We start from the raw sequence: 72089 nt of genomic DNA, 5'->3' as shown, positions 1-72089 counted from the left end.
GAGTATAGATAGTGGAAAGACATCTTCGATCTTCAAGCGAAGACTCCAAATCCACAGGGACAACTGACTGGTTGATCACAAGCCTAATTCCTCCAAACTAGCAATCTGGTACCCATCCGAGATTTTCCAAAGATTTAAAAAGTAAAGCAAGCATAAGTACATGTCGTACTCAACAAATATAACATGGGGTTCATGAGGCTCAAAAGGCTAACACTGATTTAACTGCGATTAGCTTTTAATGAGTCATCTTTTAGCAATTGGGTGGCAACAAGTTTATCATGAGCCCATAAACACATGATCAGGTAAAGATGAATAATGAATAGCATAAATAGTAATCATTAGTGAGCATCTTTATCATTAGTATCATCAGAGTTCATCATCTATTCCGTAAGGGTTCCAAGGCCGCTCATGACTGTGAGCACGGCTGATATACTAGTTTTACACTCTGCAGAGGTTGTACACTTTCACTATGAGTCGTGATTTACCCTTTTGCCCAAGGTGATCAGCCTCTTGACCCACTACCAAGGAAGGTTGGTAGGGTTCACTATGAAGCTTTTCAAAGGTTCATCTAACAAGTTAGGGCCATTAGATTCACTCGGCAAACAGATGTAGAGCCCCCCTTCCCGATGGCACAATGACACGTAGCCTATACACAAGGGGACAAAGGCTGCACTATACCTGATTTGTCAAGCCATTCTTACGCCAATAAAGATAACCACTAACAAGCTAGAAAAGGTCCTCATACTGAGCTAAGGCCAGAGCCATATAGCCCTCACAGTTGTACTGTAAGTCCCGGATGATCACTTACAGATAAGTCCTTAGGGAGAGGAATCTAGAGCACCATAAAAACAGCCCAATGCTCTAGCCCCCTGATTCCATGTTGCTAAAAAGCATCTTTTAGTGTTTATTGCATATACCATTAGTCAAGTTACAAGATCATGGTTGTAGTTGAGCACTAGCATCATACTACCCAATGCAACAACCCATAGGTAACAAGGCACAAGGCACAAAGTACTAGGAAATCTTTAGTGGTAGTCAAGGTAGACACATGCAGTATGAATTAAATGATTAAAGGTGTATAGGACAACAAGGAAGATCACATGCTATACTTACCTTAAAATTAGATCCTTCTTCCAATCCAAATCTTCAAAGACCTGCTTCTTCATTCAACACGTAAAGCTCACCGACTAGACAAGATCATAAAGCACCACACAAGCATCCATGCAATCATACACGAAGCAAACAATAGATCTAAATTAGAATAGTACACCAATCATAGAAAAATAAGTAAAAGAGTTTGAAACACGATTCTACGCATCGCTACGAGCACACAGTCGCAAGAAGCACTCTAATCGAAGCTACGGTGAAAAAGATACATCTACCGATAAATTTGCTTTATTCGTGGAAAAGAAAACTATAGGCTTCATTTATTTTAAATATATAAATTAATGTATATGAGATATTTTATAAACAATATAAATTGAATTAAGTCAAATTTAAATTTGAATTATAAAACTAAAGTAAATCAATTCATATTTTATTTATAAAATCCAGTTGCATAATTATTAATCAAATTAGAAATTAAACCATGAAATTCTAGTATTAGTGACATGATAAACATTGTCACTAACACGTAGATCTCAGTGTAATGAATCTAGCACAACTTGAACGGGTCAATTCGGAGCTAAAACATAGAAGATATGAAATAAACAAGATTTCCTTTATTAAAATAATAAATTAAATCTAACATCAAATTTCAAAAGTTTAAAACCTACTTAACAGTAGTATGAACATGTAGATTATAAAATTACGAATCTAACGCAAGTTGAACGGGTCAAATCGGAGTTAAAACGGAGAAGTTATGGCTAAAACAAAATCAGTGGCAAATCTGTAAATAAGTGAAAATGTATTTTGAATCTAAACCGAAGAAAACTACGCTTTCCAAAGAAGAAAATGTAATCTGCGATTGCGCTTTGAACGGCGGGTTCTATTTTGAAGAAACCGAGGGGCTCTTTAGCAAAAATGTCTATGAACCGATATCTTCTAATTAGGGCCATTGATCTACAGATGGACGGCCGAGAGTGAAAGGGGAAGATGAGGTCGCCGGCGTGTAGTTTCTAGGCGGCGACGCCATGGCCGGTAGCAAGCGAGCTCATCGGAGCTCATGGAGAGGGGCCTATGGTCCATGGCGGAGCAACGTGAAGGCACGGGGAGATAGAGTGGAGGACGACGAACTCACCTAGGCCAAGGATGGCGGGGCGGGGCGGATGGCGACGACGCTTTGCTCGGCTGGCGACGGCGGACGGCGACGCATGCTAGGTCCATGGCTGTTCGGTGTCTCAACGAGTACGGATGGATCTGGAGCTATGCGGGGGGGGCGATGCAGCATAGGGATTCGACTTATAAGGGGGCGGTCGGCTTAGGGCGCAAGCAAGGCGGTGCCATGGCGGCGTCAAACTCCTCAGCGGCGGCAGAGTCCTAGGCGTAGATGAGCTAGAGAAGGGGGACGGAGCTGACAGGTGGGCTTGAGGTGGCAGCGGGGCAAGCGGAGAATGGAGGGGCATGCGCGCGTCCTGCTTGCTGAGCGGGCGAAGCGGAGTTGGGCCAGCCTGCTAAGGCTTCTGCCGGGGCGGCCCATAAGCAGGAAAGGATGGAGAGTGGGAAGAAGTGGGCCTGCTGGGTGACATTGGGCCACAGTGGTGGGTGAGGTTGAGCGGCCGCTGAGAGGAGGTGGGCCAAAACCAGAGAGGGGGAGTTGGAGAGGAAGTAATTCCTTTTCCAAATCTTTTTCCTATTTTGTTTTCAAAGCCAAATTCAAGTGTAAACCAAATCAAATTCAATTAGAGTTTAAAATACACTTTTCAATTCAAATAAAAATGAGCAATTTTAGTAAGTTTTCAAAAATAAAATTTTATGACTTTTTAATTGCATTTATTTCCTAATTTTCTTTTCTTTCTTTTCTTTTACTTCAAAGCCATTTTTAATTTCATTTGCAAAAGCAATTTTAACCATTTTAAATTTTCAATCAAAACCACTCAACCAAATAAATCAAATGCAAGGGCATGTATGCTCAAACATGTCGCTACCTTATGATGAATTTTAATTTAATGAAAAAAATTATTTTCCTATGTTTTCATGAGCACAAAAATTCAAAATTACCTCGGTTTACACCTATTTCAAAAGGAGCAAATTTTCGGGTGTTGTAGCCACTGACGGTGCCAGCCTCAGCTCCAGCTCCTCTTGGCCACGTCTAGGTGGGCACTGCCCTAGGGGTGGCGGTGCCACCGGACAAGTGGTGGCAGTGCCTGCCCAAGCACCTCCCTCTCAGCCTGGCTCAGTCGGTCACTGCCACAGGGGTGGTGATGCACTGGACGAGGGGTGATGGTGCCCCTAGGGCAGCACCCCAAGCCAAGTTTTGCCTCCTTTTCTTCACCTTTTTCACCACCTATGGAAATGTGCTAACACTCCAAGTGTTTCACCATCATGTGCAAGTGTGTTAGTATTTTTACAATCATTTTTCAAAGGTTAATCACTTCTCACCGATTGTGCACTAGGCCTAAAATGCATATGCAAGTTTTCCAACATCTAGTGGCACTAGATGATCGAGTTATCTGATAAGAGCTCCCCTCTTAATAGTACGGCCATCTATCCTAAATGTGATCACACTCCCTATAGTGTCTCGATCACCGAAAACAAAATGGCCCTATAGATATCACCTTTGCCTTGAGCCTATTTTGTTTTTTTTCTTTCTTCTTTTCCAAATCTCGGAGCTTGATCATCATCACATGTCCACACCACCACCATGGACTTCATTTCATGTGGCCATCTCCTTCCATGAGTGCCACCTAGCTCCTTCACTTAGGTTGGACCAACCTATCTCAAATCCACACTTAGAGCATAGGGTTAGTCCAAATATGTTTCATCAATTAGCCAAAACCAAACTAGGGCTTTCAATCTCCCCCTTTTTGGTAATTGATGACAACCTCTACAAAGATATGAAATAAATTCAAATTTGAGTCCATGTTGCTTGCCCAAGCATTTTTACCATGCGTAAATAATTTGGACAAATTTCATGAACCTCATTGGTAGCATTTGCTCCCCCTACATATGTGCTAAGAGTTTGGATTAAAAGCATGCACATATGCATAGATTTGAGTTCTAGGAGAGTAATGTCTACCAAATGATGATAAGGTTTAAGAGATGGACCTTTGAAGCGTGATACAAATCTAAGTGGACCAACTATACCATCCTTAGCACCATTATTAGTTAGATGCCACTTGCAAAGACAAGATCTAGATACCTCGTGAGATCAACATTATATGCAAGGCTCTAGTACCACTTTGTGAAAACAAAGCAAGGCATATCTAACTACCACCTATGCATGCTAGTTTTTTATTTCATCAATCAATCCGACAACTAGCATACACCACTGTTGGTGTTTCTTAGCGTCACCACTAGGATTGGTGTTTCCTAGCCAAGGCACTAGAAATGCCGTGACAATATTTCTGAACATATGCAGAAATATTCCACAAGCGCATGGATATATCGTTGTAGCATTTCATCCGAAAGTATTCGGGTATTGTTCATTTATATTTTTCCAAAGGAAGGCATGGTATAAAAGTCTATAGTATGGACATGAACAAGATAACATGACTATATAGTAGACCAAAGTTCATAGCAGGGGTTATCCATGATAGATATATGGATAGTGTGACACACACACAAGCCAATCTTAGAATAAGCAATAAAGAACAAAGAATAAAAAATAAAACCTAAACAGGAGCAGGCATCCTAAAGTACACAAGGGCAGAGTTGATGAGGATAGAGATGGATTCCTATGGTTTTAGGACCTAAGGATAGATAAACTTTACTTCTACTTGCTTACTTCGGGCATCGGATAACACTTGGTCTGCCAAGCATTGCCGGCCTATGGCTCTACGCCGTATCCAAATGTGGGGGATTACGAAGGACAGACAGGGCTGTCCCACCTACCGCCTACCCCTCAACCGGAGGATACGAGGCAAACAAAGGTAGCCTCTAGCCTAGACACCATGTCTACGCTATTGACTACTACTCTAGCGTTCTGGTAGGGTTATCCGTCTTTATTAGGGCCCTCTACTAGAGTATCCGCTACAAGAACGGAGGATGAACCCGCAAGTAAATAAGAGTAAAGATTAACTAACTGAAGGACTTTACACCAAAAGAACCACGAACACTTACTTAGTGAATGAATCCACTAAATAAGTGTTCGTTGAGGTGCAAGCAAAGGAAGGTTATCGGCTAGTCCGGTTCTTCCCCAACTCTCCCTCACATTTCTTTCTACTCAACTCTACTAGCTAACTAGGGCATGAGCCCTAGGAGTGATGCTCTTATCCCTGAGGATAGAGTAGCTCTTCTCCTTGTGTGTTATATGAATGATAGTGCATAGAAGATTATATGTTAAACTAGTAACATAAGGACCTAGCTCTAAATCATGATCATAGCAACATTGATAGAATAAGAACGAGAACAAGATGAAGAACATGACATGAATCAAAATGAAGAACATTATATTGATCATACCAAATATCTTCGAGATGCTCTTGATCTCCCATTACAAGATTTGCCAAGCTCCTAACTAAAAATAGTAAAAAGAATACTAGTGGAGAGGGAGAATGACTCTTGTGTGGTGTGTGTTTATGTGGGAGCTCCTCCCCTCTATTTATAGCAAAGCTATGGTCAATTTCTCTACATGTGCCCATGCAACCATCATAGGGGAGACCACCAAGAAGTGCCATGTGGAAGGGGAGACAAGGCGGTGCAGCTGGGGGTGTGCCCACACCCCTGGTGTGGCCACACCTAGGCAGCGCCTCCGCGCAACTACCTTTGCATGGTCGGTTGCTACGTGGGCCTAGATCTCTCCTGCGTCGGTGTTCAGCCCAGATTTGTCAGTTGAATGGGCTTTCTTCTATTTCCTTTGGGCAAATCTGCATTACGCTTTCTCTGATGGTGCATTTTGACTATAATTCCACCATATTCTTGTACATGTCCTACAAAACATTGATCTTCCAATATAAGTGGAACTATGTCAATAGTAAAGGTATATGTGTGTAAAAACATGTAGTTTCCTCCTTTTTGGATCATAGTTGGCGGTTAGATTTTGTCGATAAGAACCGCCAACAAAATCCCCCAAGCTTACCCTTTGCTTGTCCTCGACCCAAAGATAAGATGTTGGTTGTTGATCAGGAGTTGCTACTATGCTGATTATAATTCAAAGGTACCATGTCTATAACAAAGTATTCTTCCTTGATTTGAATAAGTTGGCATTCTATCCACCCTTTATTATCTCATTACCTATGGGGCTTTTTAGCTTTCTCCAAGTCTCAGGCAGTTGCAAGATAGAACGGTTCATAGAAATGCTTATCATTCATTCTTTGATCGACTTTCTTTCTAGAGGTTTTGAAAGTTTTGCAAAAAATAAAGTTAAGTTCCTCAAATGATTCACTCAATCGCTCAATGTGTATTTGATCCTTACTAAAGACTTTTGATATTTGCCTTTCTTTTTCAACCTACCATCTAAAAGGCTTATGTGGAGTTTTGGGTAGGTAAAAAAATAAGGCATACTTGCATCACATAATATTGCTAAGTCAAAAACCAGACCTCAAGGAGATGCAAGTCATACACTTTGATCAAGACGTGCAAGTGTGTGGAATTTTTAACTATTCCTAAATTTTTGTACTCCTTTTTACATGGCTCTCTCTCTCTTGATGGTTGCCTTTTTATTTAAAAATATGGGCTATCTTTCTTTTTTTTTCTTTTTCTTTCTTTTTGTTTTTTTCTTCATGCTCTTTGGCATGCATTTTTTTCTCTCATGTTTTTTTAGCGTGGATATTGTCTTTCTTTTTTTTCTTTTTTTAGCATAGCCCATACTTACTTTTGGCACATGAAAACCTTTTTAGAGAGAGACTCATGAAAAATATGAATGGAGTATTTATTTGGTGGATAGAAAAAACATGTTTTGCATAACTCTCAGTGTAAGAGTCAGCATTTTATTTATGGGTGTACGTGAATCTTGATCATGGGTGCGTGACGAGAATCTCAACAAGGGTCACAAACAATTTGACAAAGCTCAACATGATAACAAGCAGCATATGACTAAGGTTTTGTATTTGTGGAACATGTCATATGGCTTTGGTAGGAAATATAAATCACCGAGGAACTTTTAATTTTATCATTTTAAAAATAAAACTCCAAATATCAAGTCTTTCTTAGAACAAAGTCATAGCAAATTTTTGTTGCACCAGATCTTATCCCACAACAACTTAGATGAGATTAAGCATTTGCAACCCACAAGTTTCAAGTTTTTAGGATGAGACATTTTTAGCCAATAAACTCAAATCTTGGGGAAAGCTAAGTTATAAACCAGGCACAGTCAAAATATAAGATAGAGCAACTATTCATCATTTCAACAAGGATGAACTAAATATTTTTACTACACATATGTGGAGTGGAATAAATATTATTGTTATTATTATTATTATTATTATTATTATTATTATTATTATTATTATTATTATTATTTATTATTATTATATATATATATATATATTCAAGGTTCACCAAATAAATTTTCATCTATGTTGTCATCTTGAAGACTTACCCTCAAGAAGTTGATAAACTCCTACAAGGGTTAGTCCATATGATAAACCAATATCTATACTTAACAAATTTTGGTTCAATAATCAAACTAGACACCATGTCTAATTTTATCAAGGTAGGATAATTAACCTAAGCACCATGCTTCAATTAAAAAGGCCTATAGAAGCATGATCATTACATCCAAACTTCAAACTAAGCACCATGCTCAATTTAAAAGATGTATAACCAAAACTCCCAAACCAAAACATGTCAGCGTAGACATAGGAAGCATGAAAGGATAAACAAGAATCATCCAACATAGATGAAAGCATTAAATGGTAAACAAGAGAACCATAAGTTTTTATTTCTTTCTTTCTTTCTTTTCTCTTTTTCTATGCAAGGTAATAGAAAGTGGTGAGAGTGCAAGATACATGTTACCTTGTGGGGTCCTCCCCCTCAAAGCCTATGATTTGGGGTTGCATCCCCGTGCTTTTTGGCTTTTCCTGCATAGTTAGGATATGGTAGATCACGAGTGGACTTACCATCCCTCGTGATTACCGCATTGACATTTTCAAGTGAAATTTTGGGTTGCCCCGAGATATTTTCAAAATCATAAGCAAGAGTTGTAGTGGCAAATTGAGCTAATTGGGTTTCAAACATTTTATTAAGGCTTGATTGATTTGCGAAGGAAAAGGTTAAGCCTTCTAAATTTGAATTAATGTTTTCCAAAATTTTATTGTTAGAGGCAAGATTCATAATTAGATTTTCGTTTATTTTAGCTTGCCCTAACATAAGTTCTTTCAAGGAAGGTTGATTTCCGAATTTGAATGAGCATAGTTACCTTCCTGATTCTGTGGGTGCGACTAATTCCACCATGGATCTCCTTGTGGACAGAACCCATTGTAGTTGTTGTACCACGCATCTACCTAGCTTTTGATGCAGTCGTTCCCTGAGTGTCTGAAGTTTCCGCACACCTCGCATGGTATTTGTGAGTAGAGCGGTTGTACGGTACCATAGGTTTCTCCTTTTGTGGTAGCGTGCTCGTCCAAGCGTTTTATTAGGAGATCCAATTTTGCGGCCAACATATCCATTTCCTCCATGGTATGCTTGCCGTCTTGTTGGGTTTAGAGTCTGTCTTCACTCCAACCCTGGTTGGAGACCATCTTCTCGATAAGAGCGATAGCTCCATTGACTATGAGTGAGAAGAAGGCTCTTCTAGCAGCAACATCTATGTGGGCTTTGGATGTGGAAGTTAGCCCATTGTAGAAGTTTTGGAGGATCAACTAGTCTTCCATCCCATGGCGTGGGCAGGCAAGGATGTATTCTTGCAGCCTCTGCCACGCTTGTGGGATGGATTCTAATGCTGTCTGCTACAAGTTGGAAATTCTTCCATGAAGGGCATTGGTTTTGTCCATCGAGAAGAACTTCGTGAGGAATGCCGTGGAACACTTGTTCCATGTGTTGATAGCTTTCTAGTCCTTATAGAACAACTATTTCACCCTCCCCCAGAGGGAGAACGGGAACAAGCAGAGTCTAATTACCTTCGATGTGACACCCTCCATGATGACGGTGCTGCACAGCTCCAGGAAGTGTTGGAGATGTGCATTGGCGTCCTCCCTAGGTAATCCACAGAATGGATTTGCCTGCACCATCATGATTAGGCCGGTCTTTAACTCAAAGTTCATGTCACCCATGTTGACAGCGGGCCCAACAGCCATGCTGGCAACAGTGGGGACGGAGTACTTGTGCAACATCTTGTTGGCCATGGTGTTTGGTACAAATGGTGCTAGGGTGATGGGTTTGGTTACCGATGGAGTAGCAGAAGGAGGATTGACACAAGGTCGGGCCTTCTTTGGGAATGACTCTAGATTCTTGGTGAAGGTCATCGACAAGTCAAAACCATCGTACACTATCCTGTTTTCATCCACAATAGGAGAAAACAATCAAAGTTATCCTGTTATGAGCAATGGCTACTACAAATGCACATTATCATGATCATGTCCTAATAGATTCTTTTAACCAGTGCCATCCCTAGCAATAGCACCAGAAATGCTTGTTGGTGTTTCTTAGCATCACCACTAGGATTGGTGTTTCCTAGCCATGGCACTAGAAACGCCATGATGATATTTCTAACCACATGCAGAAAAATATTACGGATATATCGTTGTAGCATTTCACCTGGAATTATTTGGGTATCGTTCATTTATATTTTCCTTAAGAAAGGCATGGTATAAAAGTCTCTAGTAGGGACATGGACAAGATAACATGACTATATAGTAGACCAAAGTTCATAGTAGGGGTTAACCATGATAGATATATGGATAGTGTGACACACACACAAGCCAATCTCAGAATAAGGAATAAAGAACAAAGAATAAAGAATAAAACCTAAACAGGAGCAGGCATCCTAAAGTACACAAGGGCAGAGTTGATGAGGATAGAGATGGATTCCTATTGTTTTAGGACCTAAGGATACATAAACTTTACTTCTACTTGCTTACTTCGGGCACCGAATAACATTGGTCTGCCAAGCGTTGCCGACCTACGGCTCTACACCATATCTGAATGTAGGGGATTATGAAGGACGAACACACCTGCCGTCTACCCCTCAACCGGAGGATACAAGGCAAACAAAGGTAGCCTCTAGCCTAGACACCATGTCTATGCTATTGACTACTACTCTAGCATTCCAGTAGGGTTATCTGTCTTTATCGGGGCCCTCTACTAGAGTATCTGCTATAAGAACGGACGACGAACCTACAAGCAAATAAGAGTAAAAATTAATGAAACAAAGGACTTTACACGAAAAGAACCACAAACACTTACTTAGCGAATGAATCCACAAAATAAGTGTTTGCTGAGGTGCAAGCGAAGGAAGGTTACCGGCTAGTCTGATTCTTCCCCAACTCTCCCTCACATTTCTTTCTACTCAACTCTAACTAGCTAACTAGGGCATGAGCCCTAGGAGTGATGCTCTTATCCCAGAGGATAGTGTAGCTCTTCTCCTTGTGCGTTGTATGAATGATAGAGCATAGAAGATCATATGTTAAACTAGTAACATAAGGACCTAGCTCTAAATCATGATCATAGCAACATTGATAGAATAAGAACTAGAACAAGATGAAGAACATGACATGAATCAAAATGAAGAACATTATATTGATCATACCAAATATCTCCAAGATGTTCTTGATCTCCAATTACAAGCTTTGCCAAGCTCATAACTAAAAATAGTAAAAAGAATACAAGTGGAGAGGGAGAATGGCTCTTGTGTGGTGTGTGTTTATGTGGGAGCTCCTCCCCGCTATTTATATTAAAGCTATGGTCAGTTTCTCTGCATGTGCCCATGCAACTATCATAGGGGAGACCACTAGGAAGCGCCATGTGGAAGGAGAGACAAGGCGGTGCAGCTAGGGGTGCACCTGCACCCCTGGTAAGGCCACACCCAGGCAGCGCCTCCCCGCGACCGCCTTCGCGTGGTTAGTTGCTATGTCGGCCTGGACCTCCCATGCATCGGTATTCAGCCCAGATTCGTTAGTTGATTGGGCTTTCTTCTATTTCCTTTGAGTGGATCTGCATTACACTTTCTCTGATGATGCATTTTGACTATAATTCCATTGTATTCTTGTACATGTCCTGCAAAACATTGATCTTCCAATACAAGTGGAACTATGTCAATAGGAAAGGTATATGTGTGTAAAAACATGTACTTTCCTCCTATTTGGATCATAGTTGGCGGTTAGATTTTGTCGATAAGAACAATCAACAACCACACAAGCATGTATTTTAATTTAAAACTTGTGTCATGCAAGCAAACATATTAATGTACATTCAAATGCATCAATCAAGTTTATAAACTTGCTCCCCTACTTGTGTGCTCAAATTTTAATTTTATCCCCTTACTTTCATAGTTCTCCCCTTTTGCCATCTTTTCCTTATCTTTGTTTCCCTCCCCCTATCTTTGTGAATTACTTCTCCCCCTTTGTCATCAATGACCACAAAGGTTTAATTTTAGATAGGTTAAGATGATCAATGTCAATCAATGGGTTGAGGATCTTTTCCCCAAATTTGGTCTAATCTAGAACACTTGCTAAAGATGTTTAACTCGGTTTGATCCCAGAACAAGCTTCTTCACACCTCATTTTAAGGGTTTTCTTGACCATGTTGAGTTAAACACTTATACCTCATTTTCTAAATCAAACACTAGGTTCACAAGCCCACAAACATATCATATGCTACCACTAGATCAAGTCAAGTATAGAAGCAACAATGGTACCATACAAGCATCAAATTCATTTGATTTTCATGAATGAGCCTATTAAATGTGAGGAATGACTAGATGCACTAAACATGTCCTTAGTAAAAAATGTATGTGTCGGTGCAAAAAGTGACCAACACGTAAATATTTGTAGTTTTACCATACATTGTGATCGGAGGTGGCCTAGCACTCAATGACACAAGGTTTATACTGGTTCAGGCAACGTGCCCTACGTCCAGTTTGAGTCGATCAGTGACTTTATTCCTAAGCCTAGGTGCTCCAAGTTTGCAGTGGGGTTACAAACGAGAAGGGGAAAGATGGGGTGTACAAGAGCTCCGGTCGGAAGGGCCGAGAGCGACAGGAACTCTGCTTGTGAGCTAAGTGTTCAAGCGTGTGCTTGAGGTCCGAACCTAGTGGTTCTGTGGTTGTGAGCTAGTGAACTTGATCGATCTGGATTAACTAGGATGACTTGTCTGAGCTTTGATCAACTGAGTCTCTTGGGAGAAAGTGCATCCCCTTTTATATATGAAGGGGATGGCCTTACAAGTGAGAAGGAAGGAGTATGTTTGCTTCTAAGCCTTGTTGCCTACGTCGGCGAGTAAAGGATGATGGTAGGTGCCCACAACACTATTTTGATGTCGAGTGAACATGGGAGGTTTCGTTGCCTTGTTCAGGTATGGCAGATGTCGGTACTTGCATATACTGTTGATGCCCAGAGTCCTGTGAGGAGTTTCACCATGTTCACTCGGTATGGTAAATTCCGGCGCCCGCAACACTGTCTATGCCTAGAGGCATGTGGGGGGGCCTTACTATATGGGAGTTAATGGCGCCCACAATACTGTAGGTAAAATGTCGGCGCCTACAACACTATTCATGTCTAGGCGGTTGTAGAGTACTGTTCCAATAGGTGTACAGGGTACGGTCCCTAGTATCGTGGTTTGACTTGTGCGCCTTGCCTTGCTTTTCTCTGTTCGTTCCCTAATCCTTTCTGGGCGGGCATCCCCAGTCAGTTGGTCCTAGTTGGCTCTAGTTGCGCTAGTCGGAGAAGAGTAGTGAGCAGGGTCTTTGCATACCCCGGTCAGAGATATGGGGTCGGAGTCAGAAGTAGTGCTTTGGCTAGGCCTTCCGGTCGGAGAGGACGTCCTAAGGTGGGCTAGAGACTGAAGTGAGCACTTTGATCAGAGAGGTGGGCCAGAGTCAGAAAGCGGGCACCATTCCTCCTTGGCCAGGCCTTTTGGTCGGTGATTGGATCGCCCATCTGGCCCGTCGTTCCGATACTTGGGCCGGCCCATGAGTTGCGCATTGTCAGCTTGGGCCGAGCCTTTATTGGGAAACCAGTCTGTGAGGGACCCTGGGTTTATGAACCTGATAGGAGCCCCCAGGTGATTTGGGCAGAATCATCTAGGGGATTTTTGCCTTGACGGCGGGTGCACGCGAGCACACCCGCGAGTGTAGCCCCCGAGCCCTCGGGCAGTTCGGGTAGAACCATTTGGGGTGTGTTTGTTAGCAGGCGTGTGTGCGTGTTTTTCAGTTTGAGATGGAATTGTCAACCAAGGCATCCTTGTGCAGCCGAGGCGGTTAGTTTTGTTAGTTTAGGGATCAGTTTGAGATGGAGCTCACTGATCCTGGCGTCGGTGCGTGCCGTGAGATCGGGTGAGGCAGTTAGTCAAGGGATTGGATGAGACAGAGCTCACTTATCCTAGCGTCAGTGCATGCTGTGGGATCGGGCAAGTCGGAGTCGTGGATCTTGGTGGGGTGAGTTTGGGGTCGTGGACCCAGGCGTTTGGTGTGTAGTCGAAGCATAGCCAGATGAGGCAAGATCAGGGTCGCAAACCCAGGTAGTTTTGGAGTGCAGCCGAAGCGTAGCCGGATGGGGCGAGTTTGGGGTCATAGACCTAGGCATTTTGTGTCTTGAGCCCTTGAGCCCTGTTGGGCTTTAGTAGGGGTCGGTTTGAGTTGTGTGCATTACCCCATCCTCGGTTCCTCATAACCGAAGGGGCTGAGTTTTGTCGCTTGTCCCGATCGCTCGGGTTCGAGTGACGCACTCGGTGAGTACGCTAACGGGTATGATCGAGTGGAATCCGGGTCCGTCATTCGTGACAGGGTCAGCATAGCCCTCTTGTGACATTCCACTGCTCCTTTACCTACAACCCGGCAGATGCCTAGGTCGTTCTGGAGACCGACCCAGGTGGCCTAACGGCCTCCCCTTCGATGGAGATTCTATGGGCTTGGCAGAGGCTTAGGATCGAACGAGAAGGTTGAGATGACCATGTCTGCCAGACTGGGTGAGGGCCGCATGGGGCTCATCTACATTTTTCTCCCCTGGCTCTGTTGTTGCTCATGTCGAATGAGGCAACTGCTGCTTCGTGACGTACATAGAGCATTGTGATGCATTTCGCTGCACATGCGATGCTTAGTTCCTGAGCCCCCGGGTGGTTCAGAGCCCAAATCGTCCGTAAGGCATGGGCATATGGAATGAATGCGCGTATGGATGTATGAAATGATTTATAAAGAAATAGCTAGGGTCGGTAGTGTTACCTTGATGACTCCGAGTGATGGGGTTTGAGGAGCTCCAACCAGAAATGTTCGATAGGGACCCATGGTCATAGTTCATGACGGAGTCGGCGTGGCCTACATGGGGCATCCCTTCGCTCTCTACCTATCTCTCAGTGTGTTTCCTGAGCCGTTTGATCGACTTAAGAAGCCCAACGGTCTCTCCTGCCAGAGATCTCGTTTTGGCGGTTTTTTTCTAGGTCCCGCTTGGGGATGCAGAGGGCTGCCTGCATATAGTGGTGCTTTGGTTCTTGTGCCCATCGTGCGGTAGTGGCTAGTGTGTGGTAGTGGTGGGCCATGCCAAGGCCATGTCCCGTCTGATCAGGAGCCATTCCGTTGGGTAGGGCACATCTCATTGGTCAGAGGGCGTCTCATCTACATTAAATGGGAAAGAGAGGGTTTTTCGCTCTCGTCGTTTTGCCTTCTCCCGATCGCCACGCTTTCCAACTGCTACACCCTTTTCCTTAAGTAGGAGAAGGGAGTGGGTTTTCACCCTATTCCTTTGCCTATTCCTCATCTACCGCCTCCTTTCCTTTTCCTCCTCGCCGAGAGCGTTCTTGAGAGCCACGGTGATTTCTAGGACAAAAAAGGGAGAGAGCGAGGGAGAAGAGAAAAACTCACAAATCCTTTTGCGATCCTAGAGTGAAATGTCAGACTGGAGGTTGTCCACCATGAGGGAGTCGGGGTTGAAGACCTTTGTCACGAAGGGGTTTCTGCCATCGAAGGAGGTGGCGCACTGGAGGGCTCCCGGGAGGGAGGAGTTCCCGCAACCTCATCCTAACGAGGTGGTTTCCTTCCTCACCTTCCATGAGCATGGGATAGGATACCCCACATATTGGTTCCTATGCAGGCTCCTCAATGAGTGGGGTCTGGAGCTACAACACCTTAATCCGACAGGGGTGCTGCATATCACCGGCTTCATCACTGTCTGTGAGGCCTTCCTCAGGATGGAGCCGCACGTAGACTTCTTCCGACGGCTATTGTTCGAGATAGCTTTGACAGCGAGGAATCCGTCCGAGGTCATGCCGATGGGGGGTTTTGCCCTGTAGAGGAAACCGAGCATGGGGGGCTCGGATCCCATGTACATCCCCTGTGACTCCAACGAGGGGTGGCACGGGAAGTGGTTTTACATTAGGAATCCGGCGAGGTGCCATTCCCGGCGTTCACCGGCGAGAGGCTAGAGAAACAGGATAGTTGGTCATGGGGTTGTGCCTGTAGGGAGAAGAAGAAGGTGGAGATCATTGAGGAGGAGCTATGGAGGCTCGTGCGGCATGGCCTTGATAGGGTGCGGGTGTTCCACACCCTCTACCATCACCAGGTCACTCCATTAGCGGTGAGGGCATGGCCGATGTGGAGGTATGGCGGCATGTCAGACCCTGATCGCCTATTGCCGAAGGAGCTGCCAGACGATGAGGTCTGGAGTCGCCTTAGATGGGTGCTACAGCTGAAGCCCAAAGAGAAGGTCGAGGGAAAGCCCATACCTCTTAATGCCTCGGTGGTGTCTAGAATGGTGTGCTTCCTTTCTTACTCTGTGTTCATTTCCCTTTCGCTTTCCTGCTTTTTTTATTTTAAGTTGCCTATGCATAGGGGCTTGATGCTTACATGTCCTGGCTGCACCTTCCAAAGGGGCCAAAGGGAGTGGCTCAGTAGGCCACCTAGAAGGAGGCGGTGGATGCCAGGAAGAAGAAGAAAGCCGAGGTGGTCCAACAGAAGTATAAGAAGGAGAAGGAGATCGCCCGATGCGTGAAGGCTGGGGAAAGAAAGAGCGACATCGAGTCGGAACTCGAGTCAGAGGATCCCATGGAGGTGGATGACATGGTTTTCTCCGAGGAGGAGGAAGGCTGGGAGGTCATTGTGACCATAGCGGTGCGTCATGACCCTGCGGCGATGTCCACTGGTGATGAGCAGGAGGCACAGAGGCGCGTGGTGGTTCCCGCGCTGAGGAAGCGTGCGGTGAGCATGGACGCCGTCGAAGAACAGGAGGTGAAGCGGACGCGGTCACCGCACCCCTCGATGGCATCGCCGATCTTGTCCCCGCCTGCTGCGGATGTGGCCGAGCAAGCCAGGCGGTCCGAGCAGTGGACTGACACCAGTGCATCGTCGGGAGCGGTGACAACGTGTGACTCACAGTAGGGGGAAGCCCTACCTACTACGGATGTGGTCGAGCACGCCAGGCGGTTCGAGGAGCAGACTGGCATCCGTGCATCACATGACTCATAGCTAGAGGAAGCCTCGCCCGCTGCTTCGGTCGGGAAGTCCTGAGCTAAGGGTCGTGGTGACCCATAGGCCGGGCAGGAGCCAGTTGGGGCGACTCCGCCCCTAGCTGAAGTGAGGTGGCGAGGGTCGTAGCCCGGGAGCGGTCCTTGTCCTAGAGGCCCATCAACGTCGGTTCTTGCCTTCAGAGTCGTACCGCTCACCTCCTGGTATGTTTTCCTTTGTTTCTTTTTGATCTTTTGATGTCTAGTCTTTTTGGAGTTTGACCTACCTGCCCTTTTGTTAGTGACTGGGCGATGACGGGTTTGAGCATCGCCCTAACTCCCATGTAGGAGGCTTGGAGGCCCATCCTGTAGCGTGTCGTGGCAAGCGGCAGGGAGGCGATGAGTCCTTCCCTTCTAGGGGTGGTGCCCCCCGGGTTGGTTGTTGGTATGGTGGTAGCAGTGGTGGCGTCGGCATTGGTGGTGATCCCGATGCTGACGGCGGAGGTCGCATCGAAGGTAACTCTCATGGCCCCTCCTCCACCAGCCGCGATAGAAGAGGAGCGGGAGACCGACCTTCCTACCTCGCCGGTTAGGGAGCTGCACGGCTCACCCTTGCGGTTGGAGCCGAAAGCGTCGGAGGGAGACATGGCCGGGACAGAGTTGGAACACCCGGCGGTGGCCTGCACACCTGAGGTGGTGCATATCCCATCTGACGATGAGGCAGAAGTCGTGGTGAAGCCACCGGCGTTGTCATGGGAGCTGGCGGTGGTTCGATCAGAGGTAGGGCCCTCTAGTGGGCTACCGGAGGGTGACCTAGAGTGGCCCTACCCCGAGGACCTGACAAAGGTGTGGTTTGTCCTTCAGGATTCGTAGGAGGGTTAGCTCTAGGACATCCTTGGGGAGCAAGGACATGCTGTGGTGTCTGAACTTGCCAACCTATCCGCGAAGCTTGGAGACTCCTAGGAGTGGGTTAAGTCCGCTCAGTAGTTAGTCGAGGTTGACCTACAGCTTGCCGCGGAGGTGAGTTTCCCGTACTTGTCCTTGACCTCTGAATCTTTTGTTGGTTGCCTTAGCATGCTTGTTTTTCATAGAGTCTAAAGGGGATGTCGTCCCGCAAGTCCCGCTTCCTCCGAATGGAGCACGCCTGGATGGCTGGGCATGAGCATCAGCTAGAGTCCACTCGCCACAAGTCCTAGGATCAGGCGGCCGAGGTGACCATGGCGTGGGCGGATGGGCAGCGTGCAGCAGAGCGGGCGACTGCCACCGAGCAAGGGCTTGAGGCGGTGAAGGCCCGCCAGGCGGAGACCGAGGTGGGGTTGTGGACATGCCTGGCAGACACCGAGGCGGCACTCCAAGGGTCCTTGGTGGCCCTTGAGTTAGAGTGGAGCACTTTGGTGTTAGAGCAGAGCACCCTGGAGTTGGCATGGAAGGCCCTAGAGTCAGAGCGAAAGGCCCGGTCGAAGGTAGACCAGGAGGTGCTCGTGCTTCAAGGCCGGGTGATGGGGATGGAGGAGGTGAGTGCCCGGCTGTGTGAGTAGGTGGGCCGGTAGGTGGGGGAACTCTCCACCCTTGAGAACTTCCATGTCGGTACGTACCTTTTCTTTGTTTCGTCGTGTCGGTTCCTTCAGCCTGTTTCTAAGTTTGTCGCTCCTCTTTTAGAGCTGGGTGGAAAGGTGAAGTTGCTGGAGCAGGACCTAGAGACGGTCAAGGCGACTTTTAGCTAGGATGCAGAGGAGCTGGCCAAGTCCCATGAAGAGCGACATGCTCTCAAGGGGGAACTTGACTAGATCCAGAACGTTGCCCAGCTTGTCGTCTCGGAGGTCTTCAGGTCGGTGCCAAGCACTAGCGCGCCCGCCGTCCAGCTGGTGGAGGTCCCGAATGTGGTCTAGGACCTTATCATGAGTGGACTATTCTACGGGGCGTCAGGGGTGTTGACTTCAGTGGCGACGCACCATCCGAACACTGACGGCCTGAGCATGGAGGATATCCAATTGATTGGGGGAGAACTTGCTGCCGCATGCAAGGTCGGTGGTAGAGCAAGTCTCTGCTCAGTGGGTGATGGATGTTCGCTGTGAAGATATGGCCTGAAGCATGCGTCGGGAGGACATTGCCTAGCCTGCGGATGGCACAGAGCCTGGGTCGGAGGTGGACATCGCCCGGCTACGACCGAGCCAAACGTCGTCCCGCCTAGGAGTGAGCCGCCCGTGCCTTCGCCGGCCGCACCGACAGCAGATGCCACCGATCCAGCCCAATAGCTTGTAAAGTATGAGTAGTTTAGTGAATGTAAAAAGTTTAAGTTCATGGGGGAGCCCCTGTGTAAACGTTCCTGTGTACTTAATGACTATAGTCGGTTTCATTTTCTGTGATGGAGTCACTCCGATTGGGGAAGCTTGTTCCTTTTGTTCCTTAGTTTTCCCTTAGCATAATTTTGTTTTTTATTCTTTCTTTCTCGTACATGCCCGTTCATCCCGTAGGTTGTAACCTTGGGAGCCCAAGCCATGGCCCGTGGGGCTCAGCTGCTCATAACCATAGGTGAAGGTGGGGTGTGATCGGTTGGAATGTTTTAAAACAAAGCTACGTAAGGCAAATTAAAGGAATGAACTACCCTTTTGATTGGGTAAGAAGGAATTTTGCCATATGATAGTAAACAAAATAGAGAGGTAGTAGTGCATGCTCTGGAGCCCCCGAGCAACCCAAGCCAAAAAGTGTTCAGGTCAGGGTGCTCTCATAGGAGCAAACGCTAAGTAAACAATGGTAGGACTGAAATTTAGGGGAGGAAAAAACAACATAGCTGTTCCAAGCGTTCGGTGAGAGTGTTGTTGTTGTTGTCCTTCAGTTGGTAAGCATCCGGTCAGATCATTTCAATGTTCAGTCATCCAGTTCCTTGCTTGATACGCCCCTTTCTCGGTCGCTACTTCTTCGCCTTTTTCTTCCTTTGGCCCATCAGCCTACCGTAGAAGGCGCTTAAGGAGCTGGCAGTCCTTGTGGAGGTGTTTGACGGGGTAGTCATGGTTGGTGCATGGGCTCTCCATGAGCTCATGGAAGTGGCCCAGAGGGTCCTACTGGGGCTACTTGCCCACGTGATCAACCGTGGCGACCAATGCAGAGCTAGCCAGTCGGCAGCGATCTTTTTTGTTCTTTCTTCCCCTCTGCGTGGAGGGGCCCTCATCTTGATCCTGGCGCTTGGCCTTGCCTTTGCCTCAGCCTCCGTTGGAGCGCGGTGGGAGTGGCGCTTGCTGGAGGTGTTGGACAAAGGTCCGTGGTCCTGGGCCATCAGGGCTGGGACTCCGGTCGTTGGTGCGTGTGTCTCGGTTTGGTCCAAGCCACATGTATACAGGCGGTCGGTGAGGACCGGTCGTCAAGTCAAGACGAGGTGCCAATGCGGCATCCTATGTCACGCTCGGTGATTGTAGTGGTGATCGGGTGGAGCAACCCATCTGCTGCGTCCCCATTCCCCTAGTGAGGAGCGAGGCTGCGAGTCAGCATTGCGATACGGAGCTCTCCGCTTGTTGAACGGCGGCGGTCTCCACTAGTGCCCGGAGGTTCTGGTGGATCGCTTGTTCATGAGGGTCGTTTGGCTCGAATAGGCCACGCAGAAGCATTGCCACAGCGGTGATGTTCTAATTGGCCCGAGCAAACTATGGGTGATCACTCCCCCTGTCCATGGTGTTGTGCTAGACTCGACGAGCACGACACCAGGCGCCGCTCGCTGGTCTACGTGCATGGGGCTCAACGTGGTGCGCCGAGCGTGCTGGCATAGTCGGTGGCCGATGCAGCCACTGTTGTTGTAGTTCCTCCCCATGCTCACATGTGAGCTCGGGGGTCTCCGCATGAGGGTCTAGAGGGGCATGAGTCTGCAAGGACTCCGTTAACCCCGGTGGCTGTCTCGGAGCGTCTGCCATAGTGCACTCCTAGGATGAACGGTGGCTAGGTGCCACATCGCCAATGCTGGAGCCGTCACTCCCAACATCATCATCCATGAGGTCGAGGAAATAGGTGGGAGCGTAGCTCGCCATCCCCATGAATTCAGACATGAGAGGGGCGGCATCAGCATCCTTTGGAGCCCCTGGGCGTATGCATCCGCGGGAGACACGAGGCCATAGAGGAACCGGTCATATGGCGGCCACGACGGGGACAACAGCATCCCTCCAGGTAATTGGCGGAAGATAGAAAATAGCAAGTAAATAACATCATGTACATTACTCACAGCGGGGTTTGAGCAGAGAGTTTGCTCAGAATGAAGCATAGGTGCCACGTCGTTGAAGTCATGCGTCCCGAAGTCAATGGATGGCGCCCCTTCGATGGGTGCCGGAATGAGTGCCTCCTCATAGAGTAGTACACCGAGCCGGTCGGCAATGAAGTCCAGGCTTCCAAGGAGGAAGGCCTGGGATGGCTCGAAGACAGGTGGAACCCACATCCCAATAGGTGGGAGTGCGGGAAACTCCAGTGAGCCTAAGTGAATTGTATCGCCTGAGCCCGCCATGGCGAAGGTGGCAGGAAAGTGGGCCACCCGATGACCAAAAAGTGTTGAATGTATAGCGTCTTCCCCATGGATGGTGCCAACTGTCGGTGCAGAAAGTGACCAACACATAAATATTTGTAGTTTTGCCATATGTTGTGATCAGAGGTGGCCTAGCACTCAATGACATAGTGTTTATACTAGTTCAGGCAACATGCCCTACATCCAATTTGAGTCGGTTGGTGACTTTATTCCTAAGCCTAGGTGCTCGAAGTTTGTAGTGGGGTTACAAACGAGAAGGGGAAAGATGGGATGTACAAGAGGTCCGGTCAGCTCCGGTCGGAAGGGCCAAGAGCGACAGGAACTCCGCTTATGAGCTAAGTGTTCAAGCGTGTGCTTGAGGTCCAAACCTAGAGGTTCTATGGTTATGAGCTAGTGAACTTGATCGATCTGGATCAAACATGACAGATGAAGAGGTAATCAGGAGCTTCAGTTCCTTATCTCTAAAATGGTGATGAAGGTGTTGAGGTCAAATGTATCAAAATGAGCCCAACTTAAATTTGGACAACACACCATTGCTTACATGTTGACCCTTTTCAAATGTATGCTTGAGTAGTGTTAAACATGGCTCTTTCATGATCATCACCTTAACATCTATCTATCTCCACCATTGGAAAAGTTTCATAAAGTTTGGAGCCAAGAAGTCACATGAAATGATAAGTTATAACCTTGCTTGAATTGCTTTATTAAGTGAATGGGAATATGGGATGTCGACCAAACCCTGCAACCTTGCTCAAACAGCTCTAATTCAACTCATGAACAAAAGTTATGAAGGGTTCATGTTGAGTTAATGTCAAGAAAATGCCTCAATTGGTCGACAACCCTAATTCTAGGGTTTAACGAGGTGATGCTTTGACCAAGATGAAACTATGATTTTAGGACCAGATATGAAGTTTGACCTTTAATAAAAGTTGAAGTTTCAGTGGAGTACAACAAACTTTATTTTTGGACCAAGCCCTGATTCAACTTCTAACTAGCTCAAATAGTGGCCTCAAGTTTGAATGCAGTCCTCCTTTGGGCTCTCAGAAATCTTTCTAAGTCCCTGATCGGCAATAGTGAGTTGACATGTTGTGACATTTTTATCTTCCAAATTCATATGGTAACTCAACTAGATTCCTTAATATGAGTTGGAGCACACTATGTGGAGGAAACAACTAAACAAGTCTCATCCCTTTTGGAGCTCATTTGGATGTTAAAATTGAATTTAAAAAACAGAACCTCACACTGTTTTGTCCCTGATTGGACTGAATGTTTGAACCCTGAATTTTAGTTTCAGGAAATCCACTTTGGAGCTTTGTATCTTCCTAACCAGGCCAAACCAATCCAAGATCCTTTAAGAAAAGTTGTTAATCTCATGTAGCTCTACAACTTTGGTTACTACAGCTTGTGCCAAAACTAAACGAATTAGAAGTTAAGGAAGGTTGAAGATGTGAGTTTCAGTCAGTTTCATGGCAATTTTGAACTGGCTAAAATAGGTCATGGTTGACCAAACTCAGAAGCCAGGCACCGCGTGGCCTCCTGTGCGTGCGTTGCTCACTAGCTCGCCTCGCATGCTCGCCCGCTCGACCCTGCTCACCTATTTGGAGGACCCGACGCTGCCTCGCTCTCCCTATCTCCCATTCTCCCTTGCTCTCTCTACCCTCTCCCTCGCTCGAGCTGAGCAGAGAGCTCACGCAGCTGTGTGCCTCCTCCAGCCACTCCCACGCCCCTCCTCCATCCACTACCACCAGCCAATCTAGGGCCAAGCGCAGTCCAAGGCTTGCCGCTGCCCTGCAGCTCACCGCCGGCACCTTTCCGCCTCGCGCTATCTCTCCTGCTGCCTGCAGCTAGCCGCCACTGGAGTTGCTCCATGGCTGTCGCTGTTCCTTCTCTGCCAAGCGCCTGCCAGCCCTACACCACCGCCTTTGCCTCATCGTGCTCCATCTCGCGCATACGCTCACCCAAGCCAAATGTCACCGGCGCGCTCTACCGCCATGCCTTAGGCTGCAGGCACACAGCTGGGCCACCTTGGGCCAACTCTGGCTAAACCAAGCAACCCAATGGGTGCGCGCTGGCCCCCTAGTGCTCCCCCGCCATTTCCCCAAAGTCGGCGATGACCTCACCGGTCGAAAATCGGCTGGCCGACGATCCTCCTCCGCCTCCTCTATTCTGATTGGCAAGGAGGACCTCACGTTCAAATAGAAACAAGTCTAAGGGGTTTTCTGCAGAAGTGCAAATGTGTTTTTCTTTTATGGCTGAAACTTTGGAAAATCATAGTAAATCATAGAAAAATCATAAAATAGCCAATGAATATGTTTTGGAATCCTTGTGAGTAGATCTACGCAGTATAGTCATAATATGATATGTGTTAGTAGAAAGTTTCTGCTTTTTTATTTATGTTTGTAAATTAGGGTTTTCTAGGAATAAATTCATATCTAAAGTTGTGGTGCTCCAAAGGTTGTGAAATTTTTATGGTAGGCTACTTATGTCATATGTGTACTGTGGTTAAAATTTCATGTTCATTGGATACAATATGACTGGGTTATTGATTTAACTTTCTTGGTGCTTAATAAATGGTTTTAAATGATTTATAAATAATTTATGTTTGTAAAAATCTGAAATGTGGCTCCTTTGCCTTTGTATGATGGTGTTGTGACCTAAGAACACTTAATATGGCCTTGTGCTTATAGAAAATGATGATAGTTAGATTTATCTTGCTCTCACATGTTTTCTTGCAATGGCAATTTGTCTTTTTCATAGTAATTAAATTATAAAACCTGAGCATGTGAAATTTGTGCAGTAGCCATGTTTTGATAACATATACCACTCATAAAAGTCTCAGACCCAAACTAGTTGCATTCATATATCACTAAAATAATATATATAAGTTTATTAGGAGAAAGGGTTAATAGAAGCATAATTGTAGATAAAGCATGTAAAAGTATTTGGTGATGCTTTGAGTGCTTGGTGTTTCAATCAAGTGTTGCTAAGTATATTAGTAGTGGTTGAAGTTCCCTGAATAGCTCATGTGTGTATGCTCTTTGTTAGCAAAACAAGTGAAACGTCAAATTGTTATATTCTGAAATGGTTGCATGTGCAGTTTCTGTTGTGCAGATAACTTCGTTAAACAAATGATGTTTTCTGAAGATATGGTAAATACAAAAGTTGTACATGATTTCATTATATTGCTTGTCCTGAAAGTTCATGATTTTAGGCCTGATGGTTTAGGGGCTATAGATTTTACAATTTCCCTGTCATGTTTTGCATGCTCTCTGTGCAGATCTGAATGATTGTGTTGTTTGTCTTAGCTAGGCTTTGAATCACATTCTGGTGATGTTAGAAGAGTTGTAGTGATTCTCATAAGCTTTCAAAAATGTCTAAGATCACTGCTTTTGGTGGTCTAGAACTCTAGTTATTGCTATTCAAAGCAGAATGGCGGATTCTATCCAAATCTAGATAGAGATGCCCTCTTTGTGTTGTTTAACCCTTATAGCTGTGAAATCACCCTTAGATGATAATAACAAAGTTGTATCTAACTTAATAAGATTTATAAAAACTTAAGAACCACATTTGTTGAGTGGATAGAACTTTGGATATGCATCTCTGAAGTTCATATTAGTTTTCTGTCCATTATTTGTGCAGACCTACTTCTTGGTGTATTTGAACTTGGTTAGCTTTAGAATCAGCTCTGAGTGCAAATAAAAGAGTTGTATATAATTTCATTAGCTTTCCAGAAAGTCTAGGATCACCTTTATTGGATGTCGAGATCTCTGTTTATGACTGAAACAAGTGACTGTTGTGCTGCTGTCCAGGAACTGCATGTGTAGGTTGATTGCTTTAGCTTGCTCTGGTTGGTTAAACATGTTACGTTGACATTGATTGATGAATACTTTCCATGGCTATACTCAAGTAATTTGGGTGCCATGCTTGATGTGCTTGCCCTCTCCTATGTTATGCCTGAGTGATGATTAAATTAAATAGCTCTAGGTGCTTATTATATTAGTTTGGTGTACTTTTACAAATGCTTTGCGTGTTGCACTTCCATGCATTCATACATATGCATTGTTGTACCTCATTTAGGTATGCTATATGGACCACACAAGAGCTGAAGGACGTGATGTTGGAGCCGAACCCGAAGATGGTGTATGGTGGACCTATCCAAAAGATGGAAGGACTTCGAGAGTACATGCCTGAACAGGAGATGCTCACCAAGCGAGTGTCATCTAACAAACACTGGCCTAGTGTTGGATCCCAGGCAAGCCCTGAAGTATTATAAGCTTCCTATGTTTTATAAAATATCACTTGAGTCCTTTTATGTTTGATGCATTAGGTTATAAGAGTTGATTGGAAACAATTGATCCATAGAACTACCTTGTCCAGAAATATACCTTGAATCCTATGTAGGTCTAGGATCGAATAACTGCTTAGCAATGCTTAGCTCGGTAGAAGTCGGGTGATTTCCTATCACCTACGAGATATAGGTGGACACTAAACCATGGTTGGCTATATTTGCTATTATGTAAAAGAACCATGGGATGTTGTAAATCAAGGCCGTACAGAGTCTATGTTGTAGGTTGACTCATGTGATTCCGTCTACGCCGATTAAGGACCGCATCATTGTTGGTCCTCGGTCATTTTGAACGCATGCCTCTCACTTAGCTGGCCGGATAACTCGTTCCGATCACGAAGCCGAGTAGCTCAACTCAGGCCAGGCCTCATTCTGTTAGAGTGCGCACACTAGAGGTAGTAAGGATGTGCAGGGAACCGGTGTGAGGCCAAGGGCAGGTTAGAGTCCTGATCGACCTGGCATCCAGTAGTGTCCCTGATTGTGCGGCGCTGATCAAACTCATGAATTAGACCTGAGTTGTACCAAAGGTGACCTAAGACTACCTTGGCATAGGTATGTCTGGGTTTGTGTTAGGAATAAATTCCCAGCTGGTTGCAATCGATTAGAATCACCGTTTGTCCCGGATAGTGAGAAACTTGACTGAGCTTCCTTCTATCGTAGTGAGTAAATGAAAGTGGAATGGTTTTGAGGATGATATAATAAATGGCTATGGTTACTATTGTTATGCTACCTAATTATATAACACATGTTTGGTACAAGATAGTTGCTAATCTAGAGATAAATAGCTATAATTAACGTGAGGACCGAATTATAAAAGGTATTGCTCAACTAGTGGCTTTTATGCAAAATGTTGTCAAGCTAGCTCCACTTATATAACCTTGCATGATCCTTGGTGTCACTTTATTTTTGGTTTATGATGGGTAAGTCTAGTTAGGTACATTCGAGTACTCAGGGTTTATCCCACTATGTTGCAGGTGAAGTTCTTGGCCTGCTAAAGATGGTGGCTAACCGCCGCTGAGCTCGGCGACTCTATATAGTGTTCTTATCTATATGCTTTTGTTAGAGGATATCATGTATGCTAGCAATGTATTTGGAACTTATATTATTGTAATCATTTGAAAGCTATATTGTTTTCACTAATCGGTTTAGAAACCCAAACTTGTATTATTATTTGTGAACTCATTGTAAACACTATTTCCACTGCAACTCCGTGTATGTGATGTATATGTGCTTAATCGTGTGATCTTGGTTGTGATGTTGATTTACTAAGGTCCTTTGTGACACTCGATGGACTACCAGGTTTATATAAGTGAAAGTATGTGCATGTCAACGTGTTAAACGGGGACAGTCGTACTTGAGCTTGTATGAATTGGGCGGTTCTGTCACATCCTACATGCTACCTATATTGGGGAGTGGACTACAAAGGACTCAACGGGAGTGTCACATCCATGATCTACCACATGGCCTAGAATATAGGGTGTATCCACAGGTAAACAACGTATAAGCACCATGCTTACACAATGTCAACGACTCACCCCATGTACTTTGGAGCGAGCGCTTTGCGAACTTATGCATGAACATAATGATAAACTAGCTATACTAAGTATATAATCAAAGTAGATGATGAACATTATAACAAAGAACATGAATAAGATGAATACTAATATTTTTATAACAATTGTAGAAAGCATATAAAAATAATGGAGATAAAAAAGAGAGGAGGTACAAGGATTATACTAAACCACGCTCTTGACACGATCAGGAATCCAAGCGAAGTCTGCTTGCCTCCCTCTAGACATTACCTAACTAGCTATGCCCTAGAATTGATGGAGCTCTGAGTATGATTAGGGTTTCTCTCTTCTCAAATGACTTGATGCCTCAGGGGCATGGCAGGGGCTGGTATATATAGCCTAGAGCATCAAACGTGAGCCCTTGGATCAAACCAACTTAAGGAACGGTGTAGATGCAACCTAGGAGGCAGAGAAGAACCGACATTGCAACACAGAGACCGACAGGTGGGCCTAGGGGATGGGTAGCCTACAAGTGGGGCTAGCCGGCCCCACCTAGCAACCTCTGCCTCTCTACCTCGGCATGGTATCCTATGGTGTCCTCTAGAACCTTCTAGTGTCCGTTTCACGATGGATAAGCACAATTAAATCTGACATGTAGGTCCACCTTGACGGTTTTCTAGTTAAACCCTACAAAAAATATAGATTCACCAAAACTCATGGAATTTATTAGTTTAGACCCCTAGACCTTTGTTGGTGATCATATTTATGCCCTTATTCATGTTTCTTTGACGATTTATAATGGTTGTAAACTACCACCAACACTGATGCAAAGAACTCCAAGAAGATGTTTGAAGAAATAATATTTCCATGTTTCGGTGTACCAAGAATGGTGATAAGTGATGGAGGCACTCACTTCATTGACAAGAACTTTCGCAAGTACTTGTCAAAACATGGGATCCGTCACAACATCGCAACCCATATCACCCTCAGACAAGTGGCCAAGCAGAAACATCAAACAAACAAATCAAGAATATTCTGCAGAAGACAGTCAACGAGATGGAGAGTGCATGGAAGGATAGACTACCCGATGCATTATGGGCTTATAGAACGGCCTATAAAACACCACTTGGGATGTCACCATACCAACATGTCTATAGGAAGACCAGTCATCTACCTGTTGAGCTAGAATTCAAGGCTCGCTGGGATATCAAACGATGGAATATGGACTTGGAAGCTATAGGAACTAGGAGGAAGACACAACTCTCTGAGCTCGATGAATGGCATGAAAAAGCATATCACAACGCCAATATATATAAGGAGAGAACAAAGAGATGGCACGATAAGAGGATCAAGAAGAAGGAGTTCGCCCCAGGAGATAAGAAATTACTTTTTAATTCCAAGGTTCAATTATTTAGGCATGGAAAACTTCGAAACAAATGGGAAGGAACATTCAAGGTTATAAGTACTTCATCTCATGGAGCGGTAACACTTCAAAATGATGAAGGTACATTATTCAAGGTAAATGGTCACCATCTCAAGATCTTTCTAGAACCAGAAAAAACACCTGAGGATTTGGATGAGGTAGATTTTATTATTCTGCCATAGAATTACACCTCTGCCCTCTTGATTACGATTCGTAGCGCGGTAGTATATTCTTTGCAACTAGATAAACATTAGAAACCATCGTGCGAAAAATCTCTAAGAGGTGGCACCCTATGGGGCCGGCTAGCCCCACCTATAGGCTGGCCAACCCACCTGACTATCTCCTCACCCCTGCTTGATTTGCTCACGAACCTTCCAGAGTATTCTCGTGACAATATCCAATTTTTTGAGCCATTCGGTTTTTCCTTGTTATGAGACTCCTAATGGATAGATCTTGATCCCTGATGCCCATCTATCACCCCTATATAAACAAGCCCCTGTCTGCCTCCATAGCCATTCCAAAAAGTCTCCCATCTCCAGCAGCAGCAAAACTTTCCTCCTATCAAGTTCCAATGGCCAGTAGAGAGATTGTCCCCTATGGAGTTGATCTAAACAAGAAGCCCGACATCCTAGCACTGAGCGTCGTCCTACCATGAGAGATGGCTCCTATTCCCTCTAATCAGTCCTACTTCGCCTAAGCCATCCATCGTCCCGCTATCGCTCTACCGCCGATGCGTCTACTTCTTCAAGATAAGCCACATCAGCTGGAGGCACCAAAGATCAAGGTGCCAAAGGAGATCAACCTCCTTCCTTCAAGGGCGAATGAGACATTGACAGGGGTGAAGACCAACAAGTTCGGGGATGTCACCTATGTGAAATACAAGTTGGTCATGCCACGTGTGGCCATAGGTGGTGTTCGCGCTACGCCTAAGCAAGTTAAGATTGTGCCGTCGAAGGAGGAAAAGAAGAGGGAGCCACCCACTGCTCAAGAGAATGAGGAGAAGCATCAATGGATGACCACCACACTTCTAAATGACAATATAAAAACCCTCACCTAGTACTTCCATGCGTTGCAACATAGGATCGATAAGGAGCACATCCATCGTAGGAACCTAGAATACGAGCTTACTATCTTAAACCGCTATGTTGTCAATCAAGACAAATTTAAGAATTAAGAGTTAGGTTGTTGATCAATAAGTCACATTTAGGTTGATTATTTAGGTCGTTTGCTTAGCTCAATTGTTAGGTTGGTTAAAGTTTGTGTTAGCTAGTTTGTCTAGGTTGGATGTAATAATGTGCCTTATGATATCAATGGAAGTTTGTTATTTGCTCTCTATTCTTTTGGATATGTGTTTGTCTCCACATGTTGTGCATAAAGGTAAATAGGAAACAAGTGTGGGGGAAGCACACCGTGACAATAAAACAAGATCTGATCGTGAAAATCATGAAATTCAGAAAGCAATGGAACAAGAACCACGCTCACCAAAGTTAGACCAAAACGGGCTCCGGGGCAGGCCGCCTGGTCCAGCCTATGGGCCACCAGTCCAGCCCAGCACCACCTCATGCCACGCTTCGTCCACGATCAGGTTTGAGTCTCGTATGTTATATTTTCACCTATCTCGCTTTCTGTTTCAAACCGAATTGAAAATCCCTTGATAAAACAACTTTAAAATATGAAGGAAAGATTATTTCAGTCATAACTTGAAGGATAGATTCACATAATACTTTTCCTGGAAGTCTTGCTACTGTTGGGAACATATTATTAGGGACCCCATTTACTTAAGTTGTTGTGGAATGAGATATAGTAGAATAATGAGAACTTGATTCTTGATGTCTCGTCATTGGAGAATTTTATTTCAAAAAGTTAAAAGAATAGCTACACCTCTCCTTTGTGGTAAAGCAATGTCCTACCAAAGCCATATATGATATAAAGACTAGGAAAACCTTCTGCATATACTACTTATCATTGTGTTGAGTTTGGTCAAACCTTGTGACCCTTGTTGAGAAACTTATCATGCTCTCAAGATCAAGATCACATACACTCCACATATATCTGCTACTCTTACACTGGGAGTATGCAAAAACATGTTTTCCATCCACCCAAAAATGTTTTACTCCTACATTGGGAATAGACACAAAAATATGTTTGTTAGGATAAATGCTCCAAGTTCTTGCAAATATCTCTCTTGAAAGTTTTAATTGCAGAAGAAGAGGCATGGGCTATGCAAAAGTTATTCATAAAAAAAGCATTGAAAAAATGGGCAAGTGTCCAAGATATTTAAAACAATGGGTACTCTGATGCCCGCCTGAAAAAAAAGAAGAAAGATGAATAAGATAGCCCATGTTTTCTTGCAAAAGTGTTTCACAGTTTCAACAAGAGAGATATGTTTCAAGGAGCATAGTAGAATTGAGTTAGCCACCATATATATATATCCACGCACATGCACATCTCGATCTAAGAGTATGACATTTTTTTCCTTGGATCCATGTTTTGACTTTACAATATATGCAATGCAAGTATGTTCTCATATTCATCCCTACCTAAGCTCCACATGAACTTTTAGAAATAGAGAAGGCAAAAGTCATCAATGCCTTGGTAAGGATCCAAAAATACCACATATATTGAGTGATTTGAGAGTCCATATAAAGGAGAAGGTCAGCTATGTTTTGTTTCTAAAAATCTTAAAATGTTTTTCCAATTGACTTGACTGAACAAAGATGATGATCTGTTTCAAGCTATTCCATTCTTCAACCGCCCAAAGTTTCATGGTAGACACTTTGAATCCTGCAGTATATGCATGACTGGAAATGGTTTTATGTTGATGTCTTATCCCAAGGTGATGCCTAAAGTAATCCATCCTTTTATCAAGGACGAGTAAAAGCCTAAGTGTGGGGGAGTTTGTTGATGGTAGTTAACACTCATCATAAATCATCAATATACCTTGCATAAAAGACTAAAATGGATCACCACATAGACTTAGGGGTTTAAACTGATAATTTTCATGAGTTTTGGTGAATATGTGCTTTCAGTAGGATTTAATCAGAAAACCTGCAAGGGGGACCTATGCATCAAAGGAAATCATGTTAATCCACGATGATATCTACATGGGAAGACTCTAGAAGACTCTAGAGGATACTCCACCAAAGCAGAGCCTATGCCTCTAACATGTGGGGCCAACCAGCCCCACTTATAGGCCGGCCGGCCTATGGGCCCTCCCTGTCAAGCTCTCCTCGCTATGTTGTTTCTCCACCGCCTCAAGGATCACATCTACGCCATTCTTTTAAGTCAGTTTGATCTGAGGGTCTAGGATGCTTGAAGGCCCCTATATATACCTGCCTGTACCCCCTCCTCTAGGAAGATCCTAAAACCCTAGAAACCAGAAGCTACAATTCATATCCTCTCCATCAGGATCAGAGCTAGCAATCAAGAGAAGATTAGTCCTTCAAGATAGTGTGGGGTGCCCATCGCGATACTTCACCAAAATTGAGTGTCATCCACTTGACGTGCTCAATTTAAGCAAAACAACATCACGCGGCCCCTAGGAGCACACTAAGCAACTCCTCTTCAAGATCAGGTTGAGTGGCACGCAGTAGTTCACATACTAAACCGACACAGTCTAATGGATAATGCTCAAACAACTTATACAGAAAAGCTTACAAGATAGAGTTTACATAAATTACATGATTTGGTCCAACCAATGGATAAGATCCAGAATCCATTCTAAAGTAATCACTCAAGGACGCTCGAACAAGACTATGGAGTTAACATGTAGCATACTCGGGGTCGCCCTTCCCTAATGCTACTAGACAGCGATGATGGAGACTCAACCTCCATTGATCTACAAAGTTCTTGCAAAACAACTTAATGGCTGCACCGTGAGTACAATGCGTACTCGTAGGACTTAATTCCAACACATAATATTTGGTGGATGCACAGGGTAGTTATCGGGCATTTGTATAAGTGCAGAAAGCAATGATGTTCATTAAGATTACGACATGCTATGCTCAACATAGAAGTAAAGGTATTCATCATTATAACAAAGTGCTCATAGTCCATTACTCATGCTACCATGGGTATAGAAAGAAAGAACAACCAAATAGTTTTGTCCTGGGGGACTCTAGGCTTTCAAGACTCTGTAGAGGTGTATTGTTGTACCCACATGGAGAAACAGGACGAACCTCCATATCTTGTGCACTAGAGATAAGGGTTGCCACACATCTCCAACCTTTCTATAATCTGTTCTGAGTGTCACATGAAAGGTTCGAGTGGGTGCCCGGTCAATGTCACGGACATTCCCGACCGATGCCACCCCTCTTGCTAGTTTCACAGATAAACAGGTCACAACTAGTTACTTGGCTTATCGACCCCAACCGCGACATGTGGTCTGTATGGGTGGTTACTCGGACTTATGTATCCTAATACACGGTCCTTACTGCTCTATGAGCTACGTTGCCTAAGATCCCACACTCACGATGACCTACCCCTCGCATGAGCAAGATATCCAAGTTATCATCAAGATTACCATATTAGGGATATTAGTCCTTAGCTAGATTAATTAGGTAAGTCAAGTTGTACCCTCATTGGTTTTAGTAGTTAATTATCCAGGTGTAGCATCCTACACATGCGAGTATGAGTTCCCTTCTCATGCTCAACTTCTACCATTGCCCAAGCAACTAAACAATAAGCATTAAGCGTTCCCATTATCTAGGTGAGAGGCTTCTACAGATTATTAGACTACTCTAGGTGTAGTATAAGAGTGATCATTATCCAAGACTACATGTAATGCATAACTCATAATGCAACTTGATAAGTATCTAAAGTAGGTTTTATAATAGTGGGGTGCCTGCCTGATGGTGTTGCCATCCAGACATCTTGAAGCTGATGACGAAGACTCACGCACATTCCTGAGAGATTACGAAAGATTGTCTAAGAGATACATCGACGATTGGAATGATGAGGAGGAACATGGGTGAACAGGGTTAGGTCACCACCGTAGGACTTAAGGAGAGACATCTAACTATGGCTCTACTACTGCATTGGGTATGACTAAGCTCTCTTGGTTGTAGGTTGGTTACTCAAGTAGGTTGCTTAAGCTAGCTCTCTCTTCCTGTGACTGGCAGACACTCCGTTCTACCAACGGACACTCCGCTGTACTAGGTACCGAGATAGGTTGTCCCTAGTCTGGCTCTATACTGATTGATGGATGCTCCATGGAGTTCATGGAGACTCCAATAGGTTTGGGACTTAGGTATTTCTAGGGTTCTCTGTCCACATCGGATAGTCCGGTCAATCGACGGATGCTCCGGTATGAACTAGGTGTTCTTGGGTTGCTGGGTTACTGCTCTCTATAATTCAACGGATACTCTGCCATGGGTGAAGGATGCTCCACTGTGCTAAGCTGACAGGGGATAAGGCTCCTTAGTGGTTTCCTATGGATTGATGGACACTCCATCGGTTTGACGGACACTCTGTCACACGGGCAACAGAACCTATGCTCCAAGGAAATCCTAGGCTTCAAGCTTAGATTTGTGGAGTTGTGCATCTTGCATGTGCCAAACATTCCTATGGTAGTTTAGGTGGCTTACTAGGCTCACTATGGCTAGGTTATAAGCTAGTTTCACTAAGTGTGGCTCAAGGCTTAGGAATTAAACCAAAACTCATGAGATGAGAGATAAACCTTGAGATTGAGATAGAGATCCTTGGCTCCGAGATCAAGATCTTCCATAGCCTAAAGATTGAAGATCCAACTCTCCTTCCATCCAAGCTTCCATCATCTCCAACCTCCATCAAAACCACACATTAACTACTTTGGGGAAAATCCACAAAATAGGAGCTACTCTCTTGAGCTCACCATGACTATCTTGAAGAGGTTGATGGAATCCATGGGGAGGTGCTGATGCATCTCTTCTTCTTCCTCTTTTCCTCCTTCAATCTTCTCTTCATTCCTTTCTCTCTCTAGTTCTAGGGTTCTTTCTTGTTCTTGAGGGGTAGAGAGAGAGGGGGTGTTTGCAAATGAGTGGATAGGTGAGAGGATGAGTGAGAGGGTGCTCCTTCAGCTGGTGAAGTATCTCCACTCATGCTGACATGTGGGTCCAAGTCCATAAATAAGAAACAACTTAATTTCCACTTAGCTCTATTATGTCCTGACTTTTATCGGATGGTCCGGTGTACTGGCGGACAGTCCGGTATTCCCTGTCTTTGCTGAATTGATTAATCCATTGAATGGATGTTCTCGATGTCGAGTGTTTCATTTCACGGTGCAAGTCTTCACTGATGGTTGGTGACTGACTCCTTTTGATAAATCAAAACGATTGCCTAGGTTGCAACGAACTCGAGTCGTTACAGATAGGATCTAGTCTTGTATTAGAAATAGAGAGATAGAGTGTGAGGGAAGAGTTTGGAGAAGTTCCATTCTATTGGTGCACTTTCTACAGCTTGTACCCTGGTGGAATCAAGTTCTGCTTAAGCTTGCTTCTGAGATTTCTCTAGTAATCAACTTTTGATTCAAGTAAGCATCTTGTTTATATTGTTCTTTAGGTTTGCAACTCTTTTGAGTATTTTAATCCTTGTCGCTCCTAGGTTAAAGTAGTATTCATAGTGTAAGCGGTGCTTAGACTCGGTTACTCATGGATGTACCCTATATTCCTTATCGGTGGTAGCTTAGGGTGACTCTTATAGCCTCGTTGAATCCTTTGTAGTCCATCTCCCATTTGTAGGCCGAGCAGGACCTTGTTACTATAGGAAACATACTATGCCTATGTTTTCCTTAGTAATATCCCCAAAATTGAACAATAGAAGACATAGCTTACCGAAGTTAGAACTAGAAGACCTTAGCGATCTTCTTTACACTCCTGTTATCTCAAGTCTTGTTGCTACTCTGGGTTAAGTTAGACTTAGTTATTCTTACACACGTTTCCTTGAGTTTGATATTCTGGAATACTTTTCGGTGAAGTGCTACATCGGTCTCCGTGCGCTTGTGGATTATTCTGTGTGCATTAAAATATACCAATAGTGAACATTTGTGGTTTGATGTGTGTACTCGTGTGCTAGTTTGATGTGGTGAAACTGTCAGTGGGTTGCTGCTGATGTGTAAACAGTAATTTGTTGTGTTTGATTATCAAGCTGAATAATTATGTAGACATTCGTTGAACAATTATGTAGTCAATCTGTGCAGCAGTGACAATCTCGAATTACTTTTATAACAAATTGATTGTTGAGCACATGGTAGAACCTGGGCAAGCCACATGATCAAATAAAGATGCGACACGTGGATGAACCAGTGCATGACACGTGAAATAGCCATGGCACGACACGTGGCTAATAAAATCCGACACGTGGAAGGAAGTCATCAAGCCATGTGGCTGAATCAAAAAACAAAACATGGATGGACAGCATCGTGACATGTGGTCGAATAAGAAATGACCATGTGGAACAATAAAAACATGACATGTGGTCCAATAAAGAAGCGACACGTGACCCAACAGCAACACGACATATGTGCCAATAGAAAACTGACATGTGGAACAACAAAGGCCTGACACGTGGTCTAGTAAGAACCACAAACGTGAAAGAACCAGAGATGACCATGTTGTGCAATTAGGTGACACGTACCCGAATCATATCCAATGCAACCGGCTATAGCATGTACACGTGGAAAGCATCTCCAACGAAAGCACCCACCAGCATGGCTGCCCCTGCCATGCATGCCAAAACAGTTCTATGACAGTAAGTTTTTCGTCATAGATCTATCCACTTCTTCAAGTGTGACACGACTTCTATGATGAACTATTTTTCATCATAAATTTGTCATAAAATTGAAATTATGATAAATTTGGCTCCTTTAGTGACGAAAGTTGTTCATCATGAAAGTGGACATTCCTAGTAGTGGGAACAAGGGTGGAGAAGTTGGAGAAGAAACGGAGGAGTCATGGTGTGACCGGACTCTAGTGAGCCTAGCCTTTCCTATTGAAAATACAACCTAGTGAGCCTAGCCTTTCCTCTCTAACTCATCTTGCTTGATTGATTCATCATTTGGTGAGATTGGAGAGCATCCAAGTGCATTGCCTATTAGCGCGTGAACCTCCAAGTAAGTGAATCGTCACAACGGGGACTAGCTTGTTGGCAAGCAAGTGAACCTCAGAAGAAAAATCTTGAGTCATCTTGTCTCCGAGGAATTCATTGGTATTCATTGTGATTGATCCCTTGCCCAACTCGGTATATCATCCCTAGCACTTATATACATTCTTGTATACTTGTGTAGTGCTAGTTGTAGCTTCTAAGTAGTGTTGTTTAATTAGTTGAAAATAGCCATTGTGTGATATATAGAGATCATAGCATACTAGACTTGTGGATAGGTGGCTTGCAACACTTGTACTGCTAGCGCAAAACTCGCTTCACCATTTAGTTGTCTAACCATTTGTCTTAGTGTTGTTGTAGAAAATTGTTTATAGGCTAGTCACCCCCTCTAGCCATTTAAGACCTTTCACTGGGGTCTTTAACGGTCCTTTTAAGTGGGAAACCACTTTGCATTTTGTCCCATCGGCTGTATTTATAGGAAAGGTGGGAGGACCTAATTTTCATCAAACTACACTTTGATTTTACAAATTGCAAACGGAGCCTCAACCTTAGCCCTCTCCCCCTGTCCCAAAATAAGTGTACATCTCGTACTTCGAGGTGTCAAAAAACTTAACTTTGACCAAATCTATATGAAAAATACTAAGATATACAATATCAAATAATCTTCATTAGATTAATGACATCATATATTTTTATACTAATTTTATTTAGAGATACAAATGGTAATACTATTTTCTGCAAATCTAGTCAAACTTGATATTTGTTTGACTTCTCGGGGACGCAGGGAGTACTTGGGCCTTTTTACAAGAGGGGGTACACTACTTAAAAAACATTTAGAAGACAAGTGCTTTTATTTTCTAGGCCGCATTTTTACTCGACCATCTATAAATGTTTTTTTTCTGAAACAAGTGGTTTTAGAAGACAATAAGAGGGTATGATGGCCTCTAGAAGACAATAAAAAGAGGCAGACATATTGAAAGGGTTGTCTCTACATATCTATTTGTAGAGGTAGAATCTTATAAGGCCCGACATAGCAAAGTAGTCCACGGTCCAATATCTAACCCATATAAAATCAAGTGAGCCCTAGCTCTCCCTCTCATTTATCTTGTCCCTTCTATCTCTCTCCCTACAATCCTCGCCCCTCCCATGGCATCCTTCTCCCCTCCCTCTCTCCCTCTCAACAACCCCCTATACACATCCTTCGGCTAAGCACAACCTGCCTTTCCCTCTAGCCGATGCGAGCAGACTCGCACCCCTCCAAAATAGTGTGGCCCCGCCTCCCATTTGGCGAGGCACGGCATGGCCTCACTCATCTCCAGCTAGTGCGCACACCCCTGCCTCCCCCTGAGTTGAACATGAGCCTAACTAAATTTTCTACCGGCTCAAAAACACTAGGCAAAAGTGTCAGTGAAAGAGATGACACTAATAGCCACTACTTGCCAAGCCTATGTAATACAACGCAAACCCCCTAAATAATTCTAGTTGCAAGAGCATAATAGCGAGAGCACTAACTTGAGCGTTCCATGTTATTGTGACCGCGAGACGACGTGGATTGAAAAAATACTACTAGTAGTATATAGAAGGGTGACACATCAACCATTGATATAAACTTGTGCAGAGTGTTCACAGTTTCAGACAAGTGACAATCATTCCTTCCTTACAACCTTCGAACTATATACATTTTCCTCCTAATTAGCCATTAAATATTTCCTCTATACAACATAGTAGCCATATCCGGTTAGCTGCACGCAACTTATGATTTGTCCGACAAGTGAATGTTTTTTTAGAGTATAAAATAAACATGAGCCTAATTAATTGAGAATTTGAGACAAAGTACTTGTTTGACGTTCGAATCAGCACAAAGGAGATTCCCTGTGAAATCTCAAATATTCATATCGACAAGACAATGCTATAATATAGCTGTCCTACCATGTCGCCATGAACATCCGAGCTCAGCAAATGGAAAAAGAAACTGTCATCTATCTATCTATCCATTTCTCTTATAAAGAAAAACCCCACTACAGCCTCGTTTGGCTGATCGTGGTTTGGGCTGGATTCGGCCCCAAACCATGCCTCCCGTGGATTGCAGCCCACGTCTGGTTGGATTTACATGCTCCGTCAAAAGTTGAATTTGGCTGCGCGTGGGTGGGAGTGGGTCACGGCCTGATCCACGCCGACTCAAGGGTGCGAGAATAATCACCACCTGAGGCCTGGAACTCTCACACGTCTCGCTTGCACGCTGCGTCACTGTGGGCTCCCGAGTCGGGCACTCGTGACCTTTGCGTCCTCCTGCACCGTCGCCGCCGCCGCCTCCAAGCCGTTCACCGCATCCTCGCGATCGTCCACAACTTTCGAGCGGTCCACCGCATCCTCGATGGAGTTTGCGGCCTCCTCACCGGCGTCCGCTGCATCCAAGCCGACGTCGCCTCATTGCCGGCGTCGCCCCAGCGGCCTGCTCTCTTGAAATAGGTTCAAAGTCATCTCCTCCTTCACCTCATCCCATTTTCCTTCCCCTTCTTCCTTCATCCACTTTTTTGTTGCTAGGGTTCAAGACGCTTCTACTCTCCCACCAGCGGCGGCGACGGCTGCTGCTCTCCCACCAATGGCGGTTGCTGCTCTAGTGAAAGCTCTAGTTTGGTTTTGGTGAATTGATGAAACCCTAAGTGCTAACCAAGTTTATCAAAGTGATTATGAGATAGGTGGCATATTCTAAGTGGTGAAGCAAATGAAGATCATGACATGATGATGGCGATGCCATGGTAATGATCAAGTGCTTGGACTTGGAAAAGAAGAAAGAGAAAAACAAAAAGCTCAAGGCAAAGGTGAAATTTATAGGAGCTTTTTGGTTTAATGATCGACACACTTAGCGAGTGTGATCACATTTAGGATCGATAGCCGTACTATTAAGAGGAGTGAAACTCGTATCGAAATACGGTTATCAAAGTGCCACTAGATGCTCTAACTCATTGCATATTCATTTAGGATATAGTGGAAAGCTAACACCCTTGAAAATGTTTGTGAAAAAATGCTAACACACGTGCACAAGGTGATACACTTGGTGGTTGGCACATTTGAGCAAGGGTGGAGAAGTTGGTGAATCGAAGGAGGTATTTTTCACTGTGAAACAGTGACCGGACGCTGAGTTCGAAGTGATCGGACTCGGGGTTCCAGCGTCCGATCAATTATAAAAGAAGGTGGTACTCTCGGCCTGAGACCAGAAGAGGGTGAGTGACCGGACGCTGGGCAAGTCCAGTCGGGCGTGACCGGACGCGTCCGGTCGTGAAAAACCGTCTCTGGAACCTTACTAGAAACGACCGGACTCCAGTGATGGAGCGTCCGGTCACTTTGAGCAGCGCGTCCGGTCGCAACTTAACACGTGGCGCGAAGCAGACTAACCGTTAAGATCAGCCACTCAGCATTTGAAGCTGATGACACGTGGCGATCATCAGGCGACCGGACGCAGGGGTCCAGCGTCCGGTCAACCTGACCGGCGCGTCCGGTCGCCCCGAGTTGGGCTGCAGTGATAACCTAACGGCTCTATTTCATTGGGGGCTCTATTTAAAGGCATGTGGCCGGATCTAGCTCACCCTCTTGACCATTTGCATTGACATAGCAACCTTGTGAGCTTAGCCAAAGCCCTCTCACTCTTCTCCATCATTGATTCATCATCTTTGTGAGATTGGGAGAGAATCCAAGTGCATTGCTTGAGTGGTTGCATCTAGAGGCACTTGGTGTTCGTGTTTCGCTGCGGGATTCACTTGTTACTCTTGGTGGTTGCCGCCACCTAGACGGCTTGGAGCAGCGAGGATCATCGAGCGGAGGTTGGTGATTATCTCCGGCTCCAATCGCGGTGATTGTGAGGGGTCTTGTGCCTTCCCCGACGGAGCGCCGAAAGGTAACTCTAGTGGATTGCTCGTGTCATTGAGTTACCTCACTTGTGGGTAGGTTCTTGCGGTGTCCAATTGTGTGGACGAGGTTCGTGCAACATCTCTCAGCCGCCGAACCACCAAGTGTTGGTCGACACAACGGGGACTAGCGTGCAGGCAAGCACGTGAACCTCGGGAGAAAAATTGGTTGTCTCTTGCCCTTTGGTGTTCTCCCAGTGATTGAATTGGTATTAATCTTGTGATTAGTTCACTCCTTTACGTGGCGGTATAATCACCCTACTCACTCATTTACATTCTCGCAAATTAGTTGTAGCAAGCTCTTTTGTGTAGCTAGAATAGAGAGCTTGTTTTGTAGTTTAAGTTCATCTAGTGGAGCTCTTTAGTGTAGTAAGTGTAAGAGCTCTTAGTGAGTAGTGACTTAGCAAATTATGTGTCTAGTGATCATAGTAACTAGAATTGTTGGATAGGTGGCTTGCAACCCTTGTAGAGCTAGAGTAAGTGTGCATTTCGCTATTTGTCATACTAATCAAATTGCTCTAGTTGGATTGTAGATTTTTAAATAGGCTATCCACCCCCTCTAGCCATATTAGGACCTTTAATCCAGGTACATCGATCCTCCTCTCCCTTTCGCTCCTCCTTCTGACCTTCGTCTTTGTTTAAACCCTTGTCCTATCTTAGATCTGCTAGGACCTCCATGTTCCGGGTATGTTTTTCTTGATCTGCATGTTAGACATGTCTGTGGACGCAAGTGTGATGTGTGTTTCTGACTTTACAGTACTAAAAATGGCTATGGGGGTGTTAGAAAATGCGAGAATTCTAAACTGTAATGCCACAATCCTAATTTCAAAGCCATTACACTTTCTCTGCGATGCATAGTTGAAGCTATACTAACCAGTAGCCACAGCATACAGTTTGCTAATTTCAATGAGCATTGCAATCCAAACTTTATTACTGGTAAGCAGAATTTAATTTTAGTATGATGTAGCTTTATTGTTTTACATAAAGTCAAGAGGGACAGTAATAATTACCCTATTTCTAAGATAGACAGGCTGCACTCAATTTTTCCCCTAAAGTACTTGATGTATATGTGCCTGTATGTCAGACTTCCAGCTTTGATAAAAACTCTGTTTTTAAACTTTCCAGATTAGAAGAAAGGTGCAAGAAGGAGAAGCTGCTCCTCAACCTCGACCCCAAGAAAACTGGATCGTGCCGCCTGACCAAGTATCAGGTTCGAATTTGGTGTATTTCCACTTTCTGGTGCTGTATGCAGTATGCTTTGTGTAAATTGCAAGAGTCAACACCATAGCACTTTTTCTAAAAAAAATATATTTGACGTAAATTGCAGTATGCTTTGTGTAAATTGAAAGAATTGCCTTGTTGCGTTAAATGCACATATGGGCTTCTCAAGTTCAGTAGGTTGGTAGATTAAAAACATGTAATTATCTGTAGCTGATGTGTGCTTCTCTATTCCAGCTGTACTTGATCGTTCAAGAGCTAATTGGAATGCAGGACTTGAAAAGGCTTTGGTTGAACTACTACATGATCACAACAACGACTGTTATAGGAGTCAGAACGCGTGGTCCACAGAAGCATGGAACAGAATCGTCAAATTGGTCCATGAGAAGTTCCCCTATGTCAAATTTACAAAGGTTCAAATTCAAGACAGAGAGAGAGCTTAAGAGGGAATATAGAGTTCTAAAAGAAGCAAGACAACAAAGTGGTGCGTCATGGGATGATAAGCTGTGCAGGATTGTAGCAGATCAACCTGTTTGGGACAAAATCCTTTCTGTGAGATTTCTTGTCTCTTGCTGTTAATTCTTTTTAAATTCTTAAATTTAGTGCTTGCTTTAGTCTCATTTGCTAATTACTTTTCATTCTTGTATTCATTAAATAGTTCATCCTAAGGCCAAGAAATTCCAGAATGAATCTTTCCCATTGTTTGAGGCTTTAGGATAGCTATATGACGGTATGTTACCATTGCTGAATTTTAATTTTCCTACCAGCCAAGCATGTTGTGTTCAATTCTCCTAAATATTACTTGACTAAACTTTCTGGTGTAGGACAAACTTCCGAGGGAACCCTGAACTTCTCAAGTTCCTGTCACTCAGCCTTCCCAAGGTCCTGTCACTCAGCATTATATAGGAGAAGATGAAAATTTCCCCTTTGACTCTTCTGTACACAATGTTGAAACTGATGATGACGAGTTGAGGATATTGGAACAGCCAGTTGCAAGTGGTGCCGCTGCAAGGTCAAGAATGGGAAAAAGAGTTGCAAGCGCTACAAGTAACAAAACAGAAAAGGCAGCACAAAGGCGTCGACAAGATGGAAAGGTGGTTGAGATGATGAGAAGGTTTATAGAAATGAAAGAGAAGCAAGCCGAGGCTGAATCTATGCAGCAAGAAAGGGCAAGTAATCAGCATGAGGATGAGTTCCCCATCCCGGTGTGCATCGCTGTTGTGGACAAGATGGAAGATCTGTCAGATGATGAGAAGGTCGAGGCTTATGATGTCTTCAAAGATCCACAAAACAGGGCCATTTTCATGACCGCGAAAGACTCTACACGACTCAAGTGGTTAAGGAAGAAGATTAGAACTGCATAATCTGGTACCGCTCCTCTTCCATCTTGTTACTGCTCTGTTAATTAGGTTGCCATTTTCCTACTGTGTACTGCATGTTGAAATAAAGCCGTATACTGACATACTAGGAAGCCAATTTGCCTTGTGATTTGTGAGGACTGTGACATGACAAGCACATATTTTCAGCAAGGTTCCTTGTGTCACTTCTCTGAACCCTCCGTCCTTGTGTTACTGTGTTGCCAACTATTCTTTGCTAGTCCTGTTTAACGTATTTGTGGATCAGCCCCTGCATGTATGGTGTTTTGCATTCGTCCCTTATTGCAATCATTTATCAAATAGGTAGCAGTAGTTCTGAACATTAGTAGAAAATGCAGTCTGTCTGTTTCTTCAGAAAGTTCAGAGTTTTTCTGTTTCAGTGCAATTCAGCTGTTCCAGAGCAGCAGCCTTGCATCTTTCTGTGTTGTGTTACTTTCATAATAGTAAATATTTTAGTCAAGCAATCATTCACAAATATTTGAAGAATTAATTCATTTCCTATTGTATGAACAAGTGCACTTGTAGCAGTTCTAAATTCCTGGAATTTGCAAGCTTCCTTATTAGCTATGTTCTCTAGTTTCTCTGTGTTGCTAGCAGTCAGTTTGCCACAGCAGATATGAAGCCAATTAATCTTTTGCCTTGTACTTTTGTTTCAGGTGATGCAGGGAAAAAACTCCAATGGAAGTAGAGGGAGATATGCTGGTGTTGGAGTTGTCTCCAAATTTATCTATTACTGTCAAATACTTGACTGTCTTTTGCTTGGATGTTTCATGTCAAAGAAATTATTCATTGATGGAACACCTAGTAGACTTCAAATTATACCTCTGTAGCAGACTTAGCTATCAAAGTTATCTATTACTGTCCAATACTTGGGTTTGTATGTCTGGTGTGTGCTGTTTTTACTTGGATGGTCAGTGTTGAATCAATGATTCTAGTTCACCTATATATTTCATGAACCTGTAATATGTTCGGCCATGCGCATGCATGTTAATTTCTCTATTTTCTATGTGAAATTCTGCTCTCGTGTTTTCTTTTTTAATTTCAAAGCAGGGTTTTTAGAATTACAGATGGACATACATGTTGGATTTTCTTTTCTGATATTTTCTTTCTTTGGTTATTTTTATTTATTTTTCTGGATCTTTTTTATATTGATTTTTACTCACTCTTTTGTTAAATATTTTATTTTTCTAGTAGTCTTTGAACTCAATAACCTTAAGTTTGATTTTTTTTTTTAATTTCTCACATGCATACATAATATATTTGTAGTTCTGTACACATTTGATAATCCACCGTGCATACTGTGATGATGCGCCAAGGCTCTGGCCGCTGGAGCAGCTGGGAACCACCGGTCCACCCCCGAGTTCACACGTGGTTGTCAAATCGTGCATGTATTGGGTGGATGGCATGGATTCATCCAATACTCGGGTGGGACTATTCACACTTGTATAATATACACGGACAGCCAAACGAGGCCTACAAAGTTTATCTCACACCACAGCGTGCCATGTCATCACTGCTACTTCAACCGGGTTGATTTTAAACTACCATCTTGATCTTGGACGCTCCTTATCCTCTGTTGTTTCTTTGAACCTCTTGCAAGTTGCAACACCAGCGAAGAGCCCAGACGCAAGTTGCAACAAAGTGTTCCTGCCCATATGCAATCAAGAGTCCTTCCTTAATCCCGCCGTTTAATGGCGCACTATTCTTCCGGTACTGCTGAACCCAGCCTAAGAGGCTACATGCACAAAAAAAACCTCCGGCTTCTTCCCTATGGTGCTAAAACTGCCGCTAATAATGCACAATCAAGAGAAATTAATTATACCATTCTTATTCCAATTCATTTCCCACTCAGCACTAACCCTTCTCTCTGGCTCCTCTCTGGCTCTTTATATTTTACGGGCTCTCATATCAGATCCAGCTGCTCGGAGGGAACCTCCATCTCATCACCAGTTCACCATCGTTACTACCCGCAATGACTCTCGGCTCCCAGTCATGGTCATTCCGTTTTCCTACGTTCAGCCCTCCCTCTTCTAATATTGAATCAGCTATGGACGGGACAATCATCCACAAGTGTCAGCCATCCCCTTTTTCCTTTCCATATATTTGTCCGCATGCTGCAGTACGTACCACCAATCTAATCCATCCATGGTTATTTGAAGTTCTTTTAAACCTGCTATAAACTGATTTGATCTCTCTATTAATATGTTTTGGTTGCACAACTTACTCATATGCTCAAATTTATTGGGCCACAAATATCCTACCAAGTAGTACCCTTTATTTATTTGTGCCATTATTTTTCATTTGTTCTAATATTTAATCTGTCATATTTTACAAAATGTACTGTGTGCACAAGCAGTTTTCTAGAGAGATTCACAGTATATAAATGCAATCACAGGGCTAGAGGGCTTTACAAAACAAAAATTTTGCCCTATCACCATGTTTTCACGGTTGGTTACACCAAAAGAAAAAGGGATAATTCCACGTGTGCCACTGAAAATCCGGCGGCAACGGGGTATCTTCTAGTTAGTGTTATAGACAAATCATGTGCGAGTTTTGCAGCGAGCAGCAGCGGTTCTGGGCACACAAGTCTAATCCAATGACAGCGGCTGTGCTCATCATTGTGATGGGGCTATGATTTTCAATAGCCAAAGAGCCACTGATGGGATTGAACTAGTAAGCTCCTCAGTACCCAAAATAATTTAACAAATAAGCCATCTATGCAGTTCTAACTGAAGCTGGGGAAGATCACAGCTCCAATAAAAATCCAACTAACCATCAGAATCTTCATCATCGCTGGGCTGTTTGTAAATTTCAAACTCCCCATCACTTGCATCAGCGTTGATAGGAGCATCACCTGATTTGTTTTGGCCATCTTCCTGCAATGGCAAGCTGTGCAGTATTTCTTCGAGGTATCCATTCGAGAACCCTTCACCAAATGTATCTGATACAGGTTATGGGAAAACAACTGGGATACCTCATCCAAGGGGAGTTCAGATAGATACAAATTAACATAACACAACTTAAACTTCCAATGTTGTGACAGAAACAACGTCATTCTGGTTTCTAGATAGATGGTTCTTTAACCTTTAAATAGTTAAATATGTTGTCATGAAACATAACCAGACATTAGTGCTGCCAGAGAATAAATATTTAAGTATGAATGACCTATTTTTTATGGAATATTGTGTGTATAAGAGATTAAGCACCAGCAGATGTGAATTAAACCATAGCATGCCCACTTTTTGTCTATTTTTATTTTGAAAACCAGCATAATAATGTCACTGTATCAAGAGAGAAATAATGTCATCGGACATTTCAAAAGAATGGAAATGCTGATCTTGGTCTGTAGACAAAAACAAAGAATGGGAAAACTTAAGAGAAAAACTAAAACCAGTTAAGTGTGATGGAAGAGGACTTGTGTACTTATCTGACCTTATTTCTTCGGGCTACAGATGTATGCTCGACAAAGGCGTACCCAGTGTAGAGAGCTCCTGCTCTGTACGGGGTCTGGGGAAGGGTGTTAGTGGCAAGCCTTACCCTCGCCTGTGCAATGCGAGGAGACCGCGACTCGAACCCGGGACCTTCCGGTCACAGGCGGTAAGACTCTACCTCGACAAAGCCATGTAAATAAAATAGGTAAAGGTCCAAAAGGACCCAACCCAAAAAAAAATGATTTATGTACTAAAACTAGAGCACAAAAGCCAACTAGTATTGAGATAGTGTACTCGTTGTGAGGAGAGAAATCAACACTGATCAATTAAATTCGTCAAGGATACAGGAATCACCTAAGGTGAAATCATGAATATCCTCTGCCTACAAGAGTTATCATAAAGTTTAACTTTTTTTTAGCATATAGTGTGAAATTATAGTAGGTGGTAACATACCATAGGTGGAGAATCATAACCATCCAATTCCTCTTCCTCTTCGTCATCATCCACATCTTCACTATCAGAGTTGTTAGGGCCAACTTGATCCTCAGTTCCAGTTTGTGTGGCAAGAACTTTTAGAGGGGAAAAAGAAAGGAGTTTAACAACCAGGCGGTAGCATGCCAATACAAAATGGACAAACTAGCTTAATAATGTTGTAAGTTGTCTAACTAGCAATATTTTAGTAGTGCTTGTAGCTCAGCAGGCTCACAAATGTTGTATACTAAAAAATATGCTCTGAGATTGAACATGCTCATACAACCGAAGGATGTGCACTTAACTAATGTCAAGAAGAAAGAAGAAATCAAACAGACCTTCATCAGCATCATTATCTTCTCTTGACCGCTCAGATCTCGAAAGGGCTTCCTGCTTCTTGGACCTTTCAATAAGTTCATGGGCATTCCTCAACAAGTTTTTAGCCTCTTCATTATGCAATAAAGAGAGGAACCTTATGCTCACTTGCAACCTCAGGGTTTTGATCATTGGCTTAGAAAACCAACCTGTAGAGCGCTGCAAAGGAATCAGTTATTCCAGAGCACAGATTATAGGGTCTGATTGGTTGCTTGCACATGACTTGCATTGCATTAAGGGTTATACAGCACAGGCTATACCTGCATAAGCAAATACAATTTGCTCTTGTTTGGTTGGTCTACATTACTCTGTTGCATTGTTTATGACTCTGTTTGGTTGGATGCATAGTGAAAAGCTGTATCTAGTAATTTGTGTTTGGTTGCACTGTACCTTTAAGATTGGCAGAGATTACGCAAAAAAAAAAAAAAAAAAAAAAAAAAGATTGGCAGAGGCAATTCGTTTGGTTGGTCCGGGCACACTTGACTTCAGGTCAGACAAGAGTGAAGAGTTGACGAGCATGTCGGCGGCGTGTTCCAGCCCATTAAACTAGGGGATACATAAAACATGTATTTCCAATATATTTATTTTTAATTTACTAAAAGAAAAGGACAGTACATGACGTCATGATGCCATCATGCACGACTTGGCCGGCGATTCAGCACCGGTCCAATGGTTTCGACACTTCGTTCGTGCGTGTAGACGAGCTGATTCGTGCGTGCATGCACCCCGCTAGCACGATGCGGCTGGTCGCCTGCCTTCGCCGGCGGCGACAGACCGTGTCGTACGAGGACTCGTGCAACGCGGGCGAGCTCCGCTCAGGCCACGCATGCTGGCGAGCTCCGGCCCCTCCGCACACGACGAGATGACAGATACGGACCCTATGCACAGAAGGACACAAGTGCAGAGCGGGTGCAGCAAGCTGCAGAGCGGGTGCAGCATCAGTGCATCACATAATCCAATCCTACATAGTGGATACGACCAATTTTGAGCGCATCCGGTTGTGCAACTAAGAGATGCTTTGAGGAGAGTGCTAGCCTGTATAAGGAGATGTGCAGAGAACCAAACAACTGCCCTTTGCACTACGGTGCGCTGGATAAGGAGTACTGCCAAGCTCAAGGTGTGAGTTTAGACACTTCCAAATTTATTAGGATTGGCTTGGATAAACTTCATATTATGTCGAAGAAGCCAGAATTAGAGTTGTCAAGGTGCATTGATGATGCCTTTGTAGTTCCTGACGCGGAGGCTGAACTTGTTGGTAAATCTTCCATTGAGTTAGTAGATGCTAGTGTTACCATGATTTACAAGGTTTGTATGTTTTTGTCTGACTTCGTATGTAACTTTGGCTTAAACTTTTTATGTTGATTTACAAATGTTTCTTTGTATGTTTTGACTTCGTGTGTATATATATATATATATATATATATATATATATATATATATATATATATATATATATATATATATATATATATATAGGGAGAGGCTATTCAGTAGCCAGCTACAGAATAAGTTATTCTGTAGCCACCTCTATTTACCATAATTTTATATACTAATTTACCATAATGTCAATATATATTTACTATAGTTGGGTTACTATAACACACGGAATATTTACCATAACGTTATAGTAAACCACTTAGTAAGGAGTTACTATAATCTCATAAATTAATATAGTAATTATCGTAACTCAAAGTGGCTACAGAATATATATATATATATATATATATATATATATATATATATATATATATATATTGATGTTATATTTTTGTAGAATGCTCTTTTGCAAAGGAGTTTGCATAAATCTCTTGAAGAAGATGCGAAGAATGCTGCGCTTCACGAGAAAAGTTTGCTTGAGGAGATCAAATCTTTGAAGTCTCAACTTACTGCTAAAGAAAAAGAGAGAATAGAGATAGTTGAAGCTCTCTAAAAGTGCATCTAGCCCTTTAGTGGGTTTTGGATGATTGAATTACAAAGTGATTAAAGGTCTAACACATTTGCTAAGTGTGGACAGGTAATAGGTTATCTCACAAGTACTTAATGAAACTCAAAATGATGTGTTGTTGTATAAACAATCTAGTTCAAGCACAAGACAACAATGCAAATAGAATTCATGCAAAGGATTATTTATTGTGGGATTTCCATGTACTATGTGAAAGCAAGCCCAGTAAAAATTAGTTGATGAGACATGAGGGATTGCATATGGAATGGTCTTATATTTGAAGCTTGCTAAATTGAAATAAAAAAGATAACAATACAAATGAATGGATAATTCAACACAAGATGTGACTTGATGGCTGAGATGGTGAAGATAGCAAGGAAAGGCTTCGAGGTACTATGCAAGGGTGAAGGGCAAGCGATGGTTTGGTGGCTGAAGAACCTAGCTAGGGTGAAGAAGAAAGTACTTGCTTTTAGTTGAGGTACTAATCAAGCTATGTTGGTCATATTGATGTGGATGATCAAATCTATATTGGACAAAGTGTTGGAAGTGACTTGATGCATTTAGAGTTATTCATATTTGATGAATAGAATCAAGTCACATGCTCAAGATGGCTATGCTCAAGTGTAAAGATCAATATCAACATGTTGGCAACCTTACTTGATGAAGATTGAAAGAGACGGCATCAATTCAAAAGAGATCAACTCAAGCGGTATAAATTTATTTTTCATTTAATCTTGAGTTTAATAGGTATGCCGTACTATTAAGAGGGATGCATCATGTTGATAGATAATCATTCATAAGTGCTCATGCCAACCCATGTGAGTTTTAGAGTGTTTGAGAGACAAAAGAGCTAACTTGTTTTTGCTGGTCTGGCAATACCGGACGTGTCCGGTATTAACACCAGACGTGTTCGGTATTTGCCTAGCCACGATAAAATTCTTGATGTTCTTGGGTTGATTCGTCGAGAGTTCCGATATTCGAGAGTTCCGGCAATCATTGGGAGTTTCGATGTCTCACGCTTAACTGACTTGGAGAAGTTCACTGTCCTGGTCATACTGGTGTCCGGTATGGACGGCCAGAGGCCAACAGCTAGTTTTCAAATGCCTTGAGGGTCGGGAGTTCCGACATGAGTCGGGAGTTTCGACAATTAGGAGTTCTAGCATGCTTTGGGAGTTCCGACACCTCACATACTTTAACTCAGTTACCGTTGTTTTCAAATATGCTGAGGGTCGGGAGTTACGACGTGAGTCGGGAGTTCCAACGATCGGGAATTCTGGCATTTATCAGGAGTTTCGTCGCCTCACAACGACACTGTAACTCAGTTACCGTTGGCGCACTATAAGGCAATGGCTATAAAATGGCTAGTTTTTCAAGGGGGTTATAAATACCCCCAAGTCTCCACCTTTGGAGGCTGCTAATTCTGCTGGTTGCAATACACGTTTTTGAGCCTTGCCAACTCTCCCAAACCCTCTCTTAGTGAGTGTGTGATCCAAATCGCAAAATCCATTTATGGGTTGAGAGAGAATTTGAAATTGAGAGTAAGCCACCACTTGAGCACTTGTGCATATTATCAATCTCATGATTCGCATTTGTTACTCTTGGACTCTTCGGTCCTAGATGGCTAGGCATCGCCGAAGAGCACCCGAGAGATTGTGGTGTGCCTCGAAAAGTTTGTAACAGTCGATTCCGCCGCCTCGGAATCAACTAGTGGAAGGAGGAAAAGGAGTTGGAAAAGACTCCAGCTAGAGTGACCTTCGTCGTACCCTCTAGGGCTGACCTTCGCTGGGTCGCTCGTAGCCCCCTCAACAGAGAGTAGGACTCAAATGAGTCCGAACTTCGGTAAAACAAATATCGTGTCTCAATTCGCATTTCATTTGATATTTGTGTTGCTCTAGCTCTTGTGTAGGTTATCTTTGTATATTGTCATCTCTAGTAGGTACCTGCAGTTTGGTTTGAAGTTAGAAATTGAAAGGAGCAAGTTTAGGGCTGTTCCACTAAAAATGTGTATACCGGACACGTCCGGTATAGCTACCGGACATGTTCGGTATTGATTACTGTGCCAGGCTGTTCTGTAGAACACGTGTTACCAGACACGTCCGGTATTAGAGCTCAGTGCTGAAATTATTTGATGTGTGCACTAATTGTTGTGTTGTAGGATTGTAGCTCCTAGATTTATTTAATATTTTTTACATACTCTGTGGCTAACTCGTGAGGGGTGGTACTTCTCCTATTTAGAGTTTCCATTTTGGAAACTCCCCTTCCTAATCATTTCTACATTTAAAGGTGTTAATTTTTAGAAATGCCTATTCACCCCCCTCTAGGCGGCATCCTAGGTCCTTTCAATTGGTATCAGAGCAAGGTTCTCACCTAAAGCTTCACCGCCGTGAGAAAAGGATGTCGACACCTATCGAGTTGGAGCCGGTGCTTCTCCAAAATGATAGTTCAAACTTTCTACTTTGGTCAATTCATGTACTCAATGCTTTTAGAGACATTAGTCCTCTTGTTGAGCATATTGTGGATGCAAACATACCTCTTCCTATCGTTGATTGGAGCAACTACAAAAATTTGTCAAAAGAGGAAGAGATATGCGTGCAACTCAATGCTCAAGCTATTAATATCATTTTGAGTACATTGAGTGCAGAGGTTCAAGTTGAGGCAATCTTCGATGGACAACCACCTCTAGAGAGTGATCATCTCATTTGGACTAGGCTTGTTGAGTTATATGGAAAATCCAAATTTGATGATGCACTTGAGATCGAGTCAATGGAAAATGTGTCCATTGTGTCTTCATGCAGCAAAGAAGCCTCACAAGACCTCAAGAGTGCTGAGCTGGAGCACAAAGTGCAAGCAGCGCATGACCTACTATATGTCTGCACATACCGGATGCCTACCGGACATGTTTGGTACGGCCGAGACAGCAGAGCAGCAAATAGTTGTTTGCAAGGAAGCTCAAGACCAGTGGCGACCGAGTGATGAGTCTACCTCAGTATCTCTTGATACTCATCACTTGTGTCTCATGGCCAAGAAAAGCAAGAAGAAGAGTAACAAGAAAGATCAAGAAAAGGAGAAAGCACAAGTGGATGATCAAGATAAGAGTGATGTTGAAGTTGAAGACAACTACAACCTTGAACATCTCAACAGCAAAGACAAGTTCATCATCATGAAGATAGTTGAAAAGAATGATGAGCTTAAAGAAGAGAATTAGAAGCAAGAGCAATCACTTCAACAACAAGAAATATTTCTCATCTCCAAGTTAGAAGAACTAAAGGAAATCAATGAGAGGTATGAAAAATTGTCAGTTGAGCATACTTTAGTTACTAACTCCTCTTCTAGTGTTTCACAACTAGAGAAGGAAAACTTTGAGCAATGTGTCCACATAAGAGTTGGGACGACAAGTGTGAAGCGGCCGAAAAAAGGCCTCAAACAAGTTGGCCAACCAAAAGAAAAGTGATGGACAAAGCGCTTGTCTCATGAGCAAGAAATTGGGGCATCCTACCAAAAAATGCCCAATGTACACAGAGGCAAGAAAGGAAGTCCAAGTTACAACAAGAAGATGCTATGGATGCAATGAGATGGGCCACAAGGTTGATAGATGTCCATATAAGCAAAACAAGCATAGAGCAAACAAAGGCTGCATATGCTATGCTTGTAGAAGAAAGGGGCATCTAAGCTATGAATGCCCAAATGGTAATGCTCCTAAGCTGAACACATTTGTTTATAATGATATGCTTAGGAAGACCACCAATGGAGTTAGCACTAGGAAAGCTCTAGTTTGGTTTTGGTGAATTGATGAAACCCTAAGTGCTAACCTAGTTTATCAAGTGATCATGAGATAGGTAGCACATTTCAAGTGGTGAAGCAAATGAAGATTATGACATGATGATGGTGATGCCATGGTGATGATCAAGTGCTTGGACTTGAAAAGAAGAAAGAGAAAAACAAAAGGCTCAAGGCAAAGGTATAAATGATAGGAGCCATTTTGTTTTGGTGATCAAGACACTTAGTGAGTATGATCATATTTAGGTTTGATAGACATACTATTAAGAGGGGTGAAACTCGTATCAAAATGTGGTTATCAAAGTGCCACTAGATACTCTAACTCATTGCATATGTATTTAGGATCTAGTGGAGTGCTAACACCCTTGAAAATGTTTGTGAAAATATGCTAACACACATGTGCACAAGGTGATACACTTGGTGGTTGGCACATTTGAGCAAGGGTTAGGAACTTCACCAGCGGAGTGTCCGCCCATAGAGTGCAAACAATCCGATGGTGCCACCGGCGCCCTATACAGAAAAGACGGAGGTCACTATAAGTGACCGGACGCTGGTCTCAGTAGGACTGGCGTGTCAGGTCAGTGGTAGTGTGAAGACGCTAGCATCAGTCTTTGACCGAACACTGGGTCACTTAGTGACCGGACACGAATGGGGTGCGACCGGTCCTACTGACGTGGCAGCGCACAGAGGAGATGTCGAGTGACTAGATGTTGGGTGAGTCCGGTTGAGCATGACCGGACGCATCCAGTCATGATTTCTTGCTTCTGGATGCTTACTGGAAACGACTGGACGCTAAGGTCCAGCGTCCGGTCACTTTGCGGCAGCATGTCCGGTCATCACTTGACCATTGGGATCGGGCATTCAGTATTTGAAGAAAGGAGACATGTGACGTGCATCGCACGACCGGACGCTGGGGTCCAGCGTCCGGTCAATCTGACCGGTGCGTCTGGTCGGCCCGTGTTTAGTGCAGTGAGGAGCCTAACGGCTCTATTCGTGGGGGCTCTCTATTTAAGCCCCATGGCTGGCTCAAGCTCATGCTCTTGGCCATTTGCATTGACATGGCTACCTTGTGAGCTTAGCCAAAGCCCTCCCACTCATCTCTATCATTGATTCATCATCTTTGTGAGATTAGGAGTGAATCCAAGTGCATTGCTTGAGTGTTTGCATCTAGAGGCACTTGGTGTTCATGTTTTGCTACGAAATTCACTTGTTACTCTTGGTGGTTGCTGCCACCTAGATGGCTTGGAGCAGTGAGGATCATTGAGCGGAGGTTGGTGATTGTCTCCAGCTCCGATCGTGGTGATTGTGAGGGGTTCTTGACCTTTCCCCGATGGAGAGTCAGAAGGTACTCTAGTGAATTGCTCGTGGCTTGTGTGATCCTCATCTTGTGTTGGTTGTGCGGCACCCTATTGAGGGTTTGGCGTGTGATGCCAATTAGCGCGTGAACCTCCAAGTGAGTGAATCGCCACAATGTGGAGTAGCTTGCCGGCAAGCAAGTGAACCTCGGTAAAAAATCATTGTGTTCATCATTTGATTCCGAGGTGATTGGTCTTCATTAATATTGATTCTTGTGATTGATTGGTTCACTCCTTGACACAGCGGTATAACTATCTTGCTCTCTCTCTTTACATTACCACAAACTAGTTATCAAGCTCTTTAGTGTAGCTAGTTGTGAGAGCTTGTTAGTTTGGTTAGTGTGGCTCTTTAGTTAGCCTTTGAGAGCACACTAACTTAGTGTAGTGACATAGCTATTGTGTGGATAGAAACTATATAAACTAGAATTGTAGTAGGTGGCTTGCAATTTTAAGTAGACTAGCGCAACACTTGCTTCGCCTCATAATTGTCTAACCGGTTTGTTAAGTGTTGTTGTAGAAATTTTGAATAGGCTATTCACCCCCCCCCCCTCTAGCCATTAGGACCTTACACACTAGCAAGGTGACGTGTTCACCACAAACTAGCACTAAAGCCATTTGGGTACCTAAACACTTATTGACTAACCCTAAAGGACCCAACAAGAGTTGGCTACCAAAGTGTGCTTTGGATTAATGATGTAGGTACTTGGTAATGAGATGAAGGCTTCGAGGTGGTTGAGCAAGTAAATTGAAAATATTCACTCAATCTATCAACTAATTCTTATCATAATCTCTTATATGGTTGACCCAAAGATAATTTAATGAATATATCATTTACTTCATCTTTACCATTGGTAACAAGTACCTAAACCTTATAGGATAGCCACTTTGTTTGTTTTGTGCTCAATGACTCACAAATAGGCATATTTGTGAAAAATTGAAAGTGGCTAATTAGTTTTACTTGATAATTATCATGTTTGCCATATGGTGCTTTTAATAGCTCTCTAGTAGAGCAATTAATTTGTTGAGATGCAGGTATACAATAAATAATAGAGCTAAACGAAGAATCACAAGCAGTGGATTAATTGTTTCTGTCTTGCACCTACCGGACGTGTCCATATTCCTACTAGATGTGTCTGGTATGGCCAGGGACAGAGAGAAAATGTTTCTGTTCTACGTATTCCGGACGTGTCCAATATACCTTCCGGACGTGTCTGGTATTGCAGGAACCAAAACACTAATAGGATTACAACTGAGTCTTTGATCCATATATTTTCATATATCCTCAATTTACTCAGAAGCTTGTGGTTTACCAAATCTAAGTGGATTGTGAGCATCTCTTGAACTCAAATTTAAATATGGCAAATTATTTAGTTGTGGTTCAAAATAGAAAATTGACTCCCAAATTCTTAATAGAATAAAGTGCTAGTTGAAAGTCATTCAAATTACTTAAAGCACCTATTTAGGGGGAGCTCAGTTTAAATTTTCCACCTTGTGGACTAACAAATTTACATAGCATTCTTTGTAGTCCTTTGGATGAAAAATTGATTTCGTATCTAGCATGATTATTTGGCAATTATGGTCAACATAAAGATTATCATGCTATGTATCTTCTTAGTGAAATTCTTGTGGGCTCAAGGCAAAGGTATGTATTTACATACATGCATTGTTAGTGCATCTAAGGCCCTTTATATGTTAGAATGTGCATTTGTGTGACATAGGAGAGATGTTTTTCAAAACCCATAACTAGCATGTGTAGGTGGTGTGAATTTGAAAAACTATTTGAATCTTGGTCTTTGTGACCTAGCCTTGTTATGTGATGATTATAGCTCTCCTTGAGTGTTTGATTGGCTAATCACACATGACATGGCTTTCTTAAGTCCACATTCTACTATGTCTCACTATATCTCTCTCAAGTTAGCAAAATCATGTTTATGTGAAATATTTGGAAAAGAGAAAAGCAATTATGGCATTGGATAAGAATATTGGTGATTCTCTGTTTAGATCAAGAATTGTATACTTTTTGGACTTAGTAATAATAGAGAAAGGGATTGGAATCAAGAGAATGAATTTTTGGAACAAAAACAGTTAGCCTGCATATACCGGACGTGTCCGGTATGCGCGGCTCAATAAAAGGCCCGTACACCTTTGGCCCTGGTACTCTATCTCTCTTTTCTCTCCTCCAAGCCGCCACCGCCACCGTTGTTCCACCATATTGCCGATCGAGTGATTCCACCAAGAAGAAGAAGAGAGGGAGATTGGATCGGAGGAGATTTGCATCAAGATTGAAGGCTCTAGGACTTGGATTTCTAATCTCATCTTCATTCACTCTCTCAAGGTACCCTAATCCTGGACCTCATCCGATCTAAGTGGTTAGGGCATGATTTTAAAATCCCTTCGGTAAAGATGCTACATTACCTATCTAGAAGCATTGCCCAAATTTGGATTGGATTGGTTGAAGATTGAGCGAAGGACCCCGATTAGGGTTGCTGTCCGCTCATACCGGTATGGGACAACAGAGCAGGTTTTGCTCCCTTGTTTCAATCTTCTCAGTGGTTGATTCTTAGGACTAAGTTTAATTGTCTATTGTGTTTTGTGAACCTTGTGACCTAGTTTGGTTGAGGTGATTGTAAAGCATAGGATAATTATTCTTATTTCTATATTTCAACTAAAATAAGCTATCATTTGGGCATGTATCTAAAATTCCTTGCAAATCTTTAGATACAGGGCAGCAGCCATGAGTGGAAGACAGGAGCCTAGTTCCAAGCATAGGCATGATCCAGCACTAGAGAAATACAAAAAGGCAAGGTAGGACATCCATCCCAGATACAGTCAGCAGGAGCAAGGCAACAGCAGGGGACTCTCCAAAGCTACTAGGGGTGCTCCATAGTACAGAGAGGGAGACAACAGTTCTTCCTCTAACACAGATACAGAGGAGTATAGAGTGGAGCCCAGTACCAGAAAGAGGAAGAGCACTGACAGAGGTTTAGATGGTGGTAGCTCAGATGATGAGCAGGAGATTGAGGAGGAGGAGCTAGTACCTCCATTTCAACACCAGCCTGGTTAGGGTATGCATTATGGACTTCTTGAGACACGTCTGCCTAATGTACCCTCTTATGTTTCCAGAGTTGATTACCGTGGAAAGGGCATGACCAGGAGAGCTAGAGATGAAAGAAGAGTAGATCCAAGAGGCTTACCTAAGATTCAGTTTGATCACCGCTTCCAGACAGCCTTTCACTTGGACTTCTACTCTAGTGTTATTCTCACCAGGAACCCTATGGTAGCCAGATCTCAGTGGATAGATTGAAAGTACTCCAAAGAGTTGTAGAAGGCCTCCATTGATCATGCTATTGCCATTTGCCAGCATATAGGGGTATATGAGATCATGGAGTTCTAGCATGACTGGAACATAGAGGTGGTAGCTCAATTCTACGCCACACTGTATGTTGAGGAGGATGTGAAGCGCATGCACTGGATGCTTGAGGGACAGTGGTAGAGTGTTGACTATGATGCTTTCACCGCCCTGCTTGGTTTTTCAGAGGATGATCTTTAGAGAGACATGATCCATATAGAGCAGGTACTCCCTCCAGAGCAACTGGCCTACATGTACCCACCAGGGGGTGAGAGAGGAGCAGTGGGGAAGGTTCTAGGTCTTCACCCTACATACAGATACCTAGATAGGATGTTCAGGAAGACCATTGATTGCAAGGGTGGAGATAAGGGAACCATTGCAGATTACTCTAGGAACTTGCTCTATAGGATGGCACCTGATGCACGACCTTTCAGCGTCTTTGACTTCATATGGTGTGAGATCAGGAGTGTCGGAGAGAGGCCCCTCAAGGGCTATGGTTTTGCTCCCTACATTATGCACATGATTGAGCAGGTCACAGGGCATACCTTTGAGTATGACAAGGTACATAAGGCCCTAAAGATTGTTGTAGACTTGCCTGAGATTAGGGTACCTCCAGCAGGACCAGGAGGAGCAGCAGCTGCAATAGAGGCAGATGCACCTGCAGATGGTGCAGCAGTAGGAGGAGCTTCCCCTCTACCACATGCTCCTTCACGTTCTTCTTCATGTCGCCGTAGTCCTCCTTCTCCTATTTGTAAGATGTTCAGTGCTATCTTTGGGATGTGCAAGGACATACAGGTTAGGCAGCAAAAGGAGAGGGAGGCTAGGAGGAAGGACACTTGGACTTTGAAGCAGATTGCTACTAGACTTAAGCTTGATCCTACTAGGTCTCCACTGTTAGATGAGGCAACCAGTGAGCCTAAGACTGAGCAGCAGCAGCAGGCCAGGTATGACACAGAGTTTGCTGAGTTTCTTCAGCGACAGGAGCAGCAGCAGCAGTAGGCACCAGAGCATCCTAACACTTTACCACTATAGGCTCGGGTGCCTACCCACTCTCAGCCATGTCCCAGTGCTGCAGACGAGTATGCTTTAGACTGGTGGAGTGACCTCACCGGTGGTTTTGGCTACTATGGGTCTGGTGGCTATGACCTGTCTGGTGCGGGTGGTTCTCGTCCAGCCAGTGCTCCACGCTCAGATGATGAGGATGTTGGTGGAGATGAAGATGGTGATGATTGATCATAGCTTTCAGAGATAGCTTGCAGCCCCTTTGTCCTTAGTATGTCATTGTTGGACCTTTGTGGTGATAAATGACAAAGGGGGAGAGAGATTGATTAAAGCTTCAGGATATTTGCTTCATTTGCTTATCTTTGTACCTAAAGATATGTACTGTAGGCCATAGTTTTTTTAGCTTCATTTTAGTTTTTGAGCTTCATTGATGTATCTTGAGTTTGAGATAGATTGTATCATGTGAGAGATGAGACTTATACTTATGCTTTATCTATGTATCTCTAGAGACATGATCTTTATTTATATATTAGTGGCTTGTGGACTTGAGAAAATGTGTAATGAGTGCTATGTGTGACATACATGTGTTGTATTTATTTTTATAAGGACTATGCATGCTAGAATGAAAATATTTGATGTGATGCCTTTATATTTATTCTTGTGTGATATATCTTGTCATATGCATCACGGTTTTACTTTGTCACACACACATGCACCCCACGGATGCAATGATTTAGGGGGAGTCTCCTATATGTTTTAGTATGTGCAATTGACATTTGAGGTCATTTTGTGAATTCTAATCATAAGCACATATCAAGGAGGAGGCTCTCATAAATCATTGAACCCAAAAGCTTAAATGTTTATATTCTTTTGTAAGCTTTAATCAAGTTGTCATCAATCATCAAAAAGGGGGAGATTGAAAGTGCATCTATCCCTTTAGTGGGTTTTGGATGATTGAATGACAATGTGATTAAAGGTCTAACCTGTTTGCTAAGTGTGGATAGGTAATAGGTTATCTCACAAGTACTTAATGAAAGCCAAAATGATGTGTTGTTGTATAAATAATCTAGTTCAAGCACAAGACAACAATGCAAATGGAATTCATGCAAAGACTTATTTATTATGGGATTTCCATGTACTATGTGAAAGCAAGCCCGGTAAAAATTAGTTGATGAGACATGAGGGATTGCATATGGAATGGTCTCATATTTGAAGCTTGCTAAATTAAAATAAAAAAGATAACAATACAAATAAATGGATGATTCAACACAAGATGTGACTTGATGGCTTGAGATGGTAAAGATAGCAAGGAAATGCTTCGAGGTACTAGCAAGGGTGAAGGGCAAGCGATGGCTTGGCGGCTGAAGAACCTAGCTAGGGTGAAGAAGAAAGTACTTGCATTTAGTTGAGGTACTAATCAAGCTATGATGACCATATTGATGTGGAGGATCAAATCTATATTGGACAAAGTATTGGAAGTGACTTGATGCATTTGGAGTTATTCATATTTGATGAATGGAATCAAGTCACATGCTCGAGATGGCTATGCTTAAGTGTAAAGATCAATATCAACATGTTGGCAACCTTACTTGATGAAGATTGAAAGAGACAACATCAATTCAAAAGAGATCAACTCAAGCGGTATAAATTCATTTTTTATTTGATCTTGAGTTTAATAGATATGCCATACTATTAAGAGGGATGCATCATGTTGATAGATAATCATTCATAAGTGCTCATGCCAACCCATGTGAGTTTTAGAGTGTTTGAGAGACAAAAGAGCTAACTTGTTTTTGCTGGTCTAGCAATATCGGACGTGTCCGATGACACCGGACGTGTCCGATATGTGCCTAGCCATGATAAAATTCTTGATGTTCTTGGGTTGATTCGTCGAGAGTTCTGATGGTCGAGAGTTCCGGTAATTGTCGGGACTTCCGACGTCTCACGCTTAACTAACTTGGAGAAGTTCACTGTCCTGGTCATACCAGTGTCCAGTATGGACGGCCAGAGGCCAACGGCTAGTTTTCAAATGCCTTGAGGGTCGGGAGTTTCGACGTGAGTCGGTAGTTTCGACAATTGGGAGTTCTGGCATGCTTCGGGAGTTTCGACACCTCACATACTTTTACTCAGTTTCTGTTGTTTTCAAATATGCTGAGGGTCGGGAGTTACGACGTGAGTCCGGAGTTCCGACGGTCGCCATTTTCCATTCTTCTTCTTGACCATGACAATGTTTGCTAGCCAAGTTGTGAATTGAACTTCTGTTATAACTTTTACATCAAGCAATCTTTGAACTTCAGCTTTGGTAGCCTGAACTCTGTCTTCGGCTAGTTTTCTCAACTTTTGCTTTTTTTGTCTAACTTTTGGATCGATGTCTAGTTTGTGTTCAATTATGTATCTACTGACTCGTCCTAGATCCTTGGATGACCAAGCGAATACATCTTTGTTGCTTCGAAGAAATTCCATAAGTGTGTCCTCTTCTTCTTGAGAGAGTCCAGTACCAATGATGACTTGTTTGTCTGAGACTAATGGATCAAGAGGTACTCTTTTTGTTTCTTCACAAGCTTGAGCTTTGGTTTGAGGCTTCACATTTTTGTTTCTTTTTTTTCTTCTTTAACGATTGCGTGAACATTTTTTTGTCCTGGAGTGTATTCTTTTTCAATGTTTCTTGCCTCAGTTTGGTCTCGGTGTACTATGATTACTCCATTTATTATTGTCATTTTCATACATAAGTATGAGTAACTTATGACTGCTTTGAATGCATTTAAAGTTCCTCTTCTGAAGAGTGCATTGTATGGATAGTACATGTCAACCACATCAAATGCTATTTGCTCTATTCTTACATTGCTTACTGTTCCAAAAGAAACTGGCAAAATTATTTTTCCAATTGAGTAGATCCTTTTTCCGCCGAAGCCATAAAGCGGATGCTCAGCTCTTCCTAACATTTGGTCTTTGCTCATAGTTGTTTGGTTTTGGAGGATGAAGTTGTTGTTTTGCTTGATTTGAGCCCTGAAGTTGTTTTCTTCTTCGATTCTTTTTCTGTAGTCGTCATCTGACTTACAATATTTTTGAATGACTTCGTAAAGCTCAACGACTGTACTTAGTTTTTCTCGAGCAAGATGAGAAGCACATTGCCTACTCGAAGCCCTTTAATTGCAACTATTATTACCACTTCATCTGGGATATTTGGAATTTGTGCCTTGATTTGGATGAATCTTTTGAAATATTGGCTTAGGGGCTCTTTGATTTGTTGCTTGCAATTGAACAGATCTATGTCTGTGAGGCCAGCTGCTTGAAATCCTTGAAAGTCAACAAGCAAGTTTGCTTTAAGTTGATCCCATGAATGTATGGATTTTGCTTTTAGTGAAGAGTACCATTGTTGTGCTGGTCCTTTAACTACCATGACAAGAGATTTTGCCAATGTTATTTCATCGCCGCCACCAAAAATTACTGTAGCTTCAAAACTCATCAAGAATTGCCTCGGGTCCGATTGGCCATCGAAAGTTGGTATCATGTTAAATTTGTACCCCAAATGCCATTGTGCTAGCTGCAAGTTTATTGACGAGGGAGAGTTTGTGTCAATTGATATGAATGACTTTTGGAAATTCTTCTCTTGAGAAGCTTTTGTTGCTGAATTTAGTTCATCTAAATGTATAACTTCGTGGCTTGCATTTTGGAGTTGTTCATTTAGTTCACGAAGGGTGGCTTTGGCTTCTTCTATTCTTTGTTTGAGAGACTTTTCTATTGCTCTTGCACGACATTCTTTAAGTTCTTTTTGCTTTTTCAGCACTTGCTCTTCTAATTCTTTGAGTCTTTGTTCTTCGGCTTCGCTTGCTTTTGAAGAACTTGGGTCTTGGGGTGCATCTTTTTCGAGACTTTGGTCTTCGATTGTTGGTGGGTCATCTTTGGTTACCCCAGTGGTAACTTTCTTCTTAGGTCTGCCCATTAGCTTCACGTGGTCGTGGGAGTTTTCGAGCACACACAAATGGTGGGCGCCAGATGTTGGGTAAGAAATTACTCAAGCATCAAAGTTTAAGCACAAGGCAAAGTTGTATTCATTTTATGATCGTACTGTACATGTCTGAAGGGGTATTTATAGGGCCCCAGTCTTCGTATCTTACATAAAAATGACTATTTTACCCCTAACTCAAATATTTACAACCCTTTTCAACTATAAGGACGAAGTGGTTATTTTACACTACTTCAGTCTTCATCCCTCTATCTCTATTTGGCCATCATTCTTCTAGGAAATTCTGCCTTTTGTCTTAGTTGATTTCTGCTCTGCTTTTCTTTGTCTTCGTTAATCTGCGAAGCCAAATCTTTACCCACAAAGTTAAACTTCTGTCTTCGCTTTGGTCTTGACTTCTTCTTTATCTTGATTTCTCCTTCTTTTTGGCGAAGTCAAATCTTTTCATATGAAGTCGAAATGTTGTCTTCGCTTTCATTTTTCATGTAAACAGATTTTGTTACGGAATCTTAAGAATTTAGCTCCAAAGTTTGGGGCTATGTTTTGTGACGAAGTTAAATTCCCAACAGTGCTAAACTCTACGATAAAAACAAAAGGATAATATATTTCTTGAAAATGAATTAAATAGTGAGATCTATAGATTGAGATTTCAGTCTAATGTTTTTTGAACCCATGTTGGCAATTACCAGTCTAATCTTTTTGAAATTCATGTAGGTTCAGGTCTCGGGTCCATTATATATATTTCTAGCCTTACTCAAGGTTTAAGCATCGAAGCACTTCGAGTCATCAGAAGATTTTTCCCCCTCGTGGTTGCAGGAAGCTCCAATTCAAGCTTCTTGACAGAATCAAAGGCCTAACTAAACACATCCCTAGTCAGTCATGGATTGTGCAATATTGAGGAAGCACAAATGTTCGCGCCATGGACCAAAGACCTGCATGGAGAGACAGAGGGATCAGCTTCTCGACTGAAACCAAGTGAAAGCATCTTCTGTTTTTTCAAAGCACAAAAAAAAACTCGAGCTCTCTTTCACGATCCCGTAATCTTGAGCAGCTTTGACCGACCTTCCGTATGTTTGCTTTATTGCATTCTATCTTAAATCCAATAGAAAGAAAGAGAGAACTCAGAAGGCATCACAATTGAGAAGCAGAAAGGGAAAAATGCCAATGGTAGCAGTCATGAGCAACAGAGTTTACTTCAATTTTATTCTTAAAATCCTCCACCGACAACTGCATCAAATTAAAACTCTGGATTCAATTCAAGCTCTCCAAGTCTTAAGCTCTATAGATAGTATATACAGATATATAATGACTTCAGCCTACAAATACTTGTCATCGAAGTCGTGCCAAGTCTAGGTGCTCGGTTGAAAAGTGCAGCGATGATAGACATGAAAAATGGTGATCTTAAAAAAAATTTACGCTAAAAGAAGCTACAAAATTGTTCTACTGTCATCTCACTCTAGGACATGTGATATCTGTAAGAGCAGTCAGGCAGTGCATTAATGGATTTGTAAGAGCAGTCAAGCAGTGCATTGCCCTACGCTAGAGCAACAATAACTTTTTGCCCTTATTAGGATATCAACAGCTTGAACAGTGCACGTCAGATCTGAATCTGCAGTTGGCAGCATATTTTAATCAGCATATGATATAAATATAAAAATTTAAAACAGAAACAGAGGAGACTTAGCGCAAATGCCAAATGAACTCAGCGCAAATGCCAAATGAAGAACTGCAAGTATGCAACAAAGACCAATTGTCACATAACTTGCACAACTCTGAGGTAAAGTAAAAGATGGAGTTGTTACATAAAAAACAAAAGATTCACCTATAAAAAAAACAAAAGATTCATTTTTCAGTATCTTGTGACTTTGTTTCCCGATGTAGCACAAAGGCAACATAAAATACGTTTTCCATAATGCACGCGACCTTTCAGTCTACCCGAGATTGATAAACTCTGCACCCGCTACGGCGCTAGCGGCCGCCTAGCGCTACCCAGGCATCACAAAAACCTGCTTGGTGCCTTGGTCTCCTCTCCTGGCCGCGCCGCCCAGTTCCCACCCCAACAAATCGCGAGGCCTCTCGTCCCGCAGGATCATGTCGACTCGAATTCACCTCGCGTAGCACTCACGCTCCTCCTCCATCTACCCTTGACGCCATCCGGATTGGACTGGAAAATTTTCGTTCTTGCATGGATCCAGATACTGTCCTTGCAGTCCTTCTGTTGCGATTGGATGGGTTCAATCAATCCCATGTTTATCTTGCTTGTTCTTTATACCTAATGCCTGAATATGGTTAGCCGGATTGTTCGGTGGCAGAATTTAGATGGGTAACTGACGCTTAGCATTGCTATATTCTGCTTTTTAATTTGTGCATGAAGATGATTTCTTTTTTAAAACGAATCAGTCAGAGCTGCGGAATGCCTATTATTTTATACTAAAAGAGGATGTCCTGCACAAAGGCAGCCGTCATACCCACTGTGCACAACTCCTAAGTTGTGGTCGCGTCTCATGACGCTTGTAGCCACCACCCACCTCAGCCACCACAACCACCATGGGTGCCCAAGTTGGGCTCGCAGCCTATCCTCACCGCGCCACTGTAGCCTCCGGCCTTCATCACCAGATGTTGATGACTTAGGGCGTCCCCAATGGCTGTCCAAGTTGCTAGCTTGGAGCACCCTTAATCAGAAGGAGAGAGAATCAGAAAAATCACAACTCTAGTGGCCCTGCAAGAGTCTAGCGCGCACATCTTCCCAGATCTTCTAAGTCTCTGACATGCATTGTGCTATCTAGTTTTTTTCCTTTTTAACGTTTCTAGCTTTGACATCAGCCAGCGATTCACACACGCTATTACGGACACCCTTACCGGCTTACCGAGCATCCCGTTGTTGCCAGTGGTCATCCACGCATCACAGGCATTCCCACCAAGTGCGCCTCAAGCCAGCAAGCTGCAACTACCTTTCCTGTGAATCGAACGAAGGTGGACCAATAACCGGCTTGATGCCCCCACGACATGGGCAGCACCAGTGACACTGCCCCCACTGGGAATGTCCGGATCCGGCTAGGAAGCGCGGATCTGTCCACCGCAAAGCGGATTAGAGTGCTCTGACCACTGCGCTGAGTGATCCGTCGTGAGCAGCTGCATCACCTAGTTCTGCCAGAAGACTAGAACAAGAAATAGGAAAACAGAGAGAGGGTGGAGGAAAAAAAGAGAGAAGGTAAGTGGAGGGAGGGGCTGCCGCCGCTGGCCAGTGACGATGCTGGTGGCTGGCTGGAAATACTGGCGGGGCGCTGGTTTTGTGGCAGGTTTCAGTTTCTGCTGTGCCGCCCATGGAGGACAACGCATAGAGCCTGGGGTGCGGTGAATTTCAAGGGTGAGTTCTGAGGCTTTGTCAAAGATTTAAATAAACAGGGCATGAAAAATAAAGAGAACTAAAAAATAGTTTATTGTGAGAGAAAAGGCAGTAATCTAACGGAGTGAGAAAAGAACTATATGCAGTGAGACTTAGACATGAGAGGAAAAGAAAGATGAAGTTGAGTGACCATTACTGGTTTGAGACAGAAGCTGAAGCAAAAAAGATTGTTAAAATCTAAGAATTACCAACTCAAATTGGCTGGAGAAAATGTCAGTGGAAGTTCAGGATAGATACTAAGGTATGATAAGAGAAGTTTAATACATAATAAGGGTGTTCAAAACAATGGTGGATAGACGAACAAGCAAAATTAACTGATTGTGCATGTTTTTTTTTTCTCATAATATGCTTTTCACGTGAAGAACTAGTGTTGATGTTTGGGATGCATCTAGTCGATGTAAACATGTATGATCAACCAAATATAGTTTTGGCTGAGTGTCACATATCAAATTCACCTAGTAGTTTCCCTTAGAATCAATGTTTCTCAAACCGAAACCAAAACTGTGACTGTAACACCCGGTTTCAAGGACAAAGCCGAATGCACACCATATGTGAGCCCTGGAAATCAAATCTCACATATAGCTACAAATGAAGGGGCAGTATCAATTCATAATGCTTAATATATAGCGAACTTAGCAAAAGAGATAACCTTAGGAACAATCAACGGATAGACAATTCTGATCTCCGGGTGTAGAATTCACTCCACTGGATCCAACTGACTGGTTGATCACAAGCCTAACTCCTTCAGACTCTAGCAAACTGATATCCAGCCTGAGGTGTGGGAGAAATTGCAAGGGTGAGTCCATGTCGAACTCCGCAAATATAGCAACAAGGTAGTGTAGTCCATAACCACATGATCAAGTGTAATTGAATAATGAATTGCACATAAACAATTTAAATGAACATACAACAATTCCCTCAGTTTTCCGGGCCGCCCGTATCCGTGGGCACGGCTATTATAACAGTTTTACACTCTGCAGAGGTTGTACACTTTCACTGTGAGTCATGATTTCCAAATGTATGGGTTTGCAAGGTCCAAAACACCGGAAACCATATAAAGCCACCCAAGAGCTCGTCTAACCGGCCAGGGCCGCAGGGTCATCAGATATAGGAACCCCCCTTCCAAAAATAAAGTAAAAGGCCGCTTCCAAAGCTAGGCTCAACAGGACAGAGGCTGTCCTATACCCAACTCGCAGACCTCTAACCAGCTAGAAAAGGGTTTCTCAAATAACTAGAGCCAGAGCCATATAGCCCTCACAGCTGTACTGTAAATCCCAGCTTTTGCCAAAGGATAACATTCATCATTTATGTTTATATCACATTTCATTAAACAAGCCCAAGATCATGGTCATAGAAAGAAAACCCAAGCTATACTTGCCTTAAACACTGATCCTTCGGTAAGCTTTAATCTTCAACGTTTTCTTCTTCTTCTTCTTGATCTCCAACTTCTTATAGATCACCAACGCAAAACTCACCGACTGGACAAGACCGAAAAGCACCACACAAGCATCCGAACAAACATGCATAGCAAACATAGTAAATTTAGAACAATACACCAATCAATAAAAAGGTTTGAAAACTAATCTACGCATTGCTACGAACACACAGGCGTGAAAAGCACTCTAATCGGAGCTATAGTGAAAAAGAAACGACTACCGAAAATTTGCTTTTTTTAGATAGAGAAAACTGAGCTCCTATTATTTTAAATACACAAAAGCATGTGTAAGATATTTCAGATAAATATCTATATTATATTATGTCAAATTTATATTTGAATTAGAAAACTAAAGTAAAATTAATCATATTTTATATTTATAAACGACCTAGGTGAAAACTCATTATATATAGATTAATCAAATTAATATTTTATTTGATCTTTTATTTTTATATTGTTAGAACAGTTTACGAATATTATGTTACTAAATGCTAATAATTTCTAATCCCTTCTAGCAACATAACTTAATAAAGACCAAAATGAATATTAACTTACAGCTATACATATATACTTTTAATTATATACAAAAGGGAACATTAATTGATATCGATGAGCTCTAAATGACAGACGATGAATTGATGGATACAAGAAGATAACCTGAATTGATCTAGAAGAGACGGTGTAGAATTTTGAATAAAGAAATAGCTGATGCATGATGAATATTTTCCATACATGTAGATGAGGCATGCATGTACACGTATGTCACACATGCATAAGCAGCGTGCGTCAGCAGTAGTCAAAGGCATAGTATAATTCCCAGCGAGGAAAGAAAATATGGAGATGTGCTCAAGATGATTGTATGTGTATATGTATTTTCATTGTATTCTCTGGATTTGTTTTTCTAAAGGAAAACGGCAAGAAAACAACATGTGATGTCATCAAGGCTAGATATGAAGTCATCAAAGCTAACAATGACGTCATCAAGCTAAGAAAGCAAGGCAAGGCACCTGATGGAGGCCATGGCCGGCGATGGAGTTAGCTAGTCTGCTAGCTTCGCTCGAACGGAGATGACACGAGGGCGGGCTGGTGGCGTACGACTCGATCGGCCGGAGAGGCGGTGACAGCTTCCTGCAAAGGCCCGGCGACGCGTAAGAACCAGCGGAAGCAAGAGACAGAGAGAAGGGCGCAGACATCTGCTTTACCTCGGGTCTGCTCGTCAGCTAGCTAGGCACAACAGCAAGGCAGCGTAAGGTGCAGACAGTGGCGGTGGCTTCGTCTGCTCGTCGGCGGGATGCCGATCCAAGCAGCACAGCGCCGCGGGATAGCTTGGACAAGAGGACGGGAAGCGGACGTGTCTGGAGATCAAAACCGGCGGCGGCAAAAACAGCGGCACAGCGAAACGATCTCTGCGGCTTTAGAGTTTCGTGGTTGCCGCGGGCTCTGAGCGCGAGGCGGCGGCGTTGCGGCTTGCGCTAGGGCTTGGTTGCGGCTTGCTATTTATGAGGCCTTGGGTCGTGGCGCACACGTTAAAAAAAAAAATCAGGAGTCCGGGATCCGGCGGTCGATTGCCATCGGCAGAGTCCTGCTTGAGGACGATGAGAGGAAGGGGATGACTATGATGCGTGGGCTCCACCGGTTAGACAGCAGAGAGGGAGAGGCATGCGTGCGGGTTTCAGCTCTTGTTGGGCCGGCCTGCTGTGCTTGTGAAGGGAAAACTAGGCCAACGCTGAAGTGGGTTCGGGCCGCATGGGAGGGAGAGGGAGTAGGCCACGGGCCAAGAGAGAGGATGTTTTCTTTTCATTTTTTTTTATTGCAAAAGCCATTTTGTTTGAAATCCTTTTGAAGACAATTGAATTGGTTTGAATTTTTGGACAAAAACCAATCATCATAATAAATCATATGCAGCAGCATGCATGCAAGAAAGATGTTTCTAAACCCTATGATAAATTTTAATTTTTTAAAAAAAATATTACTTTTCCTATATTTCATGAGCACAAAAATACATAATTAAATCAATTTAGCTCTATTCGAAAAGCGGCAAATTTTAGGGTGTTACAATTCTACCCCCTTAAGATGAATCTCGTCCTCGAGATTCGGAAGATAGTGATCAAAGACACTGGAATACACACTACCATTGGATCCTCTTCACTTTCTCGAGTAGTTCCATCATCTTGACAAAGATTCCTCTTGACTTTGCACACCTGTTAACTTTTACTCCAAATAGCATACTCGCTGATCCCCAGATGTTGATAGGCCCTCTAATTAACTATCAAGTATCCACAAACCAACTCTCTGGTACTCTTCCAATTGTTAGGCCTCTTCTCTTTTCCTTTTTAACAACCTCAATGAACTGTTGCAGCTAGGTGCTAGCTTATTCTTCACACTGACACTCCATATGCTTCCCACAAAGACCACTTTGGAATCCATTGGATGACAAACCCTTGTCCTCACTAATTCCAAAATGTAACACAATACTTCTCAACATGTCTTGCTAGATTTTTTTTTGTCCCAGATATCAAATCGACCACTTCATACATCCATATTCCAATTGATCCTCATGTATTACTCTCTTGGTCCAAAATAGATTCCAACTTCAAAACACTATTAACTATATATATGCTCAGGTTGAGTTGTGACTCTTAAACACAAAACTTCTAAACCAAAAACATTTAGTTAATTGAACCCAACACTGATGTCACAATCTCAAACCAACTTACTGAACATGTCCCTTAGATTCTTATGGTTCACGTAGATATCACTCTTCATGTCCAAGTAGATAATACCACTATGCTCCATAATGGATAACTCCAGATCTCATATGTCAAATAGTCCATCTCAAGCCTCCATAGTTGACTTGATGCATAATTCACTGCTTTTCTTACATAGAGCACATCCATATCCTTGCCAACCGCTTTATAAAAGAAACTCTTGTGTTCAACACTATAATACCTCTAATGAACGTGTGATAGAATCTTACCATTCCGAGGAACTCTGAATCCCTCTTGCATACTTAAGCGGGTTCCAGCTCAACACATCTCTCTTGAGCGATTGTCCGTATAATTCTATCATTAGAGACATCCCACAGCCAAAAAGAGAACTCCATCCAAACTAAACTCACTTAAGTTGCCAAAGAACCAACTGTAGAGGAGTCCAATCATCATATTTTCGTATGCCATCAGTGCCAACTTGTCTTGAGTTGAAGGTTGAACTCCCAAGTGATGATAGCTTGAAGCGAAGACCAATCCTGACAAAATATTTGAGCTCCTTGTAGATGATCCAACCTGTTAACAATCTTGAACAAAGATCCTTGTGTCTGATAGTGATTCCTCCACCGTAGGAATAACCGATACTTCCAAGTGAAGCTCTAGATTATATGAGACCTCCATCTTGTGATTCCTTTATGCCTTGGCTACCCCCCTTAAGAACACATCAACTAGGGGCACCAAAGAATAGCTTGCATCTTCTTCTAAATGAGATAGTTATCATGATGTCGTCCTATTATCCCGAAGTGACTCATGTGCATTGGCAAAAACCAGAACCTGCAGTTCCTCGCGAGCTTAAAAACAGCAGCGTAGTAAAACTGGTATAACTTTTGTTATGTAAATCCAATAAAGTTGTACTTTATACCGTTGGAAAGCTTATGAAATCTTCCACAACTTTATTTTAGAACACTTTTCCAGATTCGGCAGTTAATTTGGTCAAAAACAGCACACAACAGAAACTGTCCCAGATTACAGACTGCACAGAAACTTCGGCTTGTGATGTTTATATCTCCCAAAATATATTAGCTATGGGGGTGATTCCAGAGGCACATGAAAGGTACATAAGTCTAGTTGTTCCCAGAAAAATTTCATAGACTTTGCATGAGCCAAAATTGTGTTCTGACCAGAAGACCACAGACTGCTCCAGATTTCTGACTGCACAGATACATCCTCTTATGATTTTCATAACTTCATAACCATAATAGCCATCAGGGTGATTCTTGAGGTCAGAGAAACATGTTGAAGTCTAGTATTCTCTAAAAGTTCACCATGATTTTTTTTATTGCCCGAAAATAGAGATATAAACCAAAGATGACAGGTTGCTCCAGAGAGATAGGATAGGAAAACAGGAGAAAACCAAAACCCAGCTATCTATTCATTAATCCTTATGTCTTATGCCTATAAACTAAATGAATTTGTGGAAAATCCCACAAAATCATTGCACTCATTACAAAGATTCAAAACAAAACATAATCATAATAACAAGCCAACAAGCAATTATGGTGCATAATTCAATCATTGACCTAAACTTGCGATACTATCGTCTTCTGCAAATTATGGGTAAAGATCCTATAGCTTAACTTCAAATTGCGCGAGAAGGAGGTAAGACAAGATTCTAAAAGCATATCAAAGCAAGGAGTAGATGGGAACAAAAAGCTTTTAAAGAAGCATCAAGGAGGGGACGAATATCAAGGGTAAGAATGTCGTAGGGAAGAAAATATCAAGGTTTATAGAACAAGGATTTTTGTTGCAACTTGTAAACCTTAGAACGACCAGTTTCTACTAGGCTTGCATCCTACAGTCAGCATTGCTCTGATACCACTTGTAACACCCGGTTTC

General features: G+C 43.1%; 1 protein-coding gene, 1 long non-coding RNA gene and 1 pseudogene across 2 annotated transcripts; 1 reads left to right on the top strand and 2 right to left on the bottom strand.

Moving 5' to 3' along the window:
- Positions 1-17843: 17843 nt before the first annotated feature.
- On the top strand, positions 17844-42969 carry LOC136491703 (uncharacterized; annotated as a pseudogene).
- Positions 42970-45354: 2385 nt separating this feature from the next.
- Positions 45355-47412, bottom strand: LOC136490597 (uncharacterized). Its single transcript, XM_066486799.1, has 3 exons — positions 47222-47412; positions 46866-46981; positions 45355-46794 (listed from the first exon to the last, which is right to left on the bottom strand). The coding sequence occupies exons 1-3, from the start codon at positions 47388-47390 to the stop codon at positions 46735-46737; spliced, it is 345 nt and encodes a 114-aa protein (XP_066342896.1). The 5' UTR covers positions 47391-47412; the 3' UTR covers positions 45355-46734.
- A 16729-nt stretch (positions 47413-64141) lies between these two features.
- LOC136490897 (uncharacterized) lies at positions 64142-69032 on the bottom strand. The gene is made up of 4 exons (XR_010767903.1): positions 68691-69032; positions 68496-68616; positions 66703-66824; positions 64142-64256 (listed from the first exon to the last, which is right to left on the bottom strand). It is a non-coding gene; the product is annotated as an uncharacterized lncRNA (long non-coding RNA).
- Between the last annotated feature and the right edge of the window lie 3057 nt (positions 69033-72089).

Source organism: Miscanthus floridulus, chromosome 11, assembly GCF_019320115.1.
Source record: "Miscanthus floridulus cultivar M001 chromosome 11, ASM1932011v1, whole genome shotgun sequence".
Taxonomy (NCBI): Eukaryota; Viridiplantae; Streptophyta; class Magnoliopsida; order Poales; family Poaceae; genus Miscanthus; species Miscanthus floridulus.
The sequence above is the reverse complement of the archived record's forward strand: the minus strand, read 5'-3'. Positions and strand labels throughout refer to the sequence as shown.

What these genes read in the sequence shown, in the direction of transcription:
- LOC136490597 (XM_066486799.1), bottom strand. Translation starts at nt 47,390, where the DNA reads ATGATCAAAACCCTGAGGTTGCAAGTGAGCATAAGGTTCCTCTCTTTA. An exon ending in AGATAATGATGCTGATGAAG is followed by an intron (nt 46,982 to 47,221) that starts GTCTGTTTGATT and finishes CCCCTCTAAAAG; the next exon opens with TTCTTGCCACACAAACTGGA. An exon ending in GTTATGATTCTCCACCTATG is followed by an intron (nt 46,795 to 46,865) that starts GTATGTTACCAC and finishes TAACTCTTGTAG; the next exon opens with GCAGAGGATATTCATGATTT.